This window comes from Haemaphysalis longicornis, unplaced genomic scaffold (genome assembly GCF_048455015.1).
Source record: "Haemaphysalis longicornis isolate Haplotype H1 unplaced genomic scaffold, Haemaphysalis longicornis Haplotype H1 scaffold_7, whole genome shotgun sequence".
Lineage (NCBI taxonomy): Eukaryota > Metazoa > Arthropoda > Arachnida > Ixodida > Ixodidae > Haemaphysalis > Haemaphysalis longicornis.
This window is the reverse complement of record NW_027526422.1, coordinates 153,984,700-154,056,409: the sequence shown is the minus strand read 5'-3', so window position 1 is coordinate 154,056,409 and position 71,710 is coordinate 153,984,700. Positions and strand designations below refer to the sequence as shown.

The 71,710-nt window shown below is 47.2% G+C and overlaps 2 protein-coding genes and 1 long non-coding RNA gene across 3 annotated transcripts; all 3 read right to left on the bottom strand.

Moving 5' to 3' along the window:
* Positions 1–31,422: 31,422 nt before the first annotated feature.
* LOC144146612 (acetylcholinesterase-1-like) lies at positions 31,423–39,675 on the bottom strand. Its single transcript, XM_077678549.1, has 3 exons — positions 39,399–39,675; positions 34,508–34,757; positions 31,423–31,573 (listed from the first exon to the last, which is right to left on the bottom strand). The coding sequence occupies exons 1-3, from the start codon at positions 39,514–39,516 to the stop codon at positions 31,423–31,425; spliced, it is 519 nt and encodes a 172-aa protein (XP_077534675.1). The 5' UTR covers positions 39,517–39,675.
* Positions 39,676–41,344: 1,669 nt separating this feature from the next.
* Positions 41,345–58,698, bottom strand: LOC144146611 (cholinesterase-like). The gene is made up of 4 exons (XM_077678548.1): positions 58,515–58,698; positions 45,790–46,046; positions 44,522–44,865; positions 41,345–41,576 (listed from the first exon to the last, which is right to left on the bottom strand). The coding sequence occupies exons 1-4, from the start codon at positions 58,696–58,698 to the stop codon at positions 41,345–41,347; spliced, it is 1,017 nt and encodes a 338-aa protein (XP_077534674.1).
* A 2,286-nt stretch (positions 58,699–60,984) lies between these two features.
* Positions 60,985–68,338, bottom strand: LOC144145339 (uncharacterized). Its single transcript, XR_013317478.1, has 3 exons — positions 67,679–68,338; positions 63,790–63,900; positions 60,985–61,098 (listed from the first exon to the last, which is right to left on the bottom strand). It is a non-coding gene; the product is annotated as an uncharacterized LOC144145339 (long non-coding RNA).
* Positions 68,339–71,710: the final 3,372 nt, after the last annotated feature.

The window sequence follows — 71,710 nt, the reverse complement described above, 5'->3', positions numbered from 1 at the left end:
CAGAAATAGCTCAAGTATTACCCGTTTGTCCTTAATTCTGTATTTTCCAAGTCAAGCATTCAAAATACCCCCTCCAGACAAGCTGTGAATAGTTTTAACGGGATGGTATCTCACTGTCTCACTCCCTTTCGGATCGGAAATTTATCCATTTGCTTGTGGAGGGTTATCCTGCCCGCGCATTCTATTCCATATATGTCTTCTAGAATTCTTATGTTGGTCTTTTCTATTCCCTGACCTTTTATTAATGATTCTAGCACGGCTGCGGTAAGTACGAAATCAAACGGTTTGTCATAATCTGTAAATGCCAAGTAAAGGAGTTTCGTGTACAGTGTTGATTTTTCTATCCCTTTATTAGTGACAAGGATATGACCCATGGTTATGTACCCTTTCGTAAACACCAGCCCGCTCTTTGGGTTGGTGGGAATCCAGTCTGTCACCTATGTGGCTAAATGTAACTTTGGTAAACAGCTCGTAAACATCTGAGACTAAGCTAATGGGTCTGTAATTCTTGAGGTACTTGATATATCCCTTCTTATGAATGAAAATATAGTTAGTGCTTTTCCGGTCTATGGGCCCTTTTTGAGTACTTACGCATTATGAAAATATTACACCAAGCCTTTATCTACAATATCTCCTCCATCCTTTCAACAGATCCGAAGTTATACCATCGTAACCTGCTGCCTTTCCGATTTACATTTCTTTGACAGCCGTCCCTACTTCCTCTGAAGTTAATAGTGCGACACGGTAAGTTGAGCCTGCACGCTCCGTAGTTCCCCTTGTCTAACGTCGCTGGCATACATCCTGAAGTAAAATTGTTCTGCTACCTTAACCATCTCGTCCAAGCTGTCACTAATGTTACTCTGCTCGTCCCTGAGTGCGTACATCCTGTCTTTGCCGATTGCTAGCTTCCTCTTTGTTGCTTTGAAGCTTCGCCCATTTGCAGCGTCGTTTCGTCGACCACCGCCCCATTATGTGCACTAATGCGTTTGTTGTACTTCTGTTAATCAGGTTCGACAGCTCGGCTGATTCAATATGATCCGCCGAAATTTACACTTTCATCTACCTATGTTTCGCGATTAGTTGCTTCGTTTTCTTAGTTAGTTTTTCAGTTTGTTCCCTATGTGCTCCTTTTCACACACATGCTGCTGATAGCGAGATTGCCCTTTTTAAGTATCCATTTAACCTGACTACACTGACGTCGCTCTGCTGGTTTAGAAGCGCGAATTGGTTTTGGTGAGTTATTTTAAACTCCTGTGATTTAACTGGCTCTGACTCCATACATGCTTTCTTAGTTTGCACGAGTCTTCTGCTCACGCTTTTGAGATTCAGCCTTAGCTTGCATCTAATCAACCTAAAATCGCTGCTACGAATTTTGGCTAGCGCTTCTACGTCTTGCGTGATGCCAGGGTTTTCACTTAAAATTAACTCAATTTTGTTTTTGGTTGTACCGTCAGGAATCTTCCACGCCCTTTAGTATTATTTTGTTTGTAAAATATTGTATCCATCAACCTCAGGTTACTTCTTTCTGCAAATCCCACTAGTGTACCCCTCGACGGTTGCCAAGGTTTCCTATTGACCATTCCCCTTTTACTTCTTACCGACCTCTGGGTTAGTCTCCCATCACAATCCTGAACTGTGTCGTTCCCTTCTTCATTGCTGATTCGACGTGCTTCTAGAAGTTCTCTACACCATCATCATAACTGGTTGTTGGCGCGTATTCCTGTACTATCTTTAACCTGTACGGCTTGTTTACCTTAATAACAACAGTCGCGACTCTCTTGCTACTGCTGAAAAACTCCTCCACGTTCCCTGCTATTCTTGTGGTAACAAAAAGACCCCCCCCCCCCCCCGTTCTTCTCTTGATGTCCACTGCATAGCGCCGAATACGTCCGCTAGTGAGCTCCATGAAGCCTTCTCCTGTCCTTCAAAATTTGCTTAACCATATAATATCCCACTTATTGTCTGAGAGCTCTTCAAGTAGTACAGCCAAGCTTCCCTCGCTGGACAAGGTGAGTGCGTTGAACATTACCAGGTTCACGTTCGAAAGGTGGCCAGTCTGAACCTAGAGATCCTTAACATCCTCTTCTGTATCGCTGTCCTGGCCGCCGCCGTGCACACCTGCTGTAAAGCTGCTGGGGATTGAGGGCCGGGAGTTGAGTTGCTTACCCATGGGAGCTGGCGGCGAACTACTACTCCAGCCTGAGCAGATGATCGTCTGATGAGAGAGTGCAGTGGGTGTCCTTAAGAGCCCTCCTACCACGTTTGAAACTTTCTAGTGTAACCTCTTAGGTATCCAGGATGATGGTTACTTCCGGAGCAGGCAGCACTCCATACCTGCATGCCAAGGTTGGGCTCAGAGAGCCCGACATAAGAAAGAAAGAGAGGGAGGGAAGTTTCTCTCGGACAACGTTGACGCCCACACCTGCAGCGATACTGAGCCAGCGTTTGTCCACGTGACCTAACTGTATGAATAAATAAATGAATAAGTGTTAAATGAATAAATTAGCGAAAACTAATTATACACCTGAAATATTATTCATAAAAAATTATAATAATAGCATACACCTGCTCAAATTAGGTGCCTGTAAACAAACAAATTATATATCTGCTCTTGGACCAGACCATAGCCAAACTAATTATCAGTTGTGGCATACCACAGCTGCACAGCAAGCTGCTCTGCTTCTTACCTTCCGTTAGACATAGCTTCTTGTATAAGAGAATGGTGAAATTTATAAACATTTACGAATTATTTAGCTGTTTGAATAGTTAGAATGAAGAAAACGATGTGCGCCCTATTTGGGTCGGGAACATTCCACGCGACTATAGAGCCCTCTGTGCTTGCACGTCAAGATCAGAGGTTTTGCATTCAAAGCGTGTTGCAAAATAGAAACATTATACATACGGTAATCCAGAAGTTCACGACAGCATTGGGAACATTGGTTAGCAAATAACAGTGGCAATGGACGCAACACCTCTGGGGGCGCAAAGCCGAGGGCGTTATTTTTGAAAAGATGGTCTCGTGATTGCTTTACTTAAAAAAATCCCGTTTTGTACCCTTATTTTTAAATAATTTATATCAGACGCAGCCCCCGAATTGAAAGTTGTCAGCTTTGCGCACCTAGGACTGAATCAGCAAATTACAGCACGGGAAAATATTTATTTATTTATGTATGTATGTATGTATTTATTTATTTATTTATTTATTTTGTTATGTTTATTTATGTACTATTATTTTTATTTACTTTTTATTTATTTATTTGTTTGTTTGTTTGTTTGTTTGTTTGTTATTTATTTATTTATTTATTTATTTATTTATTTATTTATTTATTTAAGAACATACTGCAGAGCATGGAGCCCCAAGCAGGAGGGGCATAATGTGGTTCCAATATCACTGATAGAATAATGCAAACCGCAAAAGCAGAAACAACGAAACGAAGTATAAAACACACGCTGCCAGGCACGACTAAACATTTGCTTGTAAGAAACCCAGAGAGTTAAGAAAGTGTTCGGGTGCACGTATTGTTCCAATCTTTAGTTGTGCGGGGGAAGAAAGGAACTTTAAAGAGCTTGGTGGAAGCGAAAATTGGGGTTAAGGAAAGAGCATGGGAGGGACGAGTACGGCAAGTAGCAAAGGGTTTCAAGATAACAAGAGGGATTCCATCTGCCACAGTCTTATTTAGGACGCTGCGTGTGTTGATGTTAAGCAGTCTGGTACACTTAGAACTACCCGTACAAAACGCATTTTGATCACTTGATTGATTGATTGATTGATTGATTGATTGATTGATTGTAGGGTTTAACGCGCCGACGCAACGGAGGCGATAAGGCGCGCCGTAGTAGAGGGCTCCGGATTAATTTTGACCACCTGGGGATCTTTATCGTGCTCCGAAATCTCGCACACACGGGCGTTTTTGCTTTTCGCCTCCATCAGAAAAGCGACCGCCGCGGCCGGGAATCGAACCCGCGACCTCGTGCTCAGCAGCGCAACGCCTTAGCCACTGAGCCACCGCGGCGGGGATTCTGATCACTGGTTACACTCAAATTGACGCTGCCCGATGCGCATGCAGGTCCTGTTACAGGAGCCGTGGCAGACACTTCGGGACTGACAGGCTTCGAGTGAAATTTTATAGGTGGTGGAAGTCTCTTTCGCTCATTTGTTGTTTCATTCCACATGTAGTAATCGTCGTCAATTTTTAATTTATCGCGAAACAGACCTACTTTCTTTCCATCAAACTTATCGCCTTTAGCTCTTTCCCATAGCAGCTTCCTTTTCTGAAACCTGTCATCAACCTGTGGCCAGCTACACAGAATAATGCGGCACATTGCCCTGTGTTCATGGTCATCCTCATCATTAACCTATTTAAGTTCACTGCAGGTCCACAGAATAGGCACTGCAAAAAAACCCTTCGCATAGAATCGAAACTAGGTCCCTCGTGTTATGAAGCCGACGTTAACGCGATTGCGCCATGGTCAAAAACTTTTCGATTTGGATTTAGACTTTGACTCAGGTTGCACGAGAGAAATTTCTGCATTTTAACGATCTTTCTCTTAAAGGGCTGAAGTGATTTGTAAACATTGCCAGATTACTAGCGCTAAGTGGAGTCTCGGGTCTCTAGGCCATGTTTCGACCACTCTCGCTGCGTTTACGCGAATTTATTCAGTGGAAAATTCAAGCAAACATTGCTGTCCTCCTCTCTGCATCCTCCTTGCCGATTTCCAATGATGTTTCGTATGACGTCAATACAAGATGGCTTGGCTTCACTGTGCTGCCGCATGGCTCGCCAAATCTCCGATAGAATTAGTCGCCCCAGAGTTAGTTCGGGAGGCGCCGGCTGGTCACCGCAATTCGTTCGCTCTGTTGAAATTACACCATGTCACGTTTGTGCCTGGAATAATGTTCATTTAGTTGTTGGTTTATAGACTGCATCAAGCTCTAAGTCCAAGTAGCGCATCCAAAAGCACATGCGAAGCTTCGCTGAGTCGTACGCTAGTAGAAAAATCTAAGGTCAATTGAAGGCGGGCGAAGAATCAGCGAAGTTATTATAGGTACTAAGGAATTATAAACAACCAGCATAATACAACAGCATAAATACAACGTGTGGGAAGGACCTCTTGCGCTGGGTGAACTACCAGAGCGGTCAGCAGTACGACCAAACATCTGGGAGTACCCTTCCGCCTGAGGAACGCAGTCGCTAGAGATGAGATATTTGTGCAAATTTGGGGGACGCTTACTGCGCGAGCGCTAATCAAGAAATGGTCATCTAAGTTGCTCGGAAAGCTAAAACTAAATACATTGTAATAAGCTTTAAGACCAAGTACCTCCTCCAAAAGCACATGCTACGCTTCGCTGACTGGTACCCTAGTAGAAAAATCTAAGGCCACTTAAAGGCGGGAGAAGAATCAGTGAAGTTTTATACGTACTTAAGAATTACAGTTAAACTTTGATTTAACAAACCTCTATGGTATGAATTTCTGTATTTGCCGGGGTTTTTTAATTCCCCATTGCCAACCCCATTGAAGCGCAGTATCCAAGCTAGCACCCTCTCAGCACTGTTGAGTGCGGTAAAGAGCATCAAGTTCGCAAAGAGACACTCTTTCAGCATAAGTGTGGTTGTTGATATGCGTTAAGGCGCGAAAAAGTGTCAAAAGGCACAAGTGATACTTACGTTACGTTTGTTATTGCGGCGGTAAGTGACATTGATTTTTTGGAGCCCCGTGTAGCGCCTAAATTAGTGCGAAAGAAGCAAGCGCAACTCACGTAGTTTTTAGCTGCGAAATAGGTCCACCGAGGGCGGGTTCACCATTACTGATGTCTAGCATTTGGCTTCGTTTGTGCTTCATTAGCGCGAGAATTGGTTCGAAACCTGACTGTAAACAAAACTTGCATGTAACGATGAACTGCGAACTTTTGCCAGCTTCGATACATCCAGGGTTAACTGTATAATCAACCGAACTTGTATCGTACAGCGTCAAAACAACGTGCGGGAAGCACTTTTTGCGCTGGGTGAACTACCACAGCGTTCAGCAGCACGTAAACCTCTGTGAGCACCCTTCTGCCTAAGGAATGCAGTCGCTAGAGGTGAGATATTTGTGGAAACTTGGGGGACGCTTACTGCCCGAACGCTAATTAAGAACTGGTCATCTTGCTGCTTGGAATGCTAAAACTAAATAAAAAATTGGGGTCCTTCTACTCTGTGGGCAAGGATGACTTACGAAGCTGGACGCCTTCGACGCAGAGCGCGCAACAAAGCACATTAGTTTCTAATTTTCGATTGAGCACGCTTCTTAGCCAATGGATCTTTTCCATTACATCTATCTGCGCATGCGCTTGCAGGTGCCGCCTTTACTTTTGGTGGCTCGCTCTTATCGTAGATACCGCTTCTGACGCATGCCGTAGGAACGCCGGGCCGAATGCCAACTTTATGCTGGTTGGCGTTCGGGAACCTCTGAAGAAGCGCTGAGTCATAGGAGGGTTCTTACCGGCATAAGAAAACCTGCTAAACTTCGTAAACACGAACTCAAAGAGCGGCCTCTGCGCATGAAGTTAACCAAGCAGAGTGGGGTGTGTGTGCACGGCAAACCTCTTAGCTAAGATTATAAGCGTGCCCCGTGATGAGCAATATTGGACAACAGCGTCACCGGCCACTGTTTCTGAACGAGCCACCAACTGTGCTTTTCGTATTCGCCGCTACGAGTGCTTTCCTGGGCTTGGAAGAGGTCCATTATCTGAATGATACATCGAAGGACTGAAGCCTAATTCTGTCAGACACACATGGAGCCAACGGAGCTGTCTGTTTCATTTTCGCGTCGTCCGCATCTTACTCTGTAACACACCAGCACAATCCGCTGACCACTGAGTACACCGTACAGGTCACATTTGGCCGTTAGACGTCCACTCAGCACAACGGACATGTCATCAGCAAGGCCACGGCACCTATAGCTGCGCGCAAGCCCCCCACCACCTTTGCCTCTCCCTTTACTCCTAACCCGGGCCCGTATAAACTGGCAACCGGTAATTGGGCGCGCGCTTAGAAGTGAAAGACATTGTCGAAAATGTCGCTCCGGAAGCCATTGAAGCTGAACAAATATTATTGGCTCACGTCGGGGTTCCAAGCGGGCCAGCTGCTCTTCATCTGGGAAGTAGTCGCAGCTACTCGAAGACCTGGAACTTCAGGCGGCAGCGGCTTTTCGTTGTTCTGGCACCCGCTCGCGCTTGTGTTCGGGCCGACCCTTCTTCCCTCCCAGCTCTTCTTACTCCAAGTTAACGACGTGCGTCCGTTTAATAGAGAGTTATTATATGGAAGGTCTTGAGCTTTATTCTAGCCGACAAACATGCGTCTGTTCGCTTTCCTACCCCGTCGTATGCTTCTCACTGCCTGTGTAACACACCAAACCAGGGCCAAACCGCTTGATTACGGAGGAAGCTGACAGCGCGCATTGAGCCATAAAAATTCATGTTTAGACCTCCCGCCAGAAACAAAGGGCATTTCATCCATAGCGGTATGAAGCCCAGCTGTACGTGCATGGCCCCTTCTTTCACCCAGAACCCGTGCATGCATAGGCCGGCTACCTGGCGAAGGGCGCGTTCTTAGACGTGAAATACACCAGCAAAAATGTCGCTCGGAAAGCCTTTTAAGCTGAAGAAAAATGTGCTCACTCTAGCGTTCCAACTGGGAAAGTTGCTCTTTAACCGGATAGGATTCCCAGCTACTCGGCGAGGTGGAAGTTGTGGGGGCAATGGGCATAGAAATAATATATTGCAGCATGGGAAACGGGGGCAATAGCGGCGTGTACATGTTCGGTGGGGGCGACTTTCGCTTGTTTTTACTCACATTCGCGCTTCTGTCGATTTTTCGCAATCATCTTACCTGCGTTGTCAGCCGATTGAGTAAATTGTGAAAGGGCCATTGGTGGTGGCGAGCGGGTTAACAGTTGTGATGGAGGGCTCGGTGGTGGCGAGGAGGAGCCCCGGAGTGGCGCCGAGTAAATCGGCTACACCGGAAAGAATACTGGGGTGGGCGGGGTAGACATATACTTCTTCGCAATAAAAGGTAAAGTGGCTATACAATAAATAGTTTATTTTCCGGAAGCGCTGGTTTATGGCCTGGTGGTCTAGCACTGTATAAGTTGTTTCGCAATTCGCATGTTGGAATCCCGGACACTGCGTTTTATCCTTTTTTTCTGAAGGTGATGTTGTTTCAACGGCGAAGCTGTTGAGCAGGTCGTATTTTTAGTGCCTGCAGTTAAAAAGACCAAGAAATTGCCGAGCGCGTGCACGTGCGCGTGGGCTTTTCAGCGACCGCCCGCTCATTAACAAAACCAAGAAAATGCCTAGCGCTCGTGTGGGTGCGGCTCGCGACGACCGCCCAGCGTCCCCTGAGGAGGTTCGTCAAGCCAGGCACACTACTGTAACGAGACTGGCCAGTATTGCGACGACCGCGCGGCAGTTAAACACCAAAATGCCGAGCGCTCGGCTGTGCGTGCCTCTCGGCGAACGCCCAACAACCGCGGCTCACGTGTGTCAAGTCAAGCATACCCACTTATAGAAATTGTCGAATACTGGCCTGAAAAAATCTCCAGAGTTCGCCGTAACCATGGCAAGACTGACTCAGAACGAGAAATACACGTCGTAGCATACGCCCCTCCAAGGTGATGTCCGATGATTATTCCTTCCAAAAAAATGAAGGGAGCTCACACTCAGTATAGCCACAACGATGGACTAAAGGTCGTTGCGAGAGGGAAGGAGAAGCAAATCGTCTGCAGTCGAGGAGTTAAACCTTCGTGACGGTCCTGAAGGTTGCATACAGCTTCGTTAGCTTAAAGTTTTTCCCGCTAGTGTGAGCTTCCTTCATTTTTTGGCAATGTTTCCTGCACTGAATTGAATATTTTTAAGATGTAACCTTCGTTTACATTTGAGCGAGTTCGCGGAACGCGTGCAGACAGACACGCGCTGGCGAGTTTTTGTTGGCGTTGTGCTGCCATAAGCACCGACTGCTTGCCGGCACAGCCCAGAATCAGCCGACCCTTGGAATGAAGCGAATACGCCTCTTATGATACAGGTAGGAGCCAGGCAAGCTACAAAGGTGGGGAAAAATCGCATGGCGTTTGAGCCTCACCGGTGACGCGGAGGGCATCCATCCACTGCGTACGCCTCGGCTAGCGATCGTTACGATTAACGGCGTGCTGGTAGGCACGGCGTTGACGCGTATGTCGCATTTTACAGCAGACAACATGGCAGAAGCGCGGAGTGAGGATTACTCGTATATCGAAAATTCCCAGCCAGAGATAACGTCGGATGCCAAATGTTGTTTTCACAGAGGCAAAACCGAAACTGTCTCGAATTCTAATCTCGGAAGTCGTCCAATCACGTAGCACCTTGTATGGACGCCCCTGCTGTAGTTGGGCAGGCGCCGCAAACCATGCATTGTACTTTTAAAGACGATAGTCTTTCTTGGGCTACTTAAACCCAGAACGCTTGGTCTGTCTGTATGTCTGTATGTATATCTGTCTGTCTGCCTGTGACTCGATTCAGCCACCCGGCCAACGTAACACAATGCCTGCGCAATAGTCTTATATAGTCACAGCTAAATGTACCCGTCTAAGTTCATACTTTTTAACATTGTTGAAGAAGAACAAGACATTCCGCAAATATAAGACAACAAATTAATACAGAAGTGATATTTTCAGTGTTCTTTTATAAAAATTATACATGCAATATTGGCGAAATTAAATACTTTATTAACTGCGGGAAAAAAAATCACTCCGCCGTCGCCTGCTGTCGCCCGCGCCACAATAGCTTCTGGCGCCATTTTAAGAAATCAACCGGCAACAGTTACGAAAGGTTCTACTAGATATGTTCCACGTTCTTTTTGCAACGCACGTGGAGTAGGTAAACGCGTTTCTATAAAAGTTGAAGTAGGGCGCCTCGATTCACGCGCGTCTTCGCCGTACGGCAGCGTTGACATAGAGACACCCGGCCTGGAGCAGTGGAACGCGGTAAATTGAAAATGATTTAAGCGAACCTTTGGCGTCTTTTCCTTGCGAGGAGCGCGACGCAAGGCGAAGAACATGAAAAGAGGCGGAAAAGCGAAGGAGGCATTTACTTTGCAAAAGTCGATAAATACTATCGTATTTTGTCGACATTTGCAACGAAAGAAGCAGATATGCGGCCAATTTCTTTTTTTCGGGGGGGGGGGGGGGGGCTTTCGAAAAGTGAATCGCACTTTATCGAACATTATTAGCATTCCAGGCAAAAACAGAAGCTCTACAAACTATCTTCGGTGTCCCAGTAAGGAACACTGTAAACGCAAACTAGCCGGAAATGGAGTTTTAATCAAGTAATGTGCCCTGAAAAGTACTTATAGCAAAAAATGTACTCCCTAGGCATGGTCTAAACAAGTGGACGAACCTCCATGGTAGTACCGTTGCCCATCCGTGTAGCAAAAGGGAGGATTTAGAACGACATAACACCATTTGTGAGATGGCGTTCGGTCCCTTGTAAACAACCACGTCCACAATAAACTCCCCATCTGGGGTAATCATCTCAAGCGGGCGGTCGCCATGTTAGTCTTGTGTTGTTTCCGTGTGTCAGCACTTCAACCGTGGACTAATGCTAATTAGAACGAGAAAGCAGGACGTGACAGTTGCATGCAGCTACAAAACCGATACCGTACGTATACCCGTATAGATGCTTCAGCCAGCGCGATCACAAGCAGACAGCGCGGCCGTGTTGTTTCAATCTGTTTATTTTGGCGGTAGGTGTTGTCAAACTCTGCCGCTAACAAAGAGACAGTTCTCGCCGTTGCAAACAATTGCACTGTTCATCTGCTTCGCTTGCTTGCGCATATATAGACAATTTAAATTCTCGTGCCAGCGCGCCAACGCACCCGACTGCAGCGACTCAACTTGCCCTGGCGGCACGACTTGCTGCCCGGATGTAAACAACCTCCGGACCTCCGTGCTATCAATGCAGCGCGGCCGGTGACTTGGTGCGGCCGGAGCTTCAAGCGCCTCGCCTTGGGCCATCATTTTTTCTTATTTGAGAAGGACTAGTTGTGCCATTTGGTGGAAAGATTTTTATGTGCCCCTGTCACTCGACGAACGGCCGCTAACAACATTTGGATACGGCGACAGCTGTGGACAGCTCGCTGGTAAGTGCTCTTTCATCAGTCGATGCGTTTGTCAAACGTTTGGATAGGGTTAACTGCGAAGTACCCGTGCCGCACACAGCACGTACACGCACGGGCAAAGAAAAAAGCGCACACTCGTTTTATTGTACTTGTTTGTGGCTTTTGGGGTATGCATTCGCATTCTTTTGTAGGCCGGTTTGTAACAGGGCATTCGAGATGAAATCGTTTGTCGCGCGCGGCGTCGTTTCAAAGCAACGTGACGGTTACTCAGGTAGCCGAATCGCCTCCGACAGCGGTGCATCGTCGGGCCCGGTCGGTGAATATTGTAGGACTCTGTCTCTCATATGCATCGAACTGCTCGTGTTCTTTTTAGTTAACTGCTCTACTTTGTAATATCTATTTGTTAACGCTCCTGATGGCTTGCCTCTCCAAATATAAGTCTTTGTGTTGTTTTCATTCAAGGCTCTGACTCATTCTTAGCGCTCTGGTCGGCGAAAGCCGCAGATCAGACGGCCACCCCCTTCGAAAACTGTGCCCTGTAGATTCGGTGGAGTTGCTTTCTCGCTTGAGTCGACTCTTCACATCTAACAGCGTGCCCTATTATTGAAACGGTGACATGCGTAAAAGATGCTATGAGCCTATCGAACGATTAAATGCATATAGTGTGGACCACGACGGCGACGTGGTTCGAAACCGAAATGTTTTATTCCCTTTCGGATGATAATGAGGGGTCTGTATACAATCGGGGCCCGTCAGTCGCCAGCTAAGGCCACGTAATTAAAAACACAAATTCATGCCCTTATGGAAGAGAACAGAGTTAGCCGTAGCATGACACAAGTCTGCCGGGCATAAAAAAGGATATAATTTTTTTACAAGAACAATGCACACATCCTTCTTTTGTTGGTAATAAATTTGTCATAATCAATAGTAAGACCATACACAAAAAATTACTCGATTCATCTGACACCCGATTTTGACACGGGGCTTGCAGCTCCAAAAAGTGCACTGTGGTTTGGCGTGACGGAAACTTCTACAATCACGGTAAATTAACTAAGGCAGGTGTGTGTGGTTTGCAGCGTTGGTAAGTTTGCGAGAATAGCGTTTCCATTTCAGCTGTTTTGTTTTTTTGTTGCCATGCAATCACAAGTAATTTGGTGCCATGAACGAGGTTTACGTTAGCTAACAAGGCTGTAGTAAAGGTTGCGGCTACAAATGACCTTATGCACCAATCACGCTTGTCAGCTCGGTGACACAGAATATTAAGGTGTCAGAATACGGATGAATGAGTCGCCTAGTTTATTACTACTGTAAAAAAAGAAAGTGTTTTCTGACCCAGTGAAGGACTTTCCTGTATGACTAGCTGTGTTATGACAAATGACCATACTTGATGAGACAAGCCGTAACAAATTACCTTTGGATGTAACACCAGGAGGGAAATAGGTGGAGGTATCTGCAAGTATAACTGAAACAGTGGGTGCCTGTCCGGCATGAATTCATTATTTGCTGACACCATTTTCTTCTGCAGATCCTGATACATGAACGAGTTGAATGACTTCATAGATCTTAGGGCAGGATAGGCTGTGCTGTACAAGGCAAGGCTGCATTCGGAAACCAAGTTGGCCCCTCCAGCAGAAGTGAGTATTGCCACGGCTTGCAACAGCCGTCCAGCTCGCAAAAGCTCCACTTTTTCTATGAAAGTGAGCCACCATGGTAGGGAAGAGGCAGTGTAAGGGTTTGCATCTTTAACTGTGTGCCCACTCACTTGAATAGATGCAAGCTGGCATCTTAAAGCAAGTAACAGCAGTTAACAAAACCATGCAATACCAAAGTGTTTTTCAGTCAAAAACAAAAACTAATCTATCAACCTACAGAGACTTGCATTTTATCTTCACTGTCATTTAAAGTTGTGCTCGAGTATATTGTGCGGAAGTAATATCTTTTTTATTGCTGCAAAATCCACGACGGTTAATGTACTGGCACTTGGTTTTATGAAGCCTTTGCATTCCTAATTTAGGTTCTGGAATTCGCAGGGAACCTGGCCTTACAATTTTATTACTGTACCGAATTATTAAGTTCATTTAACCATAGTGTCTGTTTTCAATTTTACGTGTGGGGCATTTTTTTTTCTTTTTTGCTTTTTCAGGCAGATGTTCCTCTGACTCCCTGCCTGCATTCCGTGAACGGGGAAGTTAGCCTCCACATCGATGGCCAGCGTGTCTTGACTGCATCATCTTTACTGGGAGGACTGTGTAGTCTGTTTGCATCGTTCTGGATTTTTAACATTCAATATCCCAAGAAGGCACACAGAGCTCTAACGTTTGTGGAACATGGCTTTTTGGACCTTGCCTGCGCCAAACCACGTGTGAAGGATTTAGAACTAATTAACTTTTATCGCATCAATATCGCTCACTAATATTTTTTTTCAATCCTGTAATCATGGGATAGTAGTCAAAAAGAATTCCGTATTATATTTCTGACTTTTTCTTTTTTCTTTTTTTTACAGAAAAGGGGATATTTGATGGGCCGTTCTGTATGCTCATAATACAGCTATCTTTCAGTGAAGCAATAATATTAACAAACTAATTTAACTTGAAACAATTATCTAAATAATATTGGCAACTGGTGCGAAATGAATCAACTAAAAATTATCCGAAAAACACGAATTTCATGGCTTTTTGTTCTCACTCTAAAGAAGCTGTCGCGATACCACCCATTCTGTTCTATATCATTGCAATTAACCCGTCAGACTCGGTCACTTTTCTTGGCGCATTTGTGTCTTCATCAAAACGCACTGGTATTTTCCGCAGCATATTTTTCGTTCTTTATATTACTCATTTATCCATAGCCATCTCGTTGATTGATTGTGGGGTTTAACGCGCCGACGCAACGCAGGCGATGAGGCGCGCCGTAGTGGAGGGCTGCGGATTAATTTTGACCACCTGGGGATCTTTATCGTGCGCCGAAATCTCGTACACACGGGCGTTTTTGCTTTTCGCCTCCATCAGAAAAGCGGCCGCCGCGGCCGGGAATCGAACCCGCGACCTTGTACTCGGCAGCGCAACGCCTTAGCCACTGAGCCACCGCGGCGGGTATCCATAGCCATCTCACTGCAGTCTGTCTCCTGCATAGTTTATCGCTTGTGCCTTTACCACCTACAAAATGCTTGTTACCTTTCAATATAAAATCGTTGCACAGCTCTCGCTTATTTCACGACAAATTGAAAAATTGTTTTGTTGTTGTAAACCACTGCAACCATTTTTTCTTCACTTTGTGCACTTAGTACTGATGTGTACTGATAAGTTCTGATAAATACTGACGGGTTCTCGATCCTCTAGTATTATATAATGATTTCATTTACCATGCGGTTGTGTTTGTGCCTATCTGTTTTTCAAGTATTTCCAGTTCTTGTATTATTATTGTTTCTACAATTTGTTCAACTAGCAGACAGCTCTCGCTCATTTCACCACCTACTGAATTTTTTTTTTTTGTTGTTCTAAACCACTGCAGCCATTTTTTTCACTGTGTACTGAGCGCTGATGCGTACTAATAAGTTCTGATGAGTACTGACGCGTTCTCGATCCTGTAGTATTCTATAATGATTTCACTTACCATGCGGTTGTGTTTGTGCCTATCTTTGTTTTTCGCGTATTTCCAGTTCTTGTAGTAATATTGTTTCTACGTTTTGTCAAATTGCATCGTATTGCTGTCTTCAATTCCTAACTGGCGTGTTATTTAGCAATGTACCATTTGTGATTTCTAATATGAGGTCGCCATAAGTATTTATTTCGGAACCTCCTTGTGTACACCATGTACCATGTAAACTTGTCTGCGATAGTTCGTTTGAAATAAACCTGAAATCGAGAAAAACCGTGTGAAATCAGTACTCCCACAGGGAACTAGAAATTCTCCCTTGTGGCCTTGAAAACCTCCTTTCGGAAGGCCTACAAAACTCCCCAAGCTTTCGTCAAACTCCATTCAAAAGAAGTAAATGCTTCCCTTGAACCTCCTAAAAACGCCCCTAAACTAACATAAGTACTTCCAAAGGGATCCATAATAGGCTCCTATTCAACCGCCTAAAAATTCCATAAACATCACTTAAAAACGCCTTTCAGGAAGTAAAGAATACTCCATTTTGACCTCCTTAAATTCTCCCAAACAATTTTAAACACCCCCTAAATACCTCCTTTCTATAACCTAAAAACTCCCTGTTTTGAGGAGGTAAACAAAACCTCCCTGTTCCATGTAGTAAAAAAACTCCTACAAGGAGGACCACTAGAGGACAGGCGAAAAAGAACCTCTATGGAGTATATGGGAGGAAAAAAAGTTTAGAGTGAAGGGTGTTCAGTGTTTCTGTACATTAACGCGGGCGAGCTTGAAACAGGGAGCCGAGGGTTTCGCTTCAAAGCATTGCCAGCATTGTGCATTTCTCTAGCGGCATCGACCAACACTAAGTTACAGGAGGGGTGGGGCATAGAGTTTCATACAATATAACTAGAGGGGAAACTGGCGCTAGTGTCAACGCGAACATGGCAGCGGCACTTACGCTTCAATAAGAATGATGGGTAGTTCTGGAACCGGATTGCATAGGACCAGAACGGGCTTATGGCTGCGTAAATTGGGGTTTTTATCGGAATAAACACCCATTCCGCGGTTTGTTGTTTAGAAATTACTCTGTGAACACGAAATGTAACGGCCAAAACTTGGTGTTGTACGAAATAAAATGGCGTGTTTAGAAAAAAAGTAGACATGCGGAGTACAGCTGCCATTAGCCGCCAGATAAAGCGGGATGGGCAGTTTTTATTAAATGTATTTTTAAAAGTGTCACAATACTCATGTGTTTTAGGATTTGACGAATGGTTTGGTGAAATAAAAATGTATCATTGACGCCCAAACGATGTGTAAGGCCGTAGTAAAGATCATTTCCCCGAAGTCCGGTGTCGATCAGGAACCCAATCGCCCGGGCTCCGGTTGGTTTGGCAGGAGGCTGCCAGGGCGATGGGGTTGAAGTTCTTGGAGACGGTGGTCGAATTGACGAACTCGAGGCGTTCAGGTTGATTAAGTGAAACGAAAGTTATATACTGCTATTTACAGTAGGATAAGTGCGTACATAAATAGTAAAAGGAAAAACTTGGAACTTCAGCTAGACGCTAGCTCCGAGTGCGCACAAATCACTCGAGCTCCTCAACTTCGTCTAACTCTCCTATTCTCGGAGCGTACACAAACCGCTCGAGAAACGACGGCCGAGACTCTGTCTCGCCGCAAGATCCGTCTAGTTGTCCGGTACGACACTGCATCCTAAACCTCCGACGCGATCTTAACCTCGACTAGAGGGCTCACAAATCCCAACCTAGCTTTAACGGTCGAGACTCCTTATCCCGCCGGGAACTGCCCAGCTCAGCGCTCCGACAAGAACGATTTCCAACGGCCTTGTTCGGCCTTATAAAACCTCGAGATCACCCTCTCTCGGGAACGCCCCTGTAGCGTTCGTACACGCGTATGGGAGTGCCCAAATTCCCGTATACATCTGTCACTCAGCACGCCCCGGAATATTCATTGAGGTGCCGCCACCTTTGGGTCAACGGCACGCTCGCAGACGAGCAGGTTCGTGCGACCTCGCGGGGTGAAAGCGAAAGACGGCGACAGTGCGTCATGCTGACCAGGGCGCGTTAACAATGGAGACTCGTGCGGCACTCGTCCCGACGCCGGTAATCCCACCACCTACGCGCGTCAGGCAGACGTTCCCGGAATCCGGCGGCGCTGTCTGCTTTCTCAATGGAGGATTATCCTTGTGGTATGCGGTGGGCCAGACAATCCGTCTCCCGTGCACGCCGTGACGAATTGGCGACGGCTGCAGCGCAGTGTTGGCAGTGCTACGTCGCTAGACAGAGCGGCGGGTTCTCACGCGCAGCCCGGGCGCCTGGCCGCTAATCTCATAAGTGGACCTCACAGCCGTTACAAAATACATGGCTGCTATCGTCTGCTGCTGTAGCCCGCCGGCGCTTTTGAACCGTGCGGACCACCGCTTTGCTGCCGCAGCTTTCTGGCTGCGAGAGCCGTGACGTAAACATGTCATGGTACTGTGCTTACCTATTTTGCAACAGCAAATACGTTCCAGGAAACAGCGAGGTGTCCTACCACAAGAGTTCCCTTCTGTATACGCGCGGCTCCAATTTATTAACACCTATCTTGCGAGTGACGAGAAACCAGGTCCCCAACTAGTTAAGCTTACAAGGCAATTTGTTTGCTTATTCGCATAAGACAATGAGTTTATTTCAAGCTTGAAATAGGCTACAGGGACGACCTGTTCAGCTGACAAGTGAAAAACAGCTGCCCATTACCATGTGGCTTCGTAACTAGATAAACACCCTTGTTCTTCCAGGTTCCCATTGCACAACAGAGAACTTCTGGAAAAATGGATTCAAGCGATGGGTCAGCAAGGCTTCACGCCAAAGAGACACCACATGCTGTGCTCGGCACACTTTGAGCCACACCTATTTTGGGGCGGATCTGAACGACGACGACTTCGCCCAGGCGCGGTGCCATCAAAGTTTGACAGGCCGGTGCGCATAATTATTTTATGGTGGTCTGAAAGGATGTACGTAATAAGACAACAGCAACAATGAAGAAAATTTGCTAAAGCAGTGACAGGCAACCCAGTTCACCACATTGCCCGAACATGCAACCAGTGTCAGAGGAATATGTCTGCCTGGAAAAAAATTGAAGACAGAAAGAACCATGCATGTGTGAACAACAATCACGGAGTGACAGAATTTTCACCTTGTACTTGGCGGTAACAATAATTACTGTAAATACACAAGTGTGACACATGTGGTGCCTCAGAAAAAAACAAGCCAAGTCACGATAGCCATTTTGTTGCTAACATTGTACAAAATATGAGTGAATATCATTATGCATGTCATTCTGGCTTAATACCACAGCCTGAGTGTGAAAAGGTATATACTCTTAATCGAGAAGACAAAATTATCCTAACATAAAGTACATGCACAAAATTAAAGCGAACTCATTAATGACGGAGTAATCATTTTTAAAATTATTTTAAACACAGTGAAAAAACAAGACCTAACAAACAAGAACAAAGATGCATCAGTGCAGTATTACTTGAATGCTGGGCCAAAAGAATTAACATGCAAAAGTGCACATTAACAGCACAATAGCAACTATTTAGGGAAACTGTACAACTTGCCCCGAAAAAAGCAATAAAAAGCTGTACGTTTACAGGTTTCGAGTTGGTCAATCACGATAGAGAGAAAAAAATGACACCTGTTTGTAAAAATAACAAAAGCAAGGGAAGGCAAACATTACGGTGACGTTTTATATGACTGCTTGTAAAGTAAGAAAAAATCAAGAGGTACGCAGTTGCAAAGAGGTTGAAGACAGAGTAAAGTGAAAGACAAGACAAAGGGAAATAGCGCCGTTACAGGCCATTCAAGGTCGAAGAAAGCAAACATCTGCGATGAGCAAAGCGACTGGCGAAGGAAAGTTAACACTAACAAAATGATCATATCATATATCGTTTATACACAAACTCTTCAACGGCAATCCGACAAGGCGACAGGTGTGTGCTTCCGTGCGCTAAAAAGCAACATTATTAGGGTAAGAGGAAGTGGCGAGATGTTCGGCACTCCTGGATTCTACGGGATCATTGCTGTCTGTCCACTCGACCATTTCACCGCGAGGGTCTTTAACACGTGGTAAATCTTGCTGCCATCAGCATTTTCAGCCCAAGCTTATTTTATTAATCATTATTGAGGCAAGTCTGAGCCAGGGCCTAGCGGGGGTTCGGTGTCAGAACACCCCCCCCCCCCCCGTCAAAACTTCCAATCCCGCATTCTTGCCTCTTTCTTCCTTTCGGCCTTTATTCGCATATGCTATTTACCGCCGATGCGATACTATTCCATAATGTAAAAAGAAAAATCACCAGGTTTTTTTAATCGATAAGTGAGTGAACATTTAGGCAAGTGCAGGAACTCTTTCTTTTTGCTTATTTTTACCGGTGGGGTATGACACCCCTCAAAAAATATTTCTGGCTACCCACGGCAACAATAAATTTTATCTGATCTCATCTGGCTGCGCCACTGGTCAGAGCAGATAACTCCTTTTCAAGCGAAAACATGAAAACACAAAACGAATTGCTCTGTGCGTTCTGCTCAAACATCTGCTACGGCGCTTGGCCACTTCGCCACGCCGTTCAGATCTTTCAGAATTCCCCAGCAACCGCAACCTGAGCGGCGCAGCGGAGCACCGCACCAGACAACAGAGTGGCTTCTCACGCCTGGAGTGATCAGTGTGCATGTATCGGCTGTCTGCGATTCTAGCCACTTCTCAGCGTCGGCGCTTCGCGGAGCTCAGCGGCCACGCGCTGGACTTTTCCCTTTAACAGTGCACCGCACTGTACATCAAACAATACGCACAAAACGCAAGAACTATACACGTGCATTGACCAACAAGTGAGCAGTGCTGATACAGCGTAGCAATCTAACACCTGGCAAGAAGCGCCAGGAAATGAACGTGATCCTAGACAGTGCAGCTTGTTTAATTTTTTATGAATCCAGATAGCGGATTTCTCAATTAGTCAATTCAACAGGAGGCTTGCTAACACAATCGCCGCCTGCCTTGTGAATGAAGTATGCTTCATAGATTTCACGCCCGCGCTGACCCTTATATGTACGTGCAAGATGCATATCGTGGAATCTGGGCGTGCACCGATGGTCGTGACAATGTGTGGCAAAGTTGCTGCCGGTGCCAGTTTTTAGTGTTTTTGCATTCTCGCGGAGTCAATTATTTAAACTGCGCCCGATCTGATCAATACAGGCCTCCCCACAGGACAGCGGAGCTTCATACACAACACAGCCCCTACAAACTACGTAAGGTTTTGAGCGGTCTCTTCGCAAAAGGTGCTCCTTGGCTCATTTGTGCTTACTCCTCTTGAAAATCCACCCAGTTTGTTTGGTAGAGAAAACACTACACGAACCCATCCGCGTCCCGCTACCTTTTTCAACATGTGCGAAACCCCGTGCACATAGAAGAGGACGGCAGCGATTTTTTCCGGCCTGTCTTTCACCGATCCATCTTCGCTGCGTTTGTGCATTTGCCCTAGCAACACTTAGGTCGCATATCAAGGCAGTTGGGAAGCCTGGCGGCAAAAGCCTCACAACCTGCGAATCTAAACTGGCCTCTACTTCATGTGAGCAAGACCTCTTAAGTGATCTTCTTAAGGCGGCTAAGGCGATGCTCCGTTTCGCAATTTTGGATTGGGCAGACGAGAACGGAAGGAGGCGTTTCCACGAGCGGGGCACATACCTCATACAAACATGGCTTGGCCTGAAATCCAGGAGGAGGTCCTAAAACCACAGTTTATTTTCCGAAGGAAGTTTCCTTGTAAGCGTGAGGCCAGCTAGGGTGGCCTCAAAAATGTCCGTGATGCGCTGCACATTCTCGTCCAAGTCACCAGTCACGCACTCGAAAAGCACCAGGAATTCACCTACGTAGCGGAAAACGCGCACAGTTTTTGGGGGCACGAGGCATAATCTCCATTTGCCAGCCGTATCGCGCCAGAAGGAGGTCGCTCAGCCTATAGGAACCAAGCAAGACCCCATGCATGCACCTTTCCTCTGGACAAGAACTCGCTGTTGAACTTCACAAGAAAAGAGCGAAGGTAATGGCCCAATAGGTCCAAAAAGATATCCACACCACTAGCATTCTAGAAGCGGACCGTTCCGTAGTGATCCGTTCCTTCAGATACAACCTCCATCATCTCAACGTGCGGGAAAGAGCAGTAGATGTCCCTATGTTTAAGGACAACCCATGTACATGAGAGGGGCATTGCGATGTAGGTAGTCGGATACCTCCGTGGGGCTCCTGCCGAGGGACGGCTCGTCGATTTTCAGCCGAGAAAGAGACCTCTGCAGAAACGTGCCCACGAGGCGTTGCCAAGAACCCCTTTCGGAAACGATGACGCGGAACGGCGCGCCATCCTTGTGCTTATTCGGCGTAAAGGAGGCCTGTAGTATCAGCCCATCAGCCTTCCTTACCGAGGTCTCAAGGTAGCTCAGAGCTTCACCTTACCACCTATCGAGAGCATCCCTTTTGGCCTTCCTAGGGTCAATTCGAGCTAAGAAAAAATTTTCCTACCCTGCCAATACGCCTTCTCGTTGTACAACCCCGGCGGAATGATAACGAAACCACCCCCTTTGTCTGACTGGACAAGTTTGAATTGAGCATCCCGAAATGCATTGACGACGCTCGAGGTATTCATGCGCGCAGTTCCTGCCCACTTTCTGCCAGGGAATCAACCACCTGCAGAATGCATCTGGCCACACTCTCCGCATGAGCCCTTGAAGCGGTGGCCCTGACAGGGCCCAATATCTCTGTCTTATCCATTTTGGGGTGTACGCCAAGGTTGGGATCCAACTTCAACTCCTTTTCAACACTTGCAGGAACGGCGGGATCTCCCAGGAAAGTCACAGAGCTTTCCGGAAGAGGTGATCTCGACTCCTTGAGCAACCATGAGAGGATGCTCCGCCAGAGGAACTTGGAAACTTGCGAGGCTGTTTGAATTTGCTGCTGAAACCTGATGATGATGATGATCGCTATTGGTTTCCCCTTTGAAGCGGGGTGATGACATGTCATCTTACCAAAAAGGACTAATATAACCATGTTTGACACTTTAGCAGGGACTAAAGCTTATTAGGCCCGAGACACTTTTTTTCCCTGTGACAGTGCCTCCTACGAGGACACTCTAGAACACACGCAGCAAGAACGTGGTCCTTCAGAAGACGAATTTGCCTCCAGGTGTCGGTCCGCAGAAAGCGGCACAGCAGCAATGCAGCGGACGCCACGGTAAACGTCTGGGCTCACAACAGTGAATTCGCGCATAAAAATATCGCTCTGCCTTGTTTGCTTCAATCGCGCAGAATCAACAGGCGTGCATATCAATCGTTTCTTAACTACACAGCTAAAATGAGACAAGAGTAAAATGACAGCAACGATTTCAGCTTTTGCTGTTATTAAATAAAAACAGTGCCGAGTAACCATTGCGGTTTAACTTGAAGTTAATCTAGAAGAAGTTTCAAACGTAATAAACCCACAAAAGATTTTAACTTAAAATTATCATCAGGTTACCTAAGAAACAGGCCAGAAAAGCAAAGACAAATTTAGTCTCCAAAAACAATGCTGCGTGCTAAAATATTACGCAAACGAAGGCGCATGCTTGGATTCATGTTCACGTGTTCTTCCCTTTCAGTCACCATGTCTCTGTATAGAGACGCGACTTTCTTCGTCGATTTTCTCGTGAAAACGAAGAGTTCATGTGCAGAGTGGTGTGGCTGATGTTTGAAACCTACGGAAGTGAAAGGTAGCACCATGTGATGTGGAATGGCGGAACCGCACTCATAAACGTCGTTTCAAAATGGACGTACCAAGTTTTGTGGAAGCTCCGGTGTGTTGCCGTCGTAATTGTTCTCTTTTACTGTGGCGTAAATCATTTATAAAGGCTAAAAACACCTCTTTCATGTGCAGAAATTATTATTTCACCTCCTTGTTTCTAAAGTGCCTCAGGATATTTACTATTGTTATAGGAAAAAGCAGGATTGAGTAATGGTGTCTCCGTATAGGATACGACGGCATTTGCGTAATAAATATTCTTGAGAGACTGAACCTTTCTTTCTTACCTCTAGACACTTGCCACTGCTAAACTTTCAAGTATGGAGTTTTACTGCAGTAAATATAATAATTCGTGACTGAAAGGGTTAAATTTGTTTCTGAGATGTTTAACCACCATTTGAAATGTTTTTGATCCAGAAAGGCTGTTCCTTCAGCAGAAAGAGCGGCAGCAGACGTCGCCGCAGTGGCAGCAGAATGCGCGTTTGAATAGGAAAAAGGAAATGCTAGGTACCCTCCTTCGATTTGCATAATCTGGTGAAAATGCTAGGCTTCCTGCAAGAAAATGTCGTATATCTTGGTTAGCTTCAGCTTATTGCTTGCATTACGATTGTTTCTTGCCTGCTACTTGAGATGTTGATTGGCTGAGGTGAAGTTTCTGTGAGGTATTCACTGGTAGCCTTATCTGGAGGAAAATACCATGCAATAATTTAAACTTGCGAGTAGCATCACCATCGCGGAGAAGAAATACCTGAAACAGAGATTGTTACGAAGGGATCCGCATTATAATATCATAGGGATTTCCAATGTAGAAGGACGGCCGGGCTCTTGAACTGAAGCCGATCAGTGATCTGAGAACTGTGTAGTGCAGCCGAAGACAGTAACCGACAACCACCAAACCGTCGCTTTCCCGAGATGCCGAGTCCTTCGAGCAGCTTAGTACGAGACAGTTGTGGTCACAGCAGGCTAGCAGGAAGCGAGACTGAAAAACGCGGGACTCATCCCGAGCTCCCAAGTCGGAGAGGGCGAGGACCGGCTTCCTCCTTGACCGCCGCCACCGGCGCCGGCGCTTTTGCGCGCCCGAGCTCCCCGTAGTGTGGCCTTCGAAAAAAATTGGCCGCGTATCTTCTCCTTTCGTTGCAAATGTCGACAAAATACGATAGTCTTTGCCGACATTCGCCAAGTAAATGTCTCCCTTCGCTTTTCCGCTCACCTCTCGTGCTGTTCCTCTTCTATCACGCTCCTCTTAGGGTAAACTCGCTAAAGTTTTGCTCAAGTCGATTTAAATTTACCGCGTTCCACTCCTCCAGGCCGGGTGCATCGATGCCAGCGCTGCCGTACGGCGGAGACGCGCGTGAATTGAGGCACCCTACTTCAGTGCTTATAGTACCGCGTTTCCCTAGTCTTCGTGCGTTCCAAGCAGAACGTGGAGCCTATCTAGTGGAACCAGCGTTGTACGGAACGGCGTTACAAGAAACGGCGTTCCTGGAACTAGTTCCTTTTTGGAGGAACGGAGGAACGCCACCGTTCCATTAAGGGTTGGTGGAACTGTAACGGTAACTCGTTACGTTTTTGAAGGAACGGTAGGAACGGCGTTCCTGCCGTTACATCGCTAGGATTTGGCGGTTTTTGATGCCAAGGCTCGAGCACAAAAATCCACAAATCGCTACTTAGTTTCTCTTCCTATAAGCTGGTCAATTCGCCCGCCCTTTCAGCCGTAAATGCTTCCTCGAAGGTCAAAGCCAGAAGAATAACCACGCAGCAGGCCACAGCTTGTGCTTGCTTCCATGCTGGTGGAACTTACGCGGCGCTCACCTTTCATCGCTTGCCTGGGGAGGCCAGGACGCGCGTCTGGCCGGTAGAATTGGTCCCTGGCGGGGCAGTCCGTCCGTTCCGTTCGTTACGTTGCTACCGGGGTGCCGGGACCGGTCTGCGCCTGCGCGCGCGGAAAGGCGAGGAGGAAGGACGAGGAAGCGCGGACATGGCGAAGGCAGGCGCGCGGAACTAATCCCCTTACCGCGACGAATGCTCAAGTGCCCAGACGGGTCCCGGTAAACACGCTAGCTACGTACGCGACGGAACGGACGGACTGCTAAAACTCTATCTAATACGGGATCCGGAGACTTCGGTGTCGGACATTTACGTGCAGGACGTTTCGGAGCGGACATTTCTGTGCACGGACATTTTGGTGGACGACGTCTTGGACCAGACATTTTGAGTCACGGGAACGGGATGTCCAGGGCATTCTTTGAACATTTTAGCTTTAATATTGTAATTTCGTGACTTGATATGATTTTACGTTCGAGACTTGCGCTTGCGCCGCCGTGTGTGGAAACGAACGCTAAACCATGGCGGAGTATTGCCACGTAAAACCCAATTTTTGTAGTAGATGGTAAAAATTAACGTTGTTAATTTGCATCCATTCAACCCTTTTGTTTATTTTAACATTCATGCGAACAACCCTACTACCTTAAGTTTTACCAAAGCGCTTTGCTTTCACTTCACCCAACGGTGCAAGACGCTGCTGCTTTTAGTACAACCCCCCCCCCCCCCGGTCCCACAGCAAAACATCCGCGAAAAAAAAAACAGAAAAACGAGGTTGATTCAGCACGTGTGCATTCCGTTTTAATTAGTTTCTCAATCAATCTCGTATTCGTTGCATTCGGTGTCGGTTCTACTTAAAACTAACCAACCAACGATCGCACTTACAGTGGCGTTACTTATGGGAGGGGAAGGCTGAGCCCCGCCGGCTACCAGCCCCCTTCGTAGAGAGAGAGGGGTGTCAGTTGTGGTTCCCCATTGCGTCAACTGGACTCCGAAAACTTGAAGGCGACTGTTGCCGCTCTCTTCACACTATCCTATTCAATTTTTTTGCTCCTGATAATGGGAGAAAGCAAGGTATGCCTGGCGTGTCCATGATATGTGCGACCTGAAGAGTTAATTCCCAATGGGGCGACCGAAGGCGAAGAAAGGGCGATTCCTGGAGTGGGGGATCGGTATGACCGCGACGCGCGGAAGGGCGTAGCCAGCAAACGATAGTGGCCATTGTGTTCTCAGCGGCTTTATGGGTGGCTTGTTGTTGCACATTATAGAGGTTTCGTGAGCTCCTGGTGAATGTAAAGCTTTTTCCTGTATCACTGCGGTGAGGCTTCGAAGACCGTGAACTCCGCCACGCCTGCAGGATTTTCAGGGGAAGCCGAAAATTATATGACTGAAAAAGAAATCTGGTCGAGATTCAAGCGTGCAGGCCGGGAGGGGGGGGGGGGTGGCGCTAGGACAAAGAATTAAAATGTGGTGAATGTAGGCATTTAAATATAAGACGAAGGTTGGTTTTCTCGAACAGGATGGGTGCAATTTGTATGCACAACCCGTACGCGCTTAATCAACATTTACGACATTAGAAGCTGCGGTTCTTTTCAAAGATGCCCGTTCTTCCTCCACGACAATATCCTAGACCAGTGTTCGCAAATTCGTTTTAGCAAGGCAGCCCAGCCTACGTAATACCCTTCATAAGGTTTTCTGCATTCTTGGGGGCTAGCTAATGTTTGTTACGTTTTCGGTTCCGATTTCGGGCACGTGCATAGACTTGATCTTCGCTGCAAATTGCACGGTGGTCCCGTTACTTCACCATCCACTACCCGTACACTTCAGCGACCACAAGGCCGTCATCGTTAACGTTACGCCGCGTGATGAATAAAGAATACATCATACGCGTTCCTCACACGTTTCACGCAATTAGAGAATCAACCCAACGGAAACACCAAGTGAACCCCCAAGATGCGTCGCATCTCCACAGGGATCCCGTCGCGGGAAGGTGGGGTAATTTTTTTCCCTGCCCATCTTGCATGTGCTCTCCTCTAGTGTGGAAGGTGTGCCTAGAACGCATTGACCCCCAACGCCTCTCATTTGGTTAGGGTGGCGGGAAGTATAGTCAAACCCGGCTACAACGAACCCGGATAGAGCGAAATATGCTATATATCGAACAAAAATAATTCAGTTACAGAAATACATGGGAAACATATTCCTTATAACGAAGTTCACATCCGATATATCGAACTCTGTGCGCCTAGAATGGCCGCCGAAATGCATGGTTACGGAGCGGTGATTGAGATGTGGATTGGCCGCGACCACGGAGCAAGAGCCACGACTGGGACATTGCGCCTTAAACGGAGCGACGTGACGGCCGACACTTTCTGTAACTATTTACGAAGCGTTGGAGTTACGACGGAACCCGCCCATCAGCGAGTCCGGACCAAGACAGCAGCATCGCTGAACTGTGGAAAGAGCTCGCCAACATTGCCGATGATGTCGCGAGTGAAAGCCGTCCGATGCTTATAATGAAGCGCTTTCGGCCGTCGATGTGCTCCGCCAATGCTTCTTCGATTTTGGAGAGCGCGGACTCGAACTGCTGCAAACAATGTTTCGTGTAGAGAATGCTATGCTAGTGGTAGCCGCCAAAACGAAAGTGAAAACAAAAATCACCGCTTTTTTTGCAAAGTAGGCAGTTAAGGCGGAAAGTATCTTTATTAATTGCAATAAATGGATTATTTTGGGTATGGTTAATGGCTACTTTACTGTGTTCGTTTCTGCATGCGGGGATGATGGAGTTGGGGAGGGGGGAAGGGGGGGGGGGGGGGGGGGGCTCCCGCGCAATGCGAACTCGTAACAATAGGCTCGTTATAGGCGGGTTCGGCTATATCGAACTATTGGATATATCGAACTAATCGCGGTGCATATTGCAGTTCGCTGGAAACGGGTTTGACTATATGGTAGGGCGCGACTGTAGGCGCAAACCCGAATTGCATAATAAATGTCTTGTGAAAATAAAAAAATGTCGTGCACTATGCATAAAAGTGCACTTTGAGGCACAGTGTCTTCCTAAATTTGTGTATCAGTTGAGGAGCAGAAATGAATCGGGTCACACGCACGCACGCACACACACGCATGCACACACGCGCACAGTCACTAACACACTCACGCAAGCCTGCACGCATCCCCCACACTCACGCACACAGGCACACAGGCACACACATAAATCTTCTATGCCTATAAAATGAAGTGCCCCTATGCTGACCGAATGATTCGTCAATGCTGAGCCGAAACTACCAGACCTTTAACTTGACACTTGCGCAGTATATTTCTCTCATTGCGTGCGCTCACTGAGGCAAGACTTTTGGTAATTATGTCCCTAACAGAGGAAAAGGAAGAAATGATGTTTTCCCAAATTTGCGATTATATCGCTCACTGGTCAAGATATCGAAGTGCTTTTTGTTGATACATGTATCCCGTAAGATCCCCTATAAAGTACTTTTACGGTTTTGCCATAACCAACACTAATGACGTGAGTCTCTGTTTCGGAGCAAATTGGGTTTTTTTGAAAGACTCCCGAAACTGTTTCACTGATTGATACATTCAATAATTTTTTTCTCTGAAATGTTATTCCTGCAATTTCACAGAACAATTGTTAAGATTTCGGTCTGCGATTCCGGTAAAAGGGCAAAAAGGCCCGTTGAGATATGTAACAGGTTTCGTTGGTATAGGTAACCACTACAAACGTGTAGAAACGGTTTTACAAGATTTTTCCACAACAGGCATGTGATACGAAGAGTCAAGATTTTTGGCAAACTACCTGTTTTTACTGATTTCTCGGTAACTATTCAGTATCTTGATATATCCCATTCATTCTTGCTGATAAATGCCTGTAAAATTTTGTAGAAAACCAATTTCACGATGTTGACCCAACAAACGTATAAAAGGTGAGCGGGATTTTAAATTACACCCTTCGTGAAGTGGAATTTTGTTCAAATTCTCTGCATAGCGCTCGCCATCTGTTGTGAATTTCTTCAACCACAAGCCCAATGGTAGTTATGGGTAGGAGCCCAGGCAGCTTATTCTAAAACTGCGACTGATGGGTATCCTTTGCACTTACCACATAATATTTCCCATGAGTAAGTAGTCCTTTGAGCACACCATCTTGTTAAAATTTATTTCGGGATAGTTCGTATAAAATCCCAGTTCCGGCCCTTACCCAGAACCACACGCCTCCTGGAGGAGCCCATGTGTTGAGAGCAGGCGGGAATTCCTAACGGTGTACAGTTCCACGGTGAAATCACTCATACCAAGTAAGAGATAACTCGGCAGTTATACCCGTTAGTGTAATTAGTACAGTGATCCACCGGGCATTGCCGGGTACTGCCACTAGTACGTACATGAAGATAAATCCGTCCTATGGTGTTGATATCAAGGAGGGTGGCTGCTTTTCTGGGGTAAAGGGTAGGAGACGCGAGGAAAAAACGATAATTGGTAGGACAAATTGCATTTAGGTGGTCGGCGAGTAGTCTGCCCGAATTTTAATCCTAAGTTCGTAGGTCCCATTCGAGAAGTGCAGGACGTTCCCTGGCGGGCTAGGGACCGGCGAGTACGACTATACCAGCACGTACGACGAAAACCGATAACGAAGCCGAAGCAGACTCCGGGGTTTCCATAAACGTGGTAGCGATGGAAGACACTGACTCCACGCTGCGTTCTGCATCACATGGTGTGGGAGTGCCAGCTTAACTACTTACTTCCAGAGATTTCTAACCCCTCAGTTGAGCAGTGGGATGGAGAACTGGCTAGCTGGATCATCGGAGATCAGTTTCGGCTGATCCACCGGGCTGAGACGGCTGGACGATTCAACGGGCTCCTGAACTGAGGAAACCAACCACTTGCATCCTTTCATTTATTAAAGTTTATTCTCTCTCCCCACTATGAAAGGTGCCCGTTGTTTAAGACTAACGATAAGCAACTGTGACCCAGTGTTGATGCCCATTGTTGTGACGTACTGCTGCCAATTGTTGTAACCACAACTGTGACCTAATGATGATGCTAATGAGTCGCATTGCTAACGGAGGGGGCAGCCGAGGAGCAGTAATTGAGATGTTGTGTGGAGCGGACTCTGTGGGTGAAATATGCTTGTGGCAGGCGAGTGTCCTTGAAACCTTGCTGGTAGGACGCATTCCTGGAAGCTATGGAAGAGGATCTCGATATCCTAGATATCGCGTTTTTAAAAAGCTTACGTAGACTATAAGTGGCTGTCAAGCCACCAAGGCATCCAGAGGATAGGAACACGTTCCTCCGCAACGGTGGCATGCGTCCGTGTATATAGTGCGGAAAGCCAAAGTATGCTTCTAGTGCTTGGATTTCTTGGGTTTCGAAGTCTTGTCACCATGTGGCGCACATGATTAACAGGGCAGGAGAACTGCACATGATATATTCCAAAAAAGAATAGTGATATACCTGATAACACGCTACAGAGTTATGAACTTCACAATGTTTATAGTTAAAAATTTAATTGTTCATGTTTCTCAGGAGAACCTTTGGCTAAGAAGCTGAAATTGCCGCTAGACTGCGTGCATTTACTGCTTCGGAGTTTATGCATGGTGTTTTTATTTGGTTGCGAGCGTAGTTGATTAAACAAAATGACCTCGTGTCTGCTCATTTCGCTGCAAATGTAGTGGAAAGAAGATAGCCTCATGCCGCCCCGGCCACGTGAATGCCTCTTCTAGCCCCGTCCCACCTCTCACCCTCTTCCCGTCTCGTCTCTTTCCCCTCACGACGAATACGGTTTAAATTCGCTCAAGTCAATTCAATTTTCCCGCGCTCCGTTGCTCGCGTGCCATCCATCAGATCCTTTCGTTGCTGTTGGACTTGAAATTCCGCCACGGGGTCAATGCTCGGGCGCGAGCTTTTTCTCTATCTGTGGGTTCGAATTTGTTTTCAACGCGTATTTTTTCACTTGCTATCGCAAATATCGAGTGAACATCTATTTTAAATTAAAGGAACACTGCCTATACCAGCTATGCATTGATGTGTTGCCTCGAATATGCCGAATGTGTTCTCTTTGCTTGAAAATGTTACCAAGTACGAAGTAAGGCACTTGATTTATTAGTTCGGAGGGTTTTTTTTTTTTTTCATATAAACTTCCCGTTTCGGAATTGCTTTATTCCTTGGCCGAGTGGCTGTCTCAAAGGACAGACAGAGAGACGATAGAGATACACACGGACCAAAATTTTTTGGTTGAACTAGCCCAACAAAGGCTGTCGTCCTTGAAAACCTATTCATAGTATTACGTAGTCAATCTTAGTTTTATAACATTGTAAGCTGTATAGTTATCACATTGTAAGCCATCTTGAGTAATGGAGCCTTTTGACTCCTTTGTGACCTGATTGAGCCTATGATCGCCCCCATAGCCACTTCCCCACTGCGCTTGTTTTATACTAGAGACCGCAAACTATAGGAGCTCGACGCTACTTATGGCCGTCTAGCTCGCAGCCCTTTTATGGACAGGCGTACACGTCCTCTCACTTCGCTGTCTTGCTGCGTCACTTTACCGAAATGCGGGACCTCCTGCATCCCAAGACTGACGCCATGAGCGCACGCTCGCTCCATATAGTCTGCCATATATATGGCAGATATATGCGCAGATGAGATCAAGTTAGATGGGCAGACGAGAGCAAGAAGTTTACGGGGATAAATTGGTCGGCGTTAGCACAGGACCGGGATAATGGCAGATCTCTGGTATAGGCCTTTGACCTGCAGTGGGCGTATATAGGACGATGATGATGATGGCGATGATGATCATGACACATATTGCATAAAGAAACAGACTTGGAGCGCATGCTTCATAACTTCTTTCGACATCAGCAAGTCAACAAGTGGAAAACTATAAAGGCGACGATACCGCACATAAAATACGCATGAATTGAAAGAAATAAAAAAATATGAGCTCGGTATATATATGAAGCGTCCTGAGGCCATAGTTCGGACACAACAGGCGGTAGGAGACGGCCTCGCAGAGCCCACGGAGGAGCCCGCCCACGACGTCTTGGCTGCGTGCTGTGCTTTACACGGACTAGTAGAAGATATGCGGCCTAATGCGGCTGCAGTGGTCCCCGCGTGACTCCGGTGAGAGTGTGTAGCCACCCAGCGTGATGTGGACCGTCTCGTTGTCAAGGCCCGAGAACTGTGGCCACGGGGCTCCGTCACTCAACTCCGGGAGCGCCCTGCGAGAAAGATGTCGCCTTTGCAATGCTGCGGGCGCGTGTAACATGCAAACAACCGAAAAAAAAATGCACAGGGTTTCTTATGTGATCCTTAAGGTGGCTTGAAAGAGGAAGCCAGAGCGGCGATGGTTTACGACACACACTATGCACGTCGTCTTGTGTTCTTTTCTTGTATTTTCACCGTAGACACATCTTTGTCTTCCAACGTTAATTTCTCCGTCGACAACAAATCTTTCTCTCTCTTCTAATGTGACAATTTGACCAGGAACCCTTATGTTGACGTCCACAGAAATGATATTTGTCATACACATCTTCTACTTCTAATACTCAGCCCAATCAGCTTCGCTTTATGCTCGTTCGGTCGTCTGCGTTCTTGCGCTCATTTTATCGGTATTGGACTGGCGAAGACGGCCATCTTTTTCTAATGCCGAGTTTATACTCGCGCTAGGCAACGCCTTCTGCTATGCTATTTTCCTTCTAAAGGTGAATCTCTTTAAAGCGATGGTTGGCTTAAAGGGAAGCTGAAGCGCTTTCCAAAAAATTTGAGTTAGATTAACAGGTATATAGTTTCTTGCGCGCTGATTCCGAATATCACATTGAAATTTATCGTACATGAGTCCAAGTGGCATTTATCTTGCAAAAAGCGCGGCCCCGTTTAAAAGACGCGCGCTTTTCGTCTTTTGACGCCCCTGATTGGTTGCGCCCGTCATGACGTCAAAGGAGGACACCCTTCGGCCGCGCGGGTTGTCGGAAGCATTGCGAACGATCGCACGGTTGCCTTTGCGGCAATTTAGCTTGCAGTCTAATTTTTGCACATGACTGGAAGTTTCTTTTATAATTTCCCGTGCTGTTGGTTCAATTATCTTGGAGCTTAAATTTGCTTTACACGACAGAGAACCCCAAAGCAGTGACTGTGACGTCGACTAGTGGGTTCCGTCAACATATTTTTGAATTAGGCAACCAGCATAGGGGGATTTTATACCTTATGTTAATATTAGGTACTGCCTTAACTGTTTCTTATTATACACAAAACCATTTGTGCCGAAGATTAATGGGCGTTTTATGAACAATCTACCAGCGAAAAGCACGTACGTGCACTGCACGAAAAAATAGCGTTCATGCGCTGTAAACGTATATGCGAGACACATCTTCCCGGTACACGCATAAACCAACAAGCAGACTCTGCTTCCGCATTTCCTTTGTTCGTTGTCGTCCACCCCAGCCCCGTTACTCATCCCCGTACACAGACCCACACGCGCGCGCCATTTCGGCAGCGGCGCTACGGCGCCTCCGCGATTGCTAGCTGCACTTCGATGAGTGGCGTCTTACTGCTTCACATGCATTTATTCTGAAAACACTGCAGCATACTAGTGCCTGCTCAGCATTATTGGCTGTTGCGCATTCTGCTACAATATTACGGCCACCTCGTTATAATTAACAGACCAGTCGGACAAGGCAGTTACGTTGTAGTTACGTTACTTTAGGTAACAATCACCAAACGTTTGTGATAATGAATTGTTGGCCTGTTTCAGCATTTCTAGATTTAAGGATTTACCGCGCTAGTCGGACAGAGGCCGTATATTTACTCTTCGCTCCTAATTTTTTTAGTATCATCATTATATATATCACCGACTATCACTGGAGCACACTTGAGGTTCAGTGACAACAAGTGCTTGTCAGGTTATAATATGCAGCCACACGGAATCTTGGGCAAGCAATTAGGCCCCCGCAGTCAACACGAGTCACGGTGGTGGTTCGGAGTGGTGTTTTTTTTTTAATTACAGACAAACATCACCTTATTGTGACATGTATACTTGCAAAATAAGTAATCTGGTTGTCTTGGTTCTTTTACTTTGTAGGAATACTGTTTCCTCTTAGCCGGGAGAGAACTTCTATCAGGATTGGCCCCTTGTTTTAGTTTGGCCAAAAAATTGTTTTTTTGAAGACTGTCCTGAGCCCATAGGGAAAGAAAACCAACGCGTTTAACGAAACAAGTATTTCCTGAACAAATGTGACTTGGTTTCTGGAATGGAACGAAACAACCCCGGCCAAAGTACAGCAGTATTCACCATCCTTCCTAAATCTAGAATCTAATGTGAACATTCACGTCCGTCGCATCAAAAAGAAAAAACCGCATTGGAGCGGTTTACAAAGTATTTAACGTAGTGTAGTATATTCTCTGTCATCAAGCACAGCCACCTCGGCTGTCGCTTCCGTATGTTATCAAGCACCCCGGCGAGGCATTATTCTGCTTAGGAATACGGCATGATAACGTATGCCTCGTTTGGCGTTCGTGCATACTTTTTGAACACGAAAATTGTACAAATGAGTGATATCAACCAGAACAACAACAAGTATCATTCACAAGGAAACACGGCGAAAAGAGCATGGCCGAGGCGGCAGAATCCGGCCGGAAGTCCAGGTATGACGTTTTTCAGCCGGTTTTCGCCCGCGCTCTTCGGTCTTCCGGCGTCGCGCGGCGAGATGGGGGCGGGGCATGGGGCCACTTTTGTTTGCTCATTGCGCCGCTTCTATTGCATGTATTGCGAAAATATTTCGTACACATGAACTATTCAATGTGTACTTGCTGCTAGTCAACTTTTCTTTTAATTCTAAACCGCTTCACCTTCCCTTTAAGGACGTTGAAGGTCGATGAACGATGGTACATATAAGACGTTCGCCTTAACGTTAGGGCGCAGGTGGCTCATTGAAGGTATTTCTCTCTAAAACGATGCTGCTGGTAGGATTCAGAGGTGTCGCAGTTCGATGACTGATTCCATGATCGGCTCAAAATTGCAGCCTGGAACACTGACATAAATAGCGCACCACCTTGACTAAAATACGCGCCTGCCAATCGTTCAAAACGTTCAAGAATCCCTCAGGTGTTCTCAGTAGTTTGTTATTGCGCATTACCGCAATAAAAAGTGCCCATACCCGTTCTTTGCGAAGCCAGCCACGAGTTGTATCAGTCGCCGGCTGAGCCCCTGCTCTTCGGGCGTTCCCAGTCCCTGGCGCAGCGGCACACCGAACACGAAGTCCAGATCTTCGTACTGAGCCGCCACGGGGTCTGGCCAGACACTGAAGCTGGGCTTGTGGTCGAATACGTAGCTGTGTACGCTGTTGTTCCGGCTCGACGAGACGTGCTCGGCGAGGTACAGCACGGGACACGTATACAGCACGTCGCCTGTACAATACGCAAGCGCCATGGAAAACAAAACATATTAAAAAAGAGATAATACTCAACGTATTATCGGGACCATGAAAAAAAGTTGTCTGCAAGACATCTCGACGCAGCTAGGAACAGCTACAAAAGTATGCGTCTACTTGAATGGCCTGAGTGCTGTGAATAAGTATATTTGTAAATGGCTCATTTGGTTTGGATGTGCTTTCCCAACCCCCCAACCCCACAACCACACACCCTTAGCAGTGGGAGAGCTTGCTGCGCAGTGGCCAGCTCCGGATCAGGAGTTTCTTGTGACGCGCATCCCAGCCACCTCAGCACAGCGTGGATTACCGGACTAGGATGTCCACCCACCGCCTACAGTAGTATTCAATGCGATAAGAAAAAAACTTTTTCGGCTGCACTCCACTCCACGGGGCGCAACTCTCGCGATCCTTTACACCAAAGGCTTAAGAACTTCGTTAGGGAAAAAGGTCCTTACGCAGAAATAACTTAAAACGTCTTGCTTGACTTCTTGACTGTTATTGTAGAGTTTTGAATACATAACCATAACTGATGTAGTTGTCCTGAATATTCAATTCCGGCTAATTGAAGTCAGCGCTGACAAGGTCTTAAATTAACCAAAATCATATTCAAGCTTCCAATCAGCTGTACTGACTTAGTAGTCAAGGAAAAGTAAGGGCTCTCCCGCAAGCGCAGGTCATGTGCGCTAGAAATTCCCTCGTAGCAGCACGACAGTGACTGCAGCCACGTCTAAATATCCCACTCATCAACCAACTTCTCTCGTTTTCTGGTCGTACACTTCACATTCTCGTCAATCTCTTTCCCGCGGGTGGTTATTTACGCACTGTATCGCGCGCACAATGCTTGTTGCGCAGTGATGATCTCATGCGTTTGTTAAGCATCCAAAGAGCTCGCTACTGTGCGCAAATGTGCGCTGTGATAGCTTCCGTACGTTCTGCGAGGTACAGAAACTATCGGTACCAGAAACCGCCCCTAAGTCGAAATTTACTCGCGCAGTTGTGGCACATTTCCCGTGCCATGGTCGGCTCTCGAAGTAATGAGGATTTGTCTTTTCTAGCTTCATCTCAGATGTGACTGCGAGGATCTTAGTTTTTCGCTGTGGCCCTGAAAGTAAAACACAATATAATAAGGTGCAAATAAAAAAAGCGTTGCTGGTGGGTTTCGCCAAAATACTGTCCCACTTCCTTCTCTGTCTACAACAAACCAACCACGCATGTGTGGTATAAGCTTCTTTTAGTCTCCCGCTGTTAAGAGAGCACGGACCCCGACGGACAGTGTTTAGTGAAGAAAATTGACGCAGCTTGCGCTACTGGTGCAAGGATGGAGAAATAGCAGAGCTGGCGGACCCTCTCTCTTAGTCGGAGACCCGGGTGTTGCACCTCACACGAATATCCCAACTTGCCGCTCAAAGTTCTCCATGATTGGCACGCCCGGATCGTTTTGTCCGCAGGCTTTCACATCTCTCTTAAAGGAGCCATGAAGAGAAAATACAACTTCGGTTAATTTGAAAGAACTAGGATTCGGTATCTCACTCAGCTCCATTACAGCCACAGAAGACGTTTTTTTAACGAAAAAAAGCAAGAAGTATTTAAGAACTTTCAAATGTTGCGCCACAGTGACGTGTTATGAGCAAGAATGACGTCATACGAGCCGACAATAAAACATAATTTTCAGTGCGTTAACTGCACGTTAGCATTCAAGTGACGCGATCAAATGGAACTAGAGGCCCCGTTACAGGCGCCCAGTCATGTGTCGTCGCGACAGGTCAGTTAGGCGGCCGCCAATCGCAAAAACAAGGTTCCGTGACGTCATAGAAAAGTTGCGGGAAATTGGCTAGGGGGTCGCGACTGCTTCACACGTTTTCTTTAATATCTCCGTTATTTGTTCGAAGATTGCGATGATATTGGTATCAATGTTTTCGGGACTAAGCAGTCTTTCTAATAACCCCAACTTGTATTTTGTCTTCATGGCTCCTTTAAAATGGACCGCGTTAGGACTGGTTAGAACCCGTGTCAACGGGCTTCGCGAATTCGGCGTCTGCAGCCTGAACTCGGTGTCTGCTCACTAGATCATGCGCGAAAGCAAGTGAACTGTCCTAGAGAAGAGCATGCGAGAGATCACGCCAAGAACGCTGTTCAGAGTGCTTTCGAACGTCGAGCTGGCCGACGCCGGGCGCTCCTCATTAGAGCTCCTCATTAGGTGCGTTTCGTATTATGTCTTTGTATTTTTTGGAGCTCCTCGTGGGGCACAAGCCTCGACGACACCGGGCGCTCCTCACGAGGCGCACGCTCAGGTGCGCTGGGCTGAGCTGAGTTTTCGGTAATGCTCGACGGCGGAACTAAGCGCTTATACAGCTATGCTGTTAAAAATCAAGGGAGTAGGCCTGCCGTTCGAATTACCAGTCTTTGAGAGCACGGGACCCCGTCCTATTCGCGCAGTGTCTGCAACCCCGAGAGAATAAGGCACGTTTAAAGAAGCCATGAAGACTGAATACGAGTTTGTTTCATTCGAAAGATTTCGCGTTTTATAGTGCCCCCAGCGCTTGCCCGGCAGCAAGTGACGCCGTATTCACTGAGAAATTGCTCAGTTTGGGTTAAAATTTCGATTCTCCCGCCAAATTGTGGCTTTTCGTAATGTCATCAATGACGTCAGAAGCCCGTGTATTCAAGGGAACTTCCACTGCGTCATTCGGGTTTGCGGCCTTGCTGTCCGTCAGCCCTCCCAGATGGCGCTGCTATAGCTATCCACGAACCGTTGTCCGCCGTTGCTTTGTTTTTGAACGTATTTACCCCTTGGTTGTTTTTCTTACTGTAAAAAGTGATCGTCGCGTGAAACCTGGGTTATCCTCGACAAACAGGGTCACGTAAGACAGCGCCGCTTACTCCAATCGGCCAGTGTCCTGTAAAACAACTTCAAAGCGGCGGAGTGCTGTGCAGCTAAAACGAGCATAGTGCGCCCAGTACCAACAGCAGTGCGCATCGGTACTTCTATGCTTACGTGCGTTTTCGTAACTTTCATTGTTTACCGCACCATTTGTACTCCTTTAAAATGAGTATGCGTTACACTTAAGCGCAAATACTTCGTTCGGAAACCTATTAAGACGTGCCTAATTTGCGTTTGCTTTTTCCGTCCTAAGCCAATCGCACAGCTAAGCTCATATGAGATCATAGGTTCTGTTGCGGGAAATGAGCTAGTGGGTCGCATATGGCCAATCCGTTTTTTCCTAGTTATGTAGCTTAGTTGAGCGAAGTGTGCGTTAACAGTGGTGTCAGTATGATTCTATCGAGGCAATCTTTCGAATGAACCGAACTTGTGCTTTGTCCTCATGGCTCTTTTAGGTGACTCCGTATTCCTAGAAACGAAAGGTCGGAAGTCGAGGCTGTTCTAAGAATTTCTCGGGATGTCGCTACATGCTTTTCCCAAATGTTCGTCTCGTACGGGGAATATTGCAAGAATTTCCTAGTGTTTTGCTATGCAGTGCTGGCGACCAAATAAAACAAATAAAGGTATAGCTTTGACCCCACTGACTTAGCAGGTCGCCTCCTCTTACTTCACCTCAGATGGTGAGGTTGAAGCCAAATTTAGGAGGCTAGACCTTGTGTGGATTATAAATCCCTGTCGACGGAAGTTCCAAACCTCCAAACATCGTGCAGTAGACCACTTCCGGTGGCAAGTTTCACGGCCTTTTATTTTGCAACCTAGGCAAAGACTGTAAACGTAGAAAGTACAGAACCCATAACCTTTGGGCAACAAGGCATTTAGAAAGCTTGGATCGCGATCTTCTTGCCCTCCCGCCGCGGAGGTTCAGTGGCTAGGCCGTTTTGCTGCTGAGCCCAAAGACGAGGATTCGATCCGGGCCATTGCGGCCGGTTTTCAGATGGAGAGAGAGAGAGAGAGAGAGAGAGAGAGAGAGAGAGAGAGAGAGAGAGAGAGAGAGATGTTTAATGAGCTTCATGTGGCTCAGGGGGCGGTTGTGGCCGCTGGCTTGTGCCGGGGGGCGACATCGGCAGCTCTGGTGACCGAGGAGGTTTGTACCTCCAGGTCTGAGCTCCCCAGCGCCTCCTCCCACTGCTAATCACAGGAAAGTATCGAAAAGGGAACTTTAGGGCACCCCCAGAAGATGTGGAAAAGGGTGGCGAGGGCGCCACATGCAAGGCATTCCGGGGGAGGGTATAATGAAGGGTGGATTCGGTGAAGTATAGCGGGATTAGGGAACCTGTTCGTCTGAAGGAGACGCCAAGTGTGCTCTTCGGAATTATTGAGGTTGACGTGAGCCGGGGGGTACCTACGGTGGTCGAGGCGGTAATGAAGGGTTATTTCTTTGTACGTAAGGAGTAAATCTAGGGTGGATTTGGCCCCTTGATAGGGTTCTAGGCTTGTCCCGGCTCGGATTGTGACCCTCAAGGCGGAAAGCAAAAAACATTCGTGTGTTGAGGTTTCGGCCCGCGTTAAAAATAACCAAAGTGGTCAGAATTAGTCGGCAGCCCTCCACTACGACGTTCCTCGTAGCAAAAGTGTAGCTTCGGCAGGTTAAATACCGCAATTAAGTAACTAATCTTGCGAGAACTCACGAAAACATCTTGCTGCGTGCTGTTCATGCGCGAGACACCACGCCCTTACCGAGAACTCGCTTGGCGAGTCCCACGGTCACGGTGTGGTTGTCCCACTGCCCGTGGCTGGCGTAGTGCTCGAGTAGGCGGCCGGCGTCAAGTACCCCGTAGGCATCGAGCAGCTGCATGAGCAGGCCCCGCACATCGGGCGGCTTGGCGTGTCTGCTGCTTATGTAGAGTTCGGCGAGCACCACTCCTTCGCCGGCCACCGTGCCCAGGAGCACGTCCTTCCCGTTGAACGGATCGGGATTCAGCAGCTGGCTCGGGTACGCTGCACCACCACAGGTTTGCGCATATCAGCCATTGGCATTGGGCACGGGCAGAACGCTCTGCGTCGAAGCGTCGCTACGTGTATCCAAGGACGGCATCGGAAGAGTGTCAGACGGGGAGGAATATTCGATTTTAAATCAGATCCAAACAGCGCAAGAAACGACACAGGGCAAAGAAACGCCGAGCACGAGCGCTTGTGTACGTCGTTTCATTGCCCTGTCCCCGTTCTTGCGCTGTTTGTTCTGGAATGTATCAACTATCCGAACTACAGACCTTGCTGTATATTTCAAGTGACCGAGCATGAAGGCAGAGGTATTCTTGTGGAACCATGCGCACTTCCGGTGCCTGGCCCGTTCGCGGTGCTCGTGTACGAAAGAAGGCAAGAAAAGAAGCGTAGATGCGCGCTGAAGCGTTTCATGTATGTTGTCTATTATTGTCACATGACGTTTAGAAGCGTGGAAGGCGCACCGTTAAAGACAGGATGCAGTGCACCGGATAACTGGCGCGAAGGATGGTCGACCGAAAACGGTGGTGACCACGCTTTTCTGTCTCCTCAAAGGCTACGTCTCCATTGTAAATATATTGTAAATATACCGCTCAACGTTATCCTGTCACGTGACAACAGCTTTATCAATCTTTATTTATGCTTTTATTATCTTTATGTAGGCGTACGATATTTACTGGGGTATCTCGCCACATGCAAGTTTTTTTAAATCACGAAAGTACGTTCTGATGTACACGTCAACAGCTCTAGTTTCGAATAAGAACAGTACGTTCCAATATGCAGTTCCCCGCCGCGGTGGCTCAGTGGCTAAGCCGTTGCGCTGCTGAGCATGAAGTCGCGGGTTCGATTCCTGGCTGCGGCGGCCGCTGTTCTGATGGAGGCGAAAAGCAAAAACGCCCGTGTGTACGAGATTTCGGCGACGTTAAAGATCCCCTGGTGGTCAAAATTGATCCGGAGCCCTCCACTACGGCGCGCCTCATCGCCTGCGTTGCGTCGGTGCGTTAAACCCTACAATCAATCAATCCAATATGCAGTTCAACAGGTCTAAGTTCTGCTGAACAAGCAAACACCTGTATTATACATTACGTTATTACCATATATTATTCATTACATTAATCATTATTCGTTACTATATTAACCATTACTTTATTAATGATTAGAGAAGGCAAGCGTGGCAGGGGTGGCAGAAAGTAAGATGGCCGGATGAGATCAAGAAGTTTGCGGGGATACATTGATAATTGGAGAATAATGGGAGAGGCCTTTGCCCTGCAGTGGCGTGGATAGGCTAGCGATGATGATAATGATGATGACGATGAATCATGACGTAGGTAAGTGTGAATACCTCGAAACTGAAATGGCGAGAAACAGCATTTGAAACCATTTGTACGTCACAGCAGCAATGAGAGAAGCGACTTCGAAAGACAATAGGTACTTTTAACCGCGCCAACAATGAATGTGATTACCCCTAACATCAATATTGTACCTGTCTTTCGTGCACTTTACGCAAGCGGAGTACTGTAATGCTCCAACATTGAAATAATATTTTGTTTACCCCCTTCCCTAAACAGTGAGATCGGTAATCATGTACATAACTTGAACTACACAAAACAGCCACACATTCGTGTTTGATAAATTCCCATGAGTGCCCCTATAGGGTCTGAAACTAGAAGGGATGGCAGCGTCTACTTACCAGGCAGAAATTTTGTGTCGAAGCTCGGCCCGAACATGAAGTCCGTATGGGTAGCGGGCAGCGCGAAGGTCTCTGGTTCGACCCTCCGCAGGAAATCGAGCACCGAACGCACATCCCCGTCGCTCGGGCACTTCATGCTCAGTTGGAGGGCGTGCAGGTTTTCCAGGCTGGCGCTCGTGTTGTTCTTGAAGAGTCGTAGTGGTGAACCACTCTGCAGGATGAGCCTGGCGCACGTTGCACATGCGCAGGTACACAAAAAAATGGGTCAGCTTGAACACTTGAAAGCCTAGTTATCACGAGCAAAATGAATGTTCGGCTTTCTTTTGAAAACACTACGTAGACAGTGTTTAATGAAAGTTCGGTCACACCTGTTACTCTTGCATTTCTGTGGCGGCGCTCTACCCATGGAGATACTGAGCGACCAAGTACCGGCGAAGCAGCCATTAAACTTCGTCTAGTCACGTGGTACTCAGCGGAGAGGCTCGGAGCGGACGCAGGTGCGGCGCCCCGGCGTAGCGAATCACTTGTCACACTTTCGCTTCGGTGGCTCAAGGTCAATGCGACGCGATGAATGACCTTGAGAGACATGTCATAGTGGAGCTTTCTGTCTAAAACAATTCTGATATTTTACAGGTCGAAGAGTTGTCGATCAGGGTTGTTAAAAACATGGTTCATGCTTTTATTATTCTTGAAGCTCGCAAAACACCCGCCTTTATGTACAATAGCAATACCACGGGGGTGGCTGGGATTCGTTTTTCATGTGCGAGACATATTTACTGCAGGATTCTTGAGTTTGTGCATTGGAGGAACGCGCCACAGTAACCGCTACGTGTATGCATCCTGTCTGTACAAGCTGGTACTGCTTTGTTGGTAGATCACCAGGCCAGTTTGTGCGCTCACTCGGGAGCAGGTGAAGCGTACCTGACAATGTGAATAAGGGTCCACGTTCCGTTTACTCGCTTCTTCTTTGATGTTTATTATGATAATATCCCAAATTTCTTTTCCAATCTTCCCTTTTAGTAATCTTAGGGAATTACAGGGGTCCAAGAAGGTATAGAGGTGTTCGTGAAAACACGTGTAAACGTGCTATCAGTGCTGAAATATCGAAAAAAGTTGTGTAATTTCCCTTCCACAATACAGGTGAAATGTATTCTCTATAATTCTCCCTGAATGCAAACAATTCATGCAATGTATTTCGGTACGAAAGGGATGCCCTATACTTCAGAATACGAAAGTAAACCTTGCAAGGTCGTGAAATTACAATTATCGTAGTACTGTAGTCTCCTTGTAAACATTTCATATGCAATTCGTGGGAGTAGAAAAAATGATTCGATAAACTTGCGAGCCTCATATCTATCGGTATTTAGGGATTTGCCAAACACGTTTGTAGAAGATTTTACTACTTAATCACAGTTGTGGGGAAATTTCTAAATAAAGCGTTGATTTGAACATTTACATGACGGATCTTTAACAACAAAAACCACTCCGTTATTCGAGGATTTTCGGAATTGTGCATCTGGATTGTTGCAAACACGTTTGACACTTATTCATGTTGAAGCTCGACAACCCTGAAATTTGAGACATTTGCACGGTAAATTGTCAGCTGTATAACACAATTATATATCCTAAAAGTTAAGGAGGTAATTCTGAACACATTTTTGAGCCATTGGCACGGTAAATTGTCAGCTGTATAACACAATTATATATCGTAAGAGTTAAGGATGTAATTGTGAACACATTTTTGAGCCAATGGCACGGTAAATTGTCAGCTGTACAACACAATTATATATCCTAAGAGTTAAGTAGGCAATTGTGAACACATTTTGAGCCATTGGCACGGTAAATTGTCAGCTGTATAACACAATTATATATCCTAAGAGTTAAGGTGGTAATTGTGAACACACTTTTGAGCCATTTACATGCCCTCGCGTGAAATGTTCCAAATGTAGTCCCGTGGGGCACACGTTAAAAACAATCTACTCCTCAAATTTGGAGCCTTAAACGTTGTAGTAGAGTGCCTCGGTTCATGCGCGCCTCCGCCGCACGGCACCGCTGGCATCGAGGCACCCGCCCTGGAGCAGTGGAACGCGGTAAATTTGACTTGACCATACCTCTGGCGTGTTGCTTGGAAGGAACGAGACGGGAGAGGAACAGCATGAGAGGTGAGCGGGAAAGAGAAGGGATGCATTTACTGGCAGGGGCGCCCATCGACTATCGTCTTGCGTCGACATTTGCAGCTAAAGGAGCATATACGCCGCCAATACTTTTTAGCCAATTTTGGACAATCTCCCTAAGTGGGTATGCTTGGCTTGACGACCGTGCGTAGAGGACCCTGGGTGGTTGCCGCCCGGCACGCATACACGAACGCTAGGCATTTTCTTGGTGTTATTAACTGCCGGGTGGTCACGCGTGGCTCACCCTCACGTTCGCGCGCTCGGCAATTTCTTGGTGTTTTAAATGCGAATGCATTTCTTAGTCGGGGGTTGTCGTGCGTTGGCCGGCGTGCGCCTAGCAACAGCTGTGGCGCGCCTAGCAACCGGAGCATGTAGTAGCTCGGGCGGGAGTAGCGGAGGGCAATGGGAGAGGAGGAGCGCGCTCGGCGTGTGAGGGCGCTCGCATTGCGGAGCTCGGGCGGAGTAGCGGAGAGTGAGTGGAGAGGAGGAGCGCGCTCGGGCGTGTGAGGGCGCTCGCATCGCGGAGCTCGGCGGAGAGAGCTCGCGCGCGGGGCGGGCGTGTTGCGCGGGTCTCTCTCTCCTCTCCGCGTACCCTCTCTCCGCTCGCTGCGCTCGGAAAAATATATATAAATGCAGTGGAGCGCGCGCCTCTCTCCGTGACTGCTTGCCGCAGCGCACTCATCGGTGCACCCAATGCATTCGCATTTCCGCACGATCCCCTTCGGGGAGGTGGGGGGAGTTTTTTTAGGTGCGGACACGAAAAATTCCGATTTGCTATACAGTTTCGCTATTAAGGTCAGGCTTCACACGAAGTATCTTTCATTCCTTCAAGGTGTAAATTAAATGACTAAACGTTGCCGACCACATAACACGGGACTTCTCTGTAGATAAGAAAGTACCTCCATTTAATTCCTAAAATAACTATCTAGGAGAACCAGGCGTAGAAGGCGCACTCATCAAATGCGACGCAGCAATCCAACGCAGTCCTAACGTACCTGGAAACCGACTTGACCCAGTGGTCGAGAGGCGACATGAGCTGGTAGCCGATGGATACTGCGCCGGCCTCGTACCCGTGCAGCACGATCCTGGCGGGGTCGCCGCCGAAGAAGCGCACATTTTCGCGCACCCAGTCGAGCGCGTGCCGCTGGTCGTACAGCGCCTGATTGCCCGGAGCATCGCTGAGTTTGGCGTTAAGAAAGCCCAGCGGGCCGAGCCGGTAGTTCGGAACCACCACGACCAGGTCTCCCAGCGCCGACAGATACTCGCCGCTCAGCGACTCCTGGCTGTTGCCGCCGTAGTAGAACTCGAAGCCGAGGAAGAACACCAGCACCGCAAGACCCTGCAAGAAGCCAAGATGTCTCGTAAGGAGCTCCTTTTTATTACTTATGGTGAGGTGTTGAGTAAAAGAGATCAAAGAGAAGTTCAAGGTAGTGGAGCCGTTGAGCTGAAAGGAGGAGTTCAGCTGACAAACGTTTAATGCCTGTGGTACACGGCAAGTTTCGATTGACAGTTGAATGCTGCCTTGTAAGTGAACCTTAGCTATTTGCGATGGGGCACTCGATAGACAATTGCATCGAATGCCTTCGGAAGGCGTTTGAAACAGCCGTGTAGCACACATATTAGATAAATACTGTGGTAGCCATTCTGAAAGAATTGCTTGCACTATACAAAGAGACATTTCATTCGGACAACAAAATCCACACTCTTCCGGTATCAACCATGACCCACAGTTTAGACCTAAATTGGGAACTCCTTTGGCGATCAGACAGCCCATTAATGTATCCCCTTCAAACAGTCACCTAGAATCAATCCAATTTCATCATCAAGAAATCAGCCAAAGGTCTCCACAAGTGTTTTTAAAACTCCGAGGAAATGTTCTACGTGGACATGGCCGAAAACCCCGCGTGACGGCGTGACTGTGGTCGTACTGCAGGGACACATTTCCAGCAGATTATTGCCAATTAAGAACAGATATGGTGCTGCCAGGCACGTAGCGCGGTGTGAAAAAGTTAAAAAAAAGGTCTCGGATAAAACCTAATGCTTAAAAAACTTGCAAATTACTCATACTTAAGTGATCTTATCTGTACCTCGGATGAGATAGTGACTTCAGAGTGAGGTCAGGTCGAAGCCAGCGGCACAGCTGACTTTGGAACGAGCGTTCTGTTTAGAAAGAGAAGTGCACGAAGTCTTCTCAAAACAAAGGAAGCACTAACAAGTCCCTTGCAAACACTTTTTGCCATGGTGACGGTGTTGCATCGCCCACCTTGTACTCGATGCTCGGCGTCCAGAGGTTGAGACGCAGGCAGTCCTCCGTGCCACGCGGTGAGTCGAACACAGCGAAATTTCCCAACCGCAGCGGCTGCTGCAGGCACGGTGCGCTTCCTGAGGTCTCCTGGAATGCCCCAGGGCCCGGTCGCTGTGGAAGACCGAAGCGGGGGGCGCCTCCGTTCGCGAACGGTATGCCAAGGAAGCTGTAGCAGGACAACCCTTCTACGGGCTTGTACTTGCCGCGGTACTTGCCTGCGGTAAAAGGTCACAATATCCATCGCCAAGCGCGGCTTAGTTGCGAGCCATCATTTTTTTGGATTGATTGATTGAAGCTTTATTCATTTTTGTGCAGAACAACATACGCAAAAACAGTGTTGGACCCAATAGCCAATATATATATATATATATATATATATATATATATATATATATATATATATATATATATATATATAGTCGTGAAGTGGAGTCCTTAGTTGCTGCAGGAATACGCACAAAGTAGAAGTACGCTCTTCGGAGACTTCATTTCCAACGTTTCGACCTGAGACAGGTTTTCCTCAGGAATGAACGCTTTGGGTAAAATCGTACGGACTCAGAGTGGGGGCGGCGCCCCGAAACACAAGCCACATGGGAAACAAACACACAAACGACCACACACAGCATACAGAGCTTATTCTGCCAAAGGCAGGCGAAAAAGAGCCTTCAAAAAAAAAAAAAGAAGGCGAAAGGAAGAGGGAGGAACAAGGTGGCAAGGAGGAGGCAAGAAAGAGGCAAGGAGGAACACACTGCATGAACGCGGGTGGTGGGGATAACAGGAAATGCGACGAGTTCACGGGCGGCGAAAGGCCCAAAAACATCCGGTGTCTCCGGGAGGGAAAAAACTACAAAGCACACGCCGCCACGAGCAGTGAGTTTACATGCGCGTCACCGGTAACAAGGATTAACTACTGACCGTCTTCAGCGGCATGGTGAAGAATGCAAGCGGGGCCAATTACTGCATCTGAAGCGCAGGCAGCCTCCACGACTTTGGGGGGTCCCACAAAAGCCAATGGGGGAGCCCATTTGAGGTGTCCCCTTCTCCGCCTACGCCTCCATTTGTACACGGCGTCGCGTCGTGTCGCGCCAGGTCAATGTACGGCCTGTTAACTGTTAGTACTCGGCTGTCGCCGGCACGCGTGGAGCCCTGGGCCCAATCCACGAAAATATGTCGGAGCGCGGCAATTAAAAAAAAAAACATGAAAACAAGAAGAGAGAGGCGACCGTCGGTATGTGCCGTGCGGAAACGGAAAAAATGGTCCCGGAAAAAATGGTCCCGGAAAAAATGGTCCCGGAGAAAATGGTCCCGGAAAAAATGGTCCCGGAAGAAATAGTCCCAGTGACCATCTAGGAAAAAATGGTCCCATGGCCCAGCAAACGTGTTTCCCTTCAAGTTAGTCCGATCTGAACTTTGTTGCGGTTTGATTTTGTCCCTTTGCGTATTAGCTAAAGGTTTGAGAAAAATGGAATGCTTTAATATTGCTATAAGGGGCCGAAATTAACGCCTTTGGAGGCTAAAATCTAACAAAGAAAATTGGGTAGACAGGCAGACGGACGGACGGACGCTTTGATGGATGGATGGATGGATGGATGGATGGATGGATGGATGGATGGATGGATGGATGGATGGATGGATGGATGGATGGATGGATGGATGGATGGATGGATGGATGGATGGATGGATGGATGGTAGGGCTGAGCATGGATTAAACATTTTAATGCAACTAATTGGATTAAAACCGCACAAGCAACTGCGAGGCCTGGAACCATCGGTTTAGTAGCTTAGTCGAACACAGCCATCCCAGTGTCTGGAAGGTCATAGAAGCTCTACACTGCGAGGTTTCGTCAGTATCGGTGAAAATTGCACAAAAAGCCGTGGGAGCTCCATCAACGAAGCGCGCAGCGTCCTCCCGGGTCTAGGACATTCCGGTGCAAGGCATATCAGTGCAGGACGTTTCGGTGCAGACATTTCGGTGTACGGATATTTCGGTGTACGTACATATCGGTGTGTGGATACCGTTTCGCTGCAAGGACACCTCCGTGCGCAAACATTGCGGCGACCGAATTGTCGTGTGCTTGCTTGTTTGAAACAGCCATTATATTTTTCTTTTCGCTCAACATGGGTTATAGACAACAATCTAGCGCAGCGCTTGAATTTTTAGATTGGTGCCGTCTTCAATTTTTTTCCGGGTATTTTTATAAACTGAACATTTCTATATTTTTATTTAATACCTCGTCCATTTTAGCAAGACAAACGTTCTTGGTTCGATTAACCGGCTTTACTCGAACAAGACTTTTTGGTGCCTTGGCTTCGGGACCAATTTTTCCGGGACCATTTTTTCCTACCTTGGATTTGGGACCATTTCTTCCGGGACCATTTTTTCCGGAACCATTTTTTCCAGGACCATTTTTTCCGGGACCATTTTTTCCGGGACCATTTTTTCCTACACCCGTGCCGTGCCTCTGGGGCAACCAAAGAAAAAGAAAAAAAGAAAAAGAAAAAGAGGGAAATAATGAAAAAGAGAAACAAAGCAAAACATGAGTGGAAAGACAGGAAGGACGCGTGCACTCCGTGAACACCAGCATTGGGGATCACAATGTGATTAGAAAACACCCGAGGCATAAGCCACAACAGGCAGCAAAATACTTCTTACACGCTCGGTTGGAACTAAAAGCTTCAACATTCCGTTTTACATTTCTCAAGGATAAAATGGGTATGACATATGGTGACATAAACAGGCAATGGGTACCATCTGGTTATTAATGAGGCATGTTATGCTTGCTGAGCGTTGAGACAAGGAAATGAGAGAAAATATAAAAATAAAAATAAAAATAAAAATAGCGGGGACGGGAAGGGAAGTGTTGGTAGGGGGTCGGGAGAGGACGAGATAATTGTAGTGACTGCGGAACATAATGGTAGGTTGTTGGTGTTACAATGTACAACCTCACACCTGGAGCAACAGGCTGCCTGTAAACCACAGACCGTGCAATGCCCTGCGCGGGAAGGGCCGATAGCAAAAGGACAACAAAACTACAAGGTCTCGTATGTCCCGGGGTCACTATGCTTCAATGGTCATGCAGCGTACGAATTACAGTCATAGTCCCAGGACTCTCATTAAGACCCCCCCTTCAGAGTATTAAATTTGTAGATTAAGTAAGACTCACATTGTTCTCGCTCCCTACAGCTAGAAAAACTGCTCTGTAGAAGCGTGACTTTAATGTCATCGAAAGAGTGATTTTGCATCGCTAGGTGTCTGGACAAGGGAAGGTTTGGGAGTGCCTTGGTGTGATAGCGGTGATTGTTAAACCGCATTCGAAAAGGTCCATCCGTCTGTCCTATGTACTGCATATTACATCCGCCACACTCCAATAAGTAAACCAAATTTGGCGAGTCACAATCGAATGACCCACGTATAGAATATCGGAAGTCCGAATGTGTGCTCATTGCCACCCTCGCGGTCTGCACGTGTTTACACACCAAACATCTGTTTTTGCCACATGGTCGGCAGCCTAATTGCTGGGCGTCCCTGTCTTTGGCGTGGACAAGATAGTCCCCTATGCTTTTTGCGCGCCTGTATATTACACGCGGAGGATCACTGAAAATTTTGGAAAGTCGTTCGCTCTGCTGAAGAATGTTGAAGTGCTTTTTTTAAATTTTATTCACGTTCGGTGGGCTACTAGTAAAAGTTAAGACCAAATTAGCGCGGGAATTATTCCCATCATTCACGTGCGACCCCTGTAGCAGTGTGTTACGATTTAAACTTGCCGCCCTAGAAATGGCATCGTCAACAAGGGCCAGGGGGTAACGCTGTTTGACGAGGACGCCCCGCATTCGGCTGGCGTTCGAACGAAAGTCTTCATCCCTGGAGCAAATTCTTCTAAATCTATGTGCCTGGGAATAAGGGATAGCCGTTCTGCAATGGCGTGGGTGGCAGCTGTTGAAGTGCAGGTACTGTTGGCGGTCTGTAGGTTTCCTGTACACACTCGTCTCCAGTGACCCCGCCCGCACATGAACCTGAACGTCCAAGAAACTAATTTCGGTGCGAGAGTACTCGTATGTGAATGAGATATTAGGATGAACTGTGTTGAATTCTTCTATAAAGGCAATAAGTCGTTGCTCAGTGTCTGTCCAGATCATGAAAATGTCATCAAGGAATCGCTTGTACAGTGCAGGTGAACTGTCTGAAGTAGAGAGGAATTTGGTTTCAATATTGTGCATGAATATGGTGGCAAAATTAGGGGCCATTTTTGTTCCCATCGCAGTACCACTTGTTTGGAGAAAGTATTTGTTTTCAAATTCAAAACTGTTGAGTTCTAATACGAGACGCGTTAATACCTCAACAACCCTCGGGCTGGGAGAGTCTTCTTCGCGGTGTTCGTTGTACGACTGAATGAGGGCACTGATGCCATCGCTGTGCGGAATGTTGGTATAAAGGGAGGTCACGTCCAATGTTACGAGAAATGCACCGTCCGGCAGAACCATTCCCTCGATTTCTTGGAGAAAATGGTTTGTGTCCCGTAAGTATGATGGAAATTGAGGGGGTATATCGCGAATGAGGTAATCTATATAACCTGAAATTGGCTCTGTGATGGTGCCTATTCCTGATATAATTGGACGGCCGGGATTTCCAATTTTGTGTAATTTTGGAAGCATGTAAAAGCGGCCAACCACTGGGTGGGCCGATGTTAGTGCCCTGGCAAGTTTTCTATCAATTTCTCGGGCCCCCACAAGTTTCTCCAGCACGTTATTTACAATTTTTTGGTGTTCTTTAGTAGGGTCTGATAGAAGGGGCTTATAGAATTTCCGGTCGCCTAATTGCCGATCCCCTTCTTTGACGTAATCATTCCGGTCGAGAATAACAATCCCCCCTCCCTTGTCAGCTGGTTTGATTACAATGTCCTGTCGGTTACTCAATGCATTGAGAGCATCCTGTTCGTTTTTTGTGATGTTGTGATCACGGGTTCGGCGTGATTGGTATGCTTGGAAAACGTCTCTCTGGACGGCACGAATATACAAGTCCAGATTTTCCTCCCTTTGTGCACTGGGGGTCCAGTGGTGCTTGGCGACGAAAGAAGGTTTGGCGTTCTCCCCATCACTTCTATCGAAAAAGTACTCTCGTAAACGCAGAGTACGGGCAAAATTATCTAAATCTTTCAGGAGTGTTAATTCTGAGTACTTCCCGTTGCTTTGGAAAGGTCATTTAAAAATAATGAAAATAGCATCAGCCCCAGCACCAAGCCCTGCGGGACGCCCATGCGCACTAGCTGTGGGACATAGCTGATATCGTCCATCACAACCTTTTGCTGACGATTTTCAAGATAGCTAGAAAGGAAGTAGAACATTTTATCTCTGAATCCATAGCGTTGTAATTTCTTCACGAAGATGCAGTAATTGGCCCCGCTTGCATTCTTCACCATGCCGCTGAAGACGGTCAGTAGTTAATCCTTGTTACCGGTGACGCGCATGTAAACTCACTGCTCGTGGCGGCGTGTGCTTTGTAGTTTTTCCCTCCCGGAGACACCGGATGTTTTGGGCCTTTCGCCGCCCGTGAACTCGTCGCATTTCCTGTTATCCCCACCACCCGCGTTCATGCAGTGTGTTCCTCCTTGCCTCTTTCTTGCCTCCTCCTTGCCACCTTGTTCCTCCCTCTTCCTTTGGCCTTCTTTTTTTTTGGAAGGCTCTTTTTCGCCTGCCTTTGGCAGAATAAGCTCTGTATGCTGTGTGTGGTCGTTTGTGTGTTTGTTTCCCATGTGGCTTGTGTTTCGGGGCGCCGCCCCCACTCTGAGTCCGTACGATTTTACCCGAAGCGTTCATTCCTGAGGAAGACCTGTCTCAGGTCGAAACGTTGGAAATAAAGTCTCCGAAGAGCGTACTTCTACTTTGTGTATATATATATATATATATATATATATATATATATATATATATATATATATATATATATATATATATATATATATATATATATATATATATATATATTTATATATATATATAAATATATATATATATATATATATATATATATATATATATATATATATATATATATATATATATATATATATATATATATATATATATACAAGGAAGGCTTGTACACCGACTACACATAAGAAGAACATGGGCACTTAAACAATATACATTGCACATATACAAACCAAAAGATGTTGGTACATAAACGAAATACATTCGCACTACATTTGCAGCCAAATGAAACCTCGTGCGGGCCTCAAAATAAAATAATTGTTGATTAAGGAGGCTTGTACATAATATAAGGTGTGTGAGAAGAAGACGCCATGAACAGTTAAGTAGCAAAGGCTACACACTCGTATTATCACTTTCATTTTTGCTAGGTTTCTTTATGCAAGTGTATTTCTGAGCTGTAGCTAAACCTTTCTGATTCTTCTTTTTTTGTGTGGTATATCGTTCCATATTTTGGCCCCAATGAATTGTAGCAGTCGCTGCCCGTACACATTACTAAGGTTAAGGTTCAGGTTGCCTAGTTAAGGTTGCCTAGAGCAGAACTTCTTGTTTGGTGCAATGAAGAATAAAATATCGAGCTGTGTAAAGGCTGACTATGATTTAATATACTGTATACCAAATCGGCTGTATTTTTTAGACGTAATTGATGAAATGTCAAAACTTGAAGAGAGTCAAAAAGGGGTTTGCTAGGTTCGTCTCGTCTTGAGCGTCTGATTGTTCTCAAAGCCCGTTTTTGTAGTCGACGTATAGGATTAAGATGGGTATTGTACGTCAAACCCCAAGAGACCATACAGTACGACAGGTGACTATTGAATAAAGCGTAATAAAATGTTTTTAGTATTTTTATATCAAATAACTCACGGGCTTGCAGTAATGCGTAGCAGTCAGATGCTAGATTTGCACAGACATCATCTACATGATTCTGCCAATGCAAATAAGCATCCATAACCACTCCTAGGTATTTAATTGAGTCAACCTGTTCAAGTAAGCAGTTGTTGACTGATATTTCGACCAGTTCTTTTCGAACGTTCTTATTTCGAGAATGAAATGTCGTATTTTTTTTTCGCGTTGATAGTGAGTCTGTTAAGCGAAAACCACTGAGCAATGTTTCTAATTCCGTGTTTATTCTTGCGTGTATTTCCTGCTCGTTATCACCGGTTACGACAAGCGCCATGTCGTCGGCGTACATTACTAAATCTGCCCCCGTTAATGCTTTGGAGAGGTCATTTACAAATAATGAAAATAGCATCAGCCCCAGCACCAAGCCCTGCGGGACGCCCATGCGCACTAGCTGTGGGACATAGCTGATATCATCCATCACAACCTTTTGCTGACGATTTTCAAGATAGCTAGAAAGGAAGTAGAACATTTTATCTCTGAATCCATAGCGTTGTAATTTCTTCACGAAGATTTGATGATCGACGGTATCAAAGGCTTTCTTTAAGTCTACAAATACGACTGTAGCAAGTTTGTGGCCGTTTAGTGCCGTGTTGATTATTTCAGTGAACTTGACTGTAGCAGATGAAGTGGAATGCTTTGAACGAAACCCGTGCTGTTCTGGGGAAAGGATTTGGTACTTATCGAAAAACGGAGTAATGCGTTCTGCAAGAACCTTTTCAAAAATTATATTAATCGCACTTAAAACTGACATTGGCCTGTAACTTGACGGTTCTGAAGTTTACCCGTCTTTACATATTGGTGTAACCTTGGCTATCTTCAGCGATGTAGAATAGACACCATCTCGCAAACAGTGGTTAAACAAATGGCACATGATGGGGCTCAGAACGTCATCACTATCTCTAATTAGGCGCATAGAAATGCTGTCTAGTCCGGCCGCTTTGCTTACACCTATTTTGGAGACCACAGACGTTATTTTTTGCCCTTCGAGGTCCTGCATTACGAAACTGTTAGCTATATTGTTTGGAAATGATGGTCCATCAATACCGAACTGAAAATGCCTTGACAAGGAGAAGCCTATGGTTGTAAAATATGTGTTAAAAGATTCTACGGTATTTTCACTTATATTAGTTGGGGCAATACGGTGCGTAGTGCCTTTCCCGGTGGCTTCCCTAATTATCTTCCAAATTTTACTGGTGTCACCGGCTGCTTGATGAATAAAGTGTGCATACTACTGTTTTTTCTGCGTTCGCAGTGCCGACACACAGATATTGCGAATATTCTTGTCTGTCGTAAGTTATGTTCGCTGGCTTTATTACGTCGCCATTTCTTGTACAAGTAATCTTTCTGTTTAAGCTTTTCAAGAATCTGATTGGTCATCCAGAGGGCCTATAGTGGGTTTTTATATGAATTTTTGGGCACCCTGACACTGCTTTTAGCCTGGGCGTTCATAAGGGTATGAATAAAATGGTCAAAATCAATGTTAACGTCCTCATTAATAATATCAGCAGCATTAATAGCCAATATACGCTCCCGTAACTGTTGGTGGTTAGTTCGGACTGAATGTTTCAAGCAACTGCGCTGAGTGTTTCTTCTGTTTTCAAGCATTACAAGAAGATGAAGGTGGTCTGCAATAGGCTTGTTAAAAACGCCTGCTCGTACACCGGTTGGGATGTTTGTTAATGAATGGTCAATTAGGGTAGCCGTCGTACTGGTGATGCGCGTATACGCATTGCAATTAGGTTGCGGAAATTATAGGAATCTAGCAAATACTGGTAATCTCAATTTGTTGTGCCACAGGAGTCGATATTAAAATCGCCAACAATCACCACGTGTGCATCGTCGTTTAAGGTTAACGTAGGCAGAATGGTTTCGAGTTTGTAGAGACTGGAAGCTAGATTGGAATTTATAGGGCGATAGACTACGCCAATTGTCAGTAAACATTCTACTCTGACAAAAATAGCCTCAAGATCTGCGCAGCTGCAGGATACATGATGTTAACAGTATGCACAGTTTTAACAAAAGCTGCCACACCCCCGCCGCGGCTGTGTGGCGGGGGTGCGACTCGTTCGGTATTATTGGTTTGTTCATTCGGCCTTGGTGTCCTACATTTAGGACATTGACGAAATTTGAAGTAAAACCAAAACAGCCAGTTTTCTGGGATATAGTTCTTAAAAGATGCCTAAGCTAAGTGCTGGGGGAGAGGAAGGCATTGCAGTTCAGATGAAACTGACGTCAAAGTGACCCCAAGGACTGAAGTCCTAGTTTGGTTACATGGCTGTAAATCTAAAAATACTTGCCCTACCAGCTCCATTTCTTACATGTGGACCCAGTGCTTGCCAAAAATTAGGAAAACAATTTTATTATTCGAGAGGGCCAATTTCACCCGAGGCGTCCCAAATCCTAAAATCCCGATCCCATGACGAGCGGAACGGGAAGATATACTTGATATGGGCACCGGCCCACTCGGGCCTGGCCGGAAACGAGTGTGCGCACGATGCGGCTCGAGGCTTTACCGACCGAGCTGGCGTCAACACTTCTGACCCAGACGCTCACTCGCTTCGCTGGACGGGCAGAGACAGGCTTGTGTCTTACAGGGAGCTGACTACTCATTACCGGCTTGAACGAGCCCGCTACCACCCCGCTAATACATCCCTCAGTAAAAGGCAATCTGTGGTTTGGCGGCTTCTTCAGGCGAACTCGTACCCGAACCCCGTCGCGTATAGTCATTGTTATCCTGGACAGTTTTCAGATAAATGTCGGAGATTCAAGGAACGGGCCGATCTTGCACATATATTATGGGCATGTCCTCAGGCGACTCCGCAGAGCCGCAAAATTAGCAGTAATGAGCAGTGGGAGACCGTACTGCTCAGCTCAGACCCGGCGGATCAAGTCTGGGCCGTCCAGTTAGCCGATGACGCTGCTAGGACCCAAGGGCTCCTGGCCGACGCCTAGGGTGGAGGTCTCGCTCTCCTCCACAAACTGGACAAATAAAAGTTATTTCTCTCTCTCTGTAATTTTAAATTCTAATTGTCTGATGACTTAATTAGATGTCATGCATGTAAATCACTGATTACTTACATCACAAGCTAAATTTCTTGTTTTTGAGATTGTAGAGTCCAAATATTAAAGCCAACACAAAAGAAAAACTATTTCCGGCAGAAAGGAAAAATTCAGGGCAGAAAGGGAGCAAAGAAGGCTAAAAGACTTGTTTTGTTGAAAGGCTGCTCTCTCCTGATAGCAATAATACGCATTTCATTGCGAACTTCGAAGAAGTAATCTATATTCTCAAGACAACAGATGAAGCTGTTGCTATACCTGGGCCACTTTCTGGAGAAGTCTCTTTGACGTCACAAAATTGTTTTTGTGCGATTGGCGGCTGGCGGCCAAAGCCGCCGCTGAGAAACATGACTGGGCGATTATAGTGAGGCACATAGTTCATTTTGTTCGCATTACTTTTAATGCTAACGGGCAGTTAACACTCTAATAACCATGTGTTAGTGTTTACCTTTAGCGCGTCACCTTTGCTGCTATAGCTTCACTGTTAAAAGGACCCTGCAACACTTTCGATAAACGCTTTTCCTCTTTCCTTCGCGTCTGGAAACACTGCGATAGCTACACTTATCGCCAGCACGGAGCAGCACTGCGTGATTTGCCCGTCGCACAAGATACGCCTTCGTTTCTGCTTTGTTTTTGTGGCTTTATTTTTAAAGTTGCTGTCGAAAAGCGCTCATTGCTACAACTGAAGAAAAACCGGTCAACAGCCGCTGCATGTACCCAGTGACGTAATTCGGGCCGTCGAAGAACGTCAAGACCAGGAAAGAGAGAAAAATATTTTGAGCGAGCTTACAAGATATCTCATGGGCATGGAGCAGTAATTTCTGGCTGAGGTACTTTGCGCCCCCTAATCTAAGTACTGGGTGTTTGGGTGACTACGTTCTGCAAGCATTTAAGAGTTCTAAAAGTTGAAGCGTTGCGGGGTCCTTTTAACGCCTGTAGCACAAAATTAGAGTTTTTCAATATTTCTTGCGACTTTAGGGTTAATATTAATAAGATTTAAAAGTGCAAAAATGTTGCCTATTTTATTTACAATATTTCTGGATGCACATAAATTACAGAACTCACTGCTCAAACAAGTCTACCAACACTTGTAGCCATTTAAACAGAACAAGACAGATCGCGCACACGTCCTTGCATTGTCGTCTAGATCAGCTACTCGACAGAGGCATAACCTCACAATAACGCCCTATACAACCCGTAACAACTGATTTAAATTTTTATTCTTTCCGCGAAATATAAACGATTGGAACGAACTAACCAACACCGAAGTTTTACAGCGACCCTTTGCATCTTTCCTTCTAGCCTCAACAGGAGTGTATAAATATACGTAAACTAAGCTGCGTAACCACGTATATGTTTCAATTTTGCACTGCGGAATGTAATTGCGCTTCGTTGTGGTTGGAGTTGTGGTGAATACTTTTGTGTCTTTGTATGTTGGCTTGCTACATTTGTTGCTTGTATGAAAAGTTCTTGTTTGCCTTCTAACCCCGTCTTCGAAAATACCTAGCAGGGATTGCAGTATTTATAACTAGCTAACTATAAATAAATAAATAAATAGATAAATGAAATAAATCAATAAACAAATAAATAACTCACTAAATACCTAATGGGCTGACCAACGAAATAACTACCTAGCTTACTAACTAAACAACTAACAAAACTAACTGACTAACTAATGGGCTAACTCCATAACTAAGTAACTAATTACCTAACTAAATATCAAGCTAAATAACTAACTACCTAACCAACTAACTAACTAACTAGCTAATCAAGTAACTAAATAACAAGCTAACTAATAAACTAAATAAAAGTATTTCCTGGCTGGAATAAAACTGAGTGAGTTTCTGAAGGCTGACCCTTCTAAGGTCAGTGTTTTAGTGCTCGAAAGAGCATTGTAAGATATGAATGTGTTGCTCTCTAAACCACTCCCTGTCGAGTCCCTCGGGGGACATCTGAACGAACTGAACACCGCTGCGGATCAAGACGTATACTCTGGCTGGTCGGGTTTTTTGTGTCGTCCGTGTGCTAGCAGTAACTCAGGCATTGTAGATACCAGAGCAGCACATACCCTGTAGTGTATTAGCCAACGTTCAGAAGTGGAAAACACACTATGGGTTTTGTGAGGCTGAAGCCTTTAGTTCTCCATTGTGCGAAAAACCACCCTTTCTTCGTTGTTGTTGCTGCTGTTGTACTGTTGTAGTTGCACGGTCAAGAAAATGACCTCCACAGTAACGAGTAAATAAACAACAAGAGTGAACCCATGAAATTTAAACCCGAATCTCCCCAGTAGCAGCGCGATGCTTTACCACTGCGCATTGCCTGCACGTCGTTAGCAGTGGAACAAAAGATATTGTCGTAGATATTATTCATTTCTCCGGGGCACATACCCGCCTGGGGGCTAATGGGTCAGGAATCGGGAGCTTTGTTGGGGTAATGTTCCCGCTTCACATATTTCAGAGAACTATGAATGGGAAACGTATAAGAGGGAGAAAAGTGCGTGCAATGTGACACCTGAACGCCATAGCAAGTAAGTAACACAGGTGCAACGATGTAGCAGCGAGAACGTATGTTGAAATGTTTAACTCAAAAATACGAAGAAACGAAAGCAAAACGGCGCAAATACGATTTATAAGTAAAGAAGTCGTTGATATATGTATCACCACGCTGTCACCTGCAAAGCACGTAAGCAGACTTATGTGGCCCGAGAAATGTTTTTCGCGTAATGGATCCGGGTCACTTACCCCATGGTGCATCTACCACGACGGACAAGTGCGCCTTCTTGAATATGGCGAAGTAGACGGCGAAGGCGAGCAGGATCATGGCGATGACCAGGAGGACGGCGTAGAGGGCGAGATTGTTGGGCCTCTTGGACGACGCGCTGGCAGAGCCATGGCTGACTATGTGGCGTTCCAACGCCTTGTCCATCACCGACGGCTCCGTCTCGCGGCCTGACGGAACTGTGGACACCCCCGCCTCCTGCCGAGCCGACCCGGACTGTAGCGCGGCATGACGCCTTTCGGTTCGCCTACTGTTTTTAGGCCCAGCGACAGTGCTTAAATTCGAATTTAAAAGCACAACTAAAGATGGGCTTGTTCCTATAAGGTTTCAGGCTCTCGCTACCTTCTACCAAAGCTGAAGCCGACCGGGTTAGGAGTCATCAAACAGGAGGTTTCAAAACAGGAACCGGCGCCTCAAAGGACGTCGAATTTGGCGCTCATGAAGAGTCGTCACCCGGAAGCATTAGCTGGAGCTCTGTAAAGCTAGCCCGTTATGCATTGTGCGTATTTAGCCGCCGAACTTCGTCCAACGGCATTAGCGGCCCGTACGCGGCGCGGGTCCTTCGCCCGTTGAGACCCCGCATATTCTAATTCAATCTACCACGGGTGCAAGAATAGTACGTTCATCAATGTATCTAGCAGACCTAGAACGCCGACGAACTACCTGCTTGTCGTCGCTCCGCCACCGCTGGGTGAGATTGCATAAGAAAGACGTTTCCAAGGGTACAAGTGCTACTTTGAAAGCTGAGAATGTGTTTGATTATGTCAACACAAAAACGCTAGCACGTGAACAGTGGTGGGGCCCCCAAAAATTTATGGAGTCATGATTTATTTACCGTGACACAATGGTCTGCAGTGTTAATTTGGACCCCGTATACCGGATTTTTACGGTGCGCTTGAGAAATAGGTTGTTTGTGTCTCCTACGGGCCAGTTTGGTACTGAAGATGCCACGCTCACAGGTAACGAAACGTTTTATGATTCTGTTTTAACGCTCTTGAGTGAAGCCAGCGGTTTTGAAAATCATGAGCACTGGGTGAAGGTCGTAAGCGCAATTCGCGCCACGTAGAACGAGCCACTCAGTCTTTAAAAACGCAAGCTACGGGGATTCGGGTAACATGCCCTTCGCCAACGTCGGCAGTAGGTGATCCAAATAAAGCGGCTTCCTGGGAATCGCCCATTCGGAATAAATAGACCAGCCGGCATCGCTGAAAGGATACGGTGGAACAATAATGGTGTACACCTCCGCGAAGCGCTTAGTTAGCCAAACCTATTAGGTAAAGTAATTACCAGTGATAGTTCCGGAAATTATCAGCAATGTCACCAAAATAAGAGGGAAACTTACCTTACGAACATAACCGTTTATTTTAATTTAACAGGTTAAAAGCGGATAAAATTATTCATTGAAACGTTTGCGATGTCCCCGAAAATACACTGAAAACGTGAGCACACCTTCTATGCTTCATCCAAAAGCTTCAGTGATTAGAGCTAATTATAGCTCACGAACTTCGCACATATCGAACGAGACGGATATCAACGCAAATGTCCATGAAGCTTTAAGTGGTTTTAGGAATATCTTGAGGTGATGTGGTGTCAAATTGGGATTCTCATTTTTCACCCATGATCACAATCGATTTCTCCCCTGTTATCTAGACGAAGAGAGACAGTGTGGTGTAGATCACTGAGTCTTATAATGAAGATTGACCTTTCTTAAAACAATGCTGATAAAAATTTGCGAGGGCAATAGAACCACGCAGTTTCCTTTATAGCTGAATGCATAATCTCTTAAATTACCGCGCATTATATTGCAGTGGGGTGAGTTGGCTTACAGATAATAAACCCGTCACTTTTCGACCCACAGTGAACAGGTGGCACTGCATAGGTACTTGCTAATCCTGAAGAGGATTGCCCTTTAATTTCGCATCCTCGAGTAAGCTTAAAGTGTAGTGTCGGGGTTTGACGATTTGAGTGTTTTGGCGACCCGCCACCAGGGCGCTGCAGTCGAGGCTAGGTCTACGGCGTGTGTCGAAGTATAGTCGAAGGGTATTTCAACGGCGCACACTGAGCCTCATTCGGGCTTGCGACAAAGCGGTTCGCAGTGCTTAGGTCAAGAAGGCGAAAGGGATAATCTACACGCAGGTCACTGGCAGCATCGGGTACCTGAAAAGGATCTTCTGACGTAACCGGTCCCAACCAAACCTAAACTGACCTGAACCTAACTATAAGTGTAAAGGGGTGTTTTATTGCATGAGCAACAGATAGGAAATGTCGACAGAAATTGGCGCCGTTGATCCATGAACACCGAGAGACAGAAGAGCAGAGAAGGAACGATTGCATGTGATGAGGAGGACATCGTGCGTATCCCCCGAGTGGGACATATCTCCGACGTGGAGATAGATATGTGACCGGAGGGATGAATGGATCCAAAAGTCTTACCTCCGTCTCCCTCATGCTCATGGATCGGCTTAACTTGACTTTGTCCCTTGTGTTTGGCGACATTTGCAGATCTGAGGGTGACGCTGGGGACACCATAGTCTGACGGTGACCGGGCTGCGGGCCACAACAGAAAAGAGAAAGGGGTGGTTAGCAACGCGTGGCTTCGAAAAACAGGTTCCTGGCAAATGCGCGAGAGAAAATGGCCGCGTATCTACTCCTTTCGTTGCAAATAGAGACGATAGTCGACTGGCGCCCCTGACAAGGAAATGCCTCCCTTCTCGTTCCCGCTCACCCATCATGCTGTTCGTCTCCCGTCTCGTTCCTACCAAGATAACACGCTAGAGGTTTGCTCTGGTCAATTTAAATTTACCGCATTCCGCTGCCCCAGGCCGGGTGCCTCGATGCCAGCACTGCCGTACGGCGGAGACGCAAATGAATCGAGGCACCCTACTACAATATTTATAGAACCGCGTTGCCCTACTCCATGAAAGTTCCAAGCGGGACATGAGACGTATATAGTGGAACCTTTCGTTGCTGTGGCCGTTTGATTTTTTTAAAGGACGCCAGGTAGCGCGGTACACAGCGGGACACGATTTTCTGCAGTTGATGTAGTATTTCATTTGTTATCGCAAGAACCATGCATCCGTGAATTTTTATTAAAAAAACACTTCAAATGTCCCTCATGCATTGATTTTCTGCCTTACATTTACGTAATGTCTTGTTCTTGCTCAACAATGTTGACGCGTGTTAACATTAACACCGGACTTAGACGTCGAGATTTGGCTGTGAGTATACAAGACTATTGCGCAGTTTCTGGTTTGCTTTGGCCGGGTGGCTGAATCGAGTGACAGACAGACAGATAGACAGACAGACAGACAGACCGAAATTTCTGCGTTTAGTAGCCCAAGGAAGCCTATTGTCTTTAATAGTCCCGAGGCAGCTATCTTATTTGCGGACATCCTTGGCAATAAATACCACAGTATACCTGGCAGAGCGAGTATCTTTGGCATTATGTGCTCGCTCCATGCCGCGTCGAAGTGGCGATACTTATTGCATAACCGACAGCAAAATCCGGTGTGAAGGGATTGCTTGATTGTAGGGCTTAACGCGCCGACGCAACGCAGGCGATGAGGCGCGCCGTAGTGGAGGGCTCCGGGTCAATTTTGACCGCCAGGGGATCTTTAACGTGCGTCGAAATCTCGTACACACGGGCGTTTTTGCTTTTCGCCTCCATCAGAAAAGCAGCCGCCGCGGCCGGGAAACGGACACGCGACCTCGTGTTCAGCAGAGCAACACCTTAGCCACTGCCACCACGGCGGGTAGGGGCTGCATGGAAAATGCACAGCTGCACGTTTAAAAGATGAGTTCTCGAATGTTTATGAAATTTTGAGTATTTTACTTTAGCGACTGTCGGAATGAAATTGTAGGATCGCGAAGTCACAAACGAGTGGAAGCGAATATTTCAAAATTACACTTCGTAGCGCCCTCCCCATTATACGTCCCCCCCCCTCCCCCACACACACAAAAAAGGAAACGACTGTCCAACGTGTGTCGATTTTATACTCAACTGCGGTCACAAACCACGGTCCAGTTGGCTCAGAGCGAGACAGCTGGGAACGGTTTTGTGCCTCACGAGCCTCCTGCCACTCGCATCGATATGGCTGTCCTGGTCAGTCACTGGTCTCCTTCCTTGGCTTGTCAAAACAAAATGTTACGAAAAGTGAAGGGCTGCAGCGTTCGGCGTCAAGGCTTACAGGTACGGAGATCATAGCTTTAATCACAGAGCTCCCTCTAGACGAGATAGCGCCTGTCTCGTCTACTATGTTCTTCGTCCGCGTGTTTTTGTTGCGCTTCAAATTATGGCTCCTTCTACACGCTGATGATGATGATGCCAGTCACAGCCAATACCCAGCGGGTAATTGGCTGTGACTGGCCAATTACCCAACCAACACGACAGCCAACACGAACAAATTCGGCCAACCAGACATTGTTTTGGAGCAAACTGCAAGTAGTGACAGCGCCCTGCGCCCGTCTTACTCGCGTCATTCTCTGACCATGCACATGCAGTGAACACTCCTCACAAACGCGAGCTTTCTTGGGCTATCTTAAACCCAGACATTTTGGTCTGTCTGTCTGTCTGTCTGTCTGTCTGTCTGTCTGTCTGTCGGTGACTCGATTCAGCCAGCCGTCCGAAAGGAAGCCAAGTCTGCGCAATACTCACAGCCAAATCTAAATGTCTAACCGTTTTATATGTTCACACTTGTCAACATTGTTGAATAAGAACATCACATTAAGCAATTATAAGGCACAAAAATAATACACCATAGATATTTACAGTGTTCCTTTATAAAAAATTTCCTGCATTCTTGATTTATGCGACATAAAATACTGCATCCACTGCAGAAAAAAATTCACACTGTGGCCTGCTGCCGCCCGCGCCACTAAAGCTCCGGTAGCATTTTCAAAAATCAAGCGGCAACAGTTATGAAAGGTTGCACTCGATATGTTTCACGTTCTGCTTCAAACGCACGTAGACTAGAGCGCTGGAGCAGTGGAACTTGGTAAATTTAAATGTACTTAAGCAAACCTTTAGCGTATTTACCTCGGGAGGAGCGCGACGCAAGAAGAATAACATGAGAGGTGAGCGGGAAAACAAAGGGAGGCATTTACTTGGCAAATTTCGACATTTGGAACGGAAGGATAAGATACGCAGCCAATTTTTTTTTCCCTGATACACGTAAAGGGCACTGAGCAAGTCAGTAAAGCAAATGCGCGCAGAGACGACGATGGAAATGGCATACGTACGGAGTCAGACCTCTCGAAGTAGATGGATGTATCCGTGATGCTGCTCGGCGATAGGCTGCTCCGGCATAACCAGGGAAGCAGCCTGCCCTTTTCACGGCCGGCGAGAGAGGTCTAAGGGAGGAATAGAAAAACAGGACACAATGGCGAACCAGCCAGAAATCTCTTCGTTTTGATCGGTGTACTTTCAAGCCGCAAAGATTGTTCAGTTCTGGCTATAATCCAGTGTCAGTAGAGTACGAAGGGCTAAAAAATTTATCGGTCCTTCCACTCTGAAGAAAAACAAGCTAAGTTGTTATAGGTTGTATTCACTGGCGTGGCACGCATGTGGGCAACCATGTGCGTGCACCGTTACTGGTTACGTCGGGGTCCACGAGATGGCGGTACTTGTCCGTGCTAAGCACATGATGTGTGATGGACGTTCCAAACTCTACCCCACCGAACGCAAAGTAACGCCTGCACTCCAATGTGAGAGCGTTTAATAACGTTGCTGAAACTTTCGATGAAGACAAAGATGAAGCTGGCATCGAGCTCACCAGACGCGAAGGCAATGAAGACGAAGACGACCAGGCGAGGCAAAGAAATGGCTGCGTAGCACGCGGTTCTGTGTAAATAGTGTGAATATATCTGCTTTTCTCCGACGGCGGCCTCCTCCCTTACCTCCCTGGACGTTTGCCACCAACGTATCTGTTGACACCACCGTTGAGAATCTGGTTGAAACGGGACAGACGACGCACGCTGGTGTTTTTTTTTTTTTTTTCTGCTAAGTGCGGGCGCAGTGGCACAAGCCGCGCCATGTCTCTACCGAAGCGGTGCAGACAAGGCCGTTTCCAGTGTTAGCAAGCGAAGAAATTGACAGATAAACTTTTCAGTGCATAGCATCTATTAGTTGATCAAAAAAGACTCAAATATATATATATGCGTACGACTCTAGCGAAAATAGCAGCACCGGCGGCGTTAAATTACGAAGTCCAATCATGCGCACGTTGGTGAGCCTTGTCTATAGCAGCTGCTACCGCATCTACAACTGCACCAGAGGCAACACACAGACGCTGCTTGGCGCTGCCGGCGACAACAAGAAGTGAACTGCGCAGAATGCGGAGTGAGACCGAAGTTTTTCGAGCGGTAGCTCTGTTGTCTGACGGTGGAGAGGCGAGAGGGTAGCCGCAGTCAATCGCAACGCCCACTATGATGCGCATAAACTGGCGTGACGCTACGCATGCCCCTGATAAACCCAATTTATTCGTAGCGTGTCATTATTGAACGGCTCGCATCCCCCCTGTAACGACGCTCATCTGCCCTCGATGCCCCGATCAACTATTCTGAAAAGCCCCCGACGGAAACCACTAGTAGAGTCCTTCCACAAGTTAACGATTCAATCGGAAGGCCCTGTATTGTACCCCCCCCCCCCTGCCCCGCAAACAACGATGTTATTTCAGTTTTGTATTAATTACGTCTTTGGGCTCTTTGTTTATGCTTCTTGCGCTGTTTTCGTTGTTTTTTACTTTTTTGTTCATCTTTGATCTTGCCATGTTTCCTTTTTTTTTTTAGGAGGGGGGGGGGGGGCACCTTCCCTCCTGAAATATGTCCTACGTTCGCCGTTGCACAAAAATATAGTTCCACTGCATAAGCCTCCGGATGAGTTGCAACCTTGGTGTGTCGAAGCGGAACCGAGCTGGCATTTTCCCCGGAGCCAGCAACAACCGTTCTTGTATTGCGTAATCAATTTGTGGCGAGCACCTCAGCAATATCTGACGGTACCGAGAAATATTATCGCTTTGTACAGCCACAGGGAGTTCTAAATGGTGAAGTTAAGATATTTAGTCGTGATAATAATATAAATGAAATTAATTAGTAGCTTTAAAATTGACGAGAAACGAAAAAACGAGGCAGAAAATTTCTGGGGGCACTCAAGTCTGCCTACGCTCCTTTGGCGACACTGATCAATGAAACTTCACTCCTGATACATCGTGTTCGCATCTCGACCTTCGCTTCCGTTTCCTTGTCTCTTTGGCGCGGATTGCTTCTACAGGCATGACTGGCGACACTTTACGCCGCCGCTTTCCCAGAATCAAGAGTTCAGCTGCAGCTGAAGACGCTGCCAGAGCCCGAGAGCTCTTGGTCGACGTCTAGGATAACTAGCTGTCGCGGAATAAAGTTATTTCTCTCTCTCGCCAAAGCGGCGGTGCACGTGACGTACACAGGCGCCGTCACGTCTTCCTGTCACGTGGTATGACGTTAGGGCCCCACGCACTATCTAGGACAACTCTATTTTGTCCACTCGCAACACGCTGAGGTAGCATGGTGGTAACTCACTCGTTTCTTTATACGTAGGCCGGGGTCCAATTCCCACACTAAGAAAAGCGTATTATAGCGAAGTACTATACCTCCGACCAGTCAAGGAAATTTTCGGTCCCGCGTCAGCAGAAAACTCCCAGGCTACTACTCGCTACACAAAGAAGCATCGCAGGCTATCACTGGCTGGCGGCTACATTCCGGCTACACGAACAAATTAGGCACCGCCACGAATCGCACCTGGACCCGCATACAGAAACGGAGCGAGAGCCCGTCGTCTTTCCGACTAAGCTGAGCTCACAGGTGGAGACGGGGACACAAACGGTGGTTGGGATCAAGCGTCTGCGCAGGGTAGCGCACTTTTTGGTGGCGAAATATGAAACAAGAGTGGGAAAAGGTAGTGAGAGAAATGACGCCATAGCCGCACGGGCCACTCTCCTCTTCACCGTTCGAAACACGCTCCCTCTCCGTTTTCTCTCTGCCGTCGTTGCTGCGTTCGGGACACCACCTCCGCGAGTCCCAGGCTACGGCTGGCCGAGTCTCCGGTTCCACTCTTTGTAGAGCCACGTCTTTGAATTCAAGTGATGCCGCATGGGTAATAGTTGCTGTTGTCGTGTACAGCTTCGCAATCCAACCACCTTCACAGCGTGCATTAGAGCCAATTTTATTTACTCTTTACAATGGCGTCTATCTTCTATACCGGACAATATTAGGGGATTATCGCAAAATAGCCCTTTAAGGCATTTGTCTCGAAGGATTGATCAGGGAGCGAACCATTGCCGTGATACCGGTTTGAAAGCGTAAGTTTCCGCATAACTGGTTTGTGTGCAAAGAAGCCTGCTGCGGAGTGGAAAGTGTAAAAAATAACTGATTTGTAGACGCGGTAAGTGTAACAATAATATAAATACATGATTTGTGGCAATAAAAAAAATTTGCCGATGCCGTCATCGCCGCGTCGAGGTTGCAACAAAAACGGAGAAATGTCGGCTTAATAATACCAGAGTAAGGACTCTAATATTACTTAGAACTACGAGATGTGATGGAGTAATGTGGAACTCGGGGCCCGCTGGTTCATGAATTGTTTTAAAAAAAGATAAATAACGCTACCCGGAGAGGAAGAATAACAGAAGGATAGTCACTGGTGTTACAGCAATTCTTTATTTGAAGAGCTCCGTCAAATAGTGATAGTCACTGGTCTTACAGCAATTCTTTATTTGAAGAGCTCCGTCAAATAGTGTTAATCCCGCAACGGTGCAGGCGCAGATGGGACACCATTCTCCACCTCACGCTCCATACAAAGCATGGCCGCAGAAAACCTCCGCACTAGCACACGTGTCATCCTAAGGTCTGCACTAAGAAACGTGATTTCTTTATCACTTAAAACTTCATGAAGGTTCACTGGGGCATTTTTGTCCTTCATTCTTAACCAAAAAAAAAGCCTCCAGCAAGAGCTGTTACTCGTTCATTTCTTCATACACGCGGAGCTTCCAAAGTGGTACACTCTGATCGAAGGCACAGTTTCGAACTCCGTCTATTGGGCTGCGCAGAAAGGGCCGCGGTCACTCGGATTGCTGCCCAAAATACCCTCAGTACATACCCTCCGACTAGACGCGCCCTCGATGCTTTGCCCACCCGGCGAGCCAACGTTGTCGGCAGCGTTGGGCTGCTCTGGCTCCCGGGTCGCGTCTACAGGATCGGGACGCGGAGGCTCCGGGTCGCTCGGGCAGCCGTGGCCGGTCGTGTCGGGGTGTGGTGACAAGCGGTGGGACTCGTCAGGCTGCCCCGGCCCTGGATGTTCGCTGCGAATGGGAGAAAGAGCTCACGCACCCTAAAGGCTCGAACGCACTGCCCGTCTGAACGCGCGGCAAATATGCCGCTGTGGTTCAGTGGTTAGGGCGTTCTGCTGGTAGCCATAGAATCGCAGGCTCCATTTTCCGACGGCTGTATTAAACGTTTTAGATTTCATACGCCCACTTGGATACTTTTATCAGCAGGGCTGTTTGAGCTTTTAAGCTCAGCCGTATAGATCTAGTTACCGGAAAAAATACCAAGATAAAATACCGAGAACACGTGAGCGTGTGCCTCGTGAGGAGCCCCCGGCGACATCGGCCAGCTCGACCTTCGGGAACACTCTCCCCAGCGTTCGTGGCGTGATCTCTGGCGTGCTCTTCTGCTCGCCAGTGAGAAGAAGAGGCGCCGAGTTCGCGAGCCGGTTTCCGCGGGTTCTAGCGCGTGCTACCGCGGTCCACTTTGGGAGAGTTGTGAAAGGCTGCCGACGGAATGACTCGGGCCTGCCAGTATAGCGGGGAACTTTCAGAGACAAGCTCGGAAATGTGTGTGAGGTGCAACAGTGCGGTCTCCATCGAAGGGACAGCGCAGTGGGACTTTCAGCTGTGCTGCTTCTCCAGTCTTGCGCCTCTCGTGCAAGTGCGCCAATTTTAACACGGAAGTGTTGTATTCCCGGATACACCAAGATTTCGATGACGTCATATCCGTCACGAAAATGATGGCAGCACAACGACCACAGGAGACACAGGAGTAACGTTGGGAGAAACGCCAGAAAAAGTTTCATTGACGCGGATGGTGCTCCCCTCTAGGAGAGGTGAAGCGAAGTAGAGCATTATGATGCTAACAAGCGCCGACAGATGGCGTAAGCTGCGTCGCAGCTACGACGACGGGCGAATGGCGCGAACTCCGACTGATTTGATGCGAAAAGAAACGCCAGCGGGCAGCGGAACGTGTACGCGTGTGCACGGTTCAAGCTACAAATTCTACCTCTCGCGTTCCATAAGCTGAGCTCGTCGCAACGCAACCGTCTGCCGTATACGCCACGGAGCAGGACCAAAGCGGTCGCGCCTTTCTTGAAGCGACCCGCTATCACGACGTCGCTACAGATTTCGCTGTCCACTTCTTTTTCGTGCTTTACCGATTCCTACGAACGAGGAATCAACCCCAGATTTTACTTTAGTTTGCTGGCCCTGTACGGCAAGTTAGCTGCTGCAACGCACGTATATTTCTAGTTACACAACCTAGGTGGCGCCAATTAGCTGCGGCCAATTAGCAACCGCATGGGACCGGCGAAATCACGCGCCGGCGTGCGCGCTGGACGCTTCTTTCGGCGTCCAGCACGAGATTGAACAGTCGCCGGTATTGGTCGCGCAGGGACTTCCATTTTTTCTGCACGGTTTCTACGGCACAAGCACACGAGAACAATGACGACTTGTTACAATAACTATGCGCACAGGCTGCAGCGCAGGTGACAAGGGCCTTACCTCCGTCCGCAACACCAGGCGCCACGGCTCCACTTCATCCCACAACGTCTGTTTGCGGGGTTTGTTCTTGTCATCTTTGTGTTTAGCCTGCCATAGAGCGGGGCGGGCTGCGACTGCAGTTATTAATGCCCCAGCGTCGATGTTCGGCATGCCGGCCACCATTAAAACAGCGAGTCGGACTGGCACAACCGGAAACACCAGCGCCGCTTCCGCCGCTCGCGCCGATATCTGGGGAGCGTAGATATCGGCGTCGCCCGAGCGTCAGCCCGCGTCGCCATGCATTTTGGCGCGCGCGCTGACGCTCGTCGACACCGAACGACGCTGACGCTCGCGCGACGCCGAAAATACGCTGCATGTGGTTGGGCCTTTACTCGCCCTCTCCTGCCGGCCCGCGCGTTGACGCCGAACGACGCTGCGTGTGGTTGGGCCTTAAAGGGCTGGTGAAGTGGTTTTGAAAGTGGGTAAATATTTGCTTTTTACAATTAGTATGTTGGATAGTTTATGACTGTAAAAAAATTTTCGTCATATCTCGCTTGGGGACTGAGATATTCGTCGATAAAGTTGACCCGACGCCCCGCCCACCGCTCGCGGCTGTGCCGCCGGAAGAGCGAGAAACCGAGAGGCAGCGACCGGAAGTAGCGTCATATTCGGAAGACGGCCAGCGGCGTGCGGCGCCGCTTCGCTGTGTCCCAGTTTTCTCAGCGAAGTTCCGAATTAAGCAGACGTGCAATGTGCCCTATATTAATCTCAATTGTGTAGAGTTGCTACCGCGTCGATTTTCAACCGTAATGCTACTGTGTGCTTCCCTAAAGCGACTCCTAGATACCAGAGATTTCCTACCCGAGTGCCCGTGGCTACTACATTGCCTTCACGAGTAGTCGCAGGGCCGGCCGTGTCGTCGGGTGCTCTGGGCTTCATACGCGAAGAGACTGGCTCGAACAAATATGCAGGTACCCCTAGTTCCTGACCCACTATTATAAGGGGATTAAAAAATTCGTGGGACCGCAGCGCTCAGGGCTTCGCGAACTTCTTGCTCGTTTTGCCGATCGACGTTGTTGGCTGTGACGGAAACTGAGCTGAGTAGCTAGATTTTAAGAAGAAATCAAGCAAGCTGAAAGCATGAAGCGTTTTCTGCGCGCGGAAGCGCTCCGCACACTCGCCGGTCGTGCATTCCCGTACGGCGCACGAAACGGCTCGCACGCACCACGCATGCCGCGGCAGCGACCGCTCTTCGCTGCCGGCCAGAATCAAGGCCGTCGCCAAAAGCAAGTGAACATGCGAGAGAGTGGATGAATAGTGTGGTGAAAAATTGTGCTAGGGATTGTCATCCAAGGCGATTTTGAAAGAGGTGATCGAATTTGTATCGCGATGCGGAGCGCCGACCGGCCGCGCAGCGCGTCGTCGGCAGCAACCTGCCCGAGCACGAGATGCGGCGAGAGGCCGACGGATGGCGTTACCTGCGCGCAAGAATGAACATAGCACCGATGGCTAGAATGACTATCAACGTGAAAATAATATTCGCACGCGAGAAATGGGATGATAGTGCGGTGAAAAACTGTTTTAAGGATAGTCATTCGCGATTGTAGAGGTAGCAGTGACCAAATATCGGTCTCGGTGCTAAGCATAAAGTTATCCAACCTCCGAGGCGATCCGTGCAACCGAAGCTGGCTGGAGCTGTTCGGGAAGGTGTTTTTCTAAAGTTCGTCGGCGACAAGTGTGCTGCGTTTTGGTTCCGCTACCTTTCGGGTGACCACAACAGTTCGGTTCTCCTATTCTAAAACTGCGTTTGTGCAGCACTGACACGTTCCGCTGACCGGCCGCGCAGCGACCCGGCACCAGCACCTCCGCGCGACGCAGCGACCGGCCGCTCGCTAGCTGCTGCTTGTACGCATCGCAGGCCGCTGCACACAGCTTGTTGTACCGCCTGCCCGAATGCAAAACAAAGTCGCACATGCGAAGAAGGGGATGATGGTGTGTCGAAAAAATGTGCCAGTAGTTGTGACTAGCGCTGGTGGTAAAAGCGGCGAACCAATATCTGCACAACTTCCTTGCACCCGAGAAGCATAAGTCGGCCATGAGTCGTCGGGGGAGAACCTCTTTCTCAAGCTCGCCGCGAGCGAACTTGTTGCGCTTATAATTCCCTCAGGCTCTCATATTCTAAGGAAAGATTGTGTGAACCCTCCATTCACCAGAGGTCCTTCTGGCCCGTATCTGAACGGGAACAGAATGAGATCGATGAGATCTTCAGGCCGAGCAGTCACGGCAGCGCCGGCACTTCCGAATATGACGTCATCTGCAGCCGGCCAATCCTGAAAGGCAGCCAGCGCTCTGACCGCGCCGCCGGGCAGGCGTCGTTT

Coding starts and splice junctions, on each gene's coding strand:
- LOC144146612 (XM_077678549.1), bottom strand. CDS start 39,516: ATGCAGCTGCTCGATGCCTACGGGGTACTTGACGCCGGCCGCCTACTC. Junction 34,758..39,398: donor ACTCGCCAAGCGAGTTCTCG/GTAAGGGCGTGG, acceptor CGTATTGTACAG/GCGACGTGCTGTATACGTGT. Junction 31,574..34,507: donor GCTGGCTTCGCAAAGAACGG/GTATGGGCACTT, acceptor TCTTTCTCGCAG/GGCGCTCCCGGAGTTGAGTG.
- LOC144146611 (XM_077678548.1), bottom strand. CDS start 58,698: ATGGACAAGGCGTTGGAACGCCACATAGTCAGCCATGGCTCTGCCAGC. Junction 46,047..58,514: donor CGTGGTAGATGCACCATGGG/GTAAGTGACCCG, acceptor CTTTTACCGCAG/GCAAGTACCGCGGCAAGTAC. Junction 41,577..44,521: donor TGGGTCAAGTCGGTTTCCAG/GTACGTTAGGAC, acceptor AACGTGCGCCAG/GCTCATCCTGCAGAGTGGTT.